Below are 71892 nucleotides of genomic sequence, written 5' to 3'. Positions count from 1 at the left end.
CACCTCGAGTGCTCGCTTATGATGAGCTTGAGCAAGAGCAGTTGCGCCAAGATGACGCGACGCTCCTTGAGGAAGATCGTCTTCGGGCGGTTGTGAGAGCAGCGCGCTACCAGCAAGCCTTGCGCTGCTACCATAGCCGCAAGGTTCATGCCTGAAGCTTTGAGGAAGGCGACCTTGTTCTTCGGCGCGTTTAGTCGGCCAAGAATTCCAACAAGTTGACGCCAAAGTGCGAAGGCCCTTGAGTCACCAGGCCTGGCACAGTCCGCCTGGAGACTGAGGATGCCGTCCCAGTGAGCAAATCCTGTAACATCGAGCATCTTCGCAAGTTTTACCCGTAAGGCGTGGCTTGCCGGGCCTCCCGGCAAGCCACCTTTTGCACATGCCGGCAAGCACAAGGATCCAACCGCGGCAAGATGAGATCGCCGGGGGCTGCAGATCCAGATAAGTCTTTTATCCTCTGTCATGCATTTCAGAACCAGACTGGGGCATGTGAAACCTCGTTTTTATCTCTAGGCTGTCGTGCTCCCCTTTTTCCTATACCTAAGGATTATTTCCTGGGTCCGGATTTGGTTGTAGCCACGGCGGCAAGGAGGTAGAACGAGGAGCCTAAAAGCCCACCTCATCCCTGCCTCCGCCGAGAGCACGAGAACGGTCGAATGGAGTGGGGGGACGGCAAGGCCTGTTGCCGGCGAAAAACGTTTATCTTAAACAATAACAAGGATTCACTCCTTGTCACGGGATTTACCCACGAACGAAAAACCCGGCAAGCATCCCTTTTTCATTAAAAACATCCCATACAGGTACAGTTCATGCGAGATGAAAAACATGAGCAAGGGGATTACAAGTTCTAAATTTAACGAAGGCTCGTAGGCTTACAAACTAGAAAAGAGATAAGATGCCCGTAATCCCTTTCTTGTCCCTCTCCTCAGGAGGCAGATCAAGGAGGCGAAAGGGCAAAAGGGGCGCCTAGGCGAGCTACGAGTAGCAGAAAGCACCAAGAGAACACCTCGGTGGCTGCCCACGGGTGGGCCGGTGATGAAGGTGCCGGGAAAGGAGCTGGAAGACGAGGCGGCAGGACCGGCAATACGCGATTAAGGCGTCGGTGCCCGCGTACTCCCAGTTGACGGCCTTGCCGCCCGCCCTCTTCCTCTTCCGCAGCCTCCCGACGCCAGCCGCCCAAGGAGACGGCCCCGAGAAGTTCAAGGAGCTGGCCGCGCCCCCGGCAAACCTCTGCCGGAGGAGCGGCCAGGTGCAGATGTTGCTGCTGGCGCACCCGCCCAGGCGCGGGGCATCCGACGCCTAGTCGGACTCGTCCCCGCCATCTGCCCCGCTGTCCTCCTCGTCACTTTCGCTTGAGGAAGAGCTTCCATCGTCAGAATCTCCATCAGAGGAGCTCTCCACGCAGCACTTCAGGCGAGTTCCGAACTCCCCGAAGACCTTGATGGAGAGCACGCCGTCCTCCATTAATTTGAAGTAGAGGACAAGCCCCGCCGTCAGGCTGTGGATGCGAGTGAACGTCTTCCACCCACGACGGAGGTACATGACCCGAGGAGCCGGGAAGTCGACGTCGACCCGCGTGCCCCCATTCCCACAACCCCTCATGTGCAATATGAGGGATTGGGGCCGGTCACGCTCCATCTCCCGAGCGAACGGGGCAGGAAGACGGAGACGACGACGCGGAGGCCGGCGCAGCCTGATGAAGAACTCGCGGGGCTGGTCTCCGACATGGCCTTCCATCGGGAAATGCACCATTGGCGGGGGCGAAGTGGGCGCGCCGCCCCGTCCTCCTCTTCCCCGAGCACTACGACCTCTCCCCGGCCTCGCCCCCTCCCCCTTCCCCTCGCGGCCGGTTCCACCACCACGGGCTCAGGAGGAGGAGGGGCGCGCTGTCGAGCTGCGACCCTCGCCGCCACCGTCGAAGGACCCGGGTTCCCTTTCTCCATGGCGAGTGAAAGGAAGAAGAAAAAGAAGAGATAGATGACAAGAGAATGCGGGACGCCATCCCCCCTCCCCCCTCTTTATAAAGGGGCGGGGTTGGGGCTCGGCCGCCCCGCTCGGCCAATCCAGCCACCGGAGGCGCAGGGAACCAGGACCGACCCGCTGCCCCAACCCGCGACGGCCCGGTTTCCCGCCTCCACCGCTTGCTACCCCAGACGCATGAAGGACGTGTGACGGACGTGCAGAACTGAGGGGACGGGTGAAGCGACATCTCCCCACCCCGTGATCGTGGGGAGTGGACGCCTTGAAGACCGCGGCCCGGCCTCATTCGGTAAATGAGCCGCGCCTCCACGCCTCCCTCTTTTTACAGGGAAGGCGCGAGCCGCCTCTTTACTGCGATGTGACGCATGCGTGTCGAAACCGCCCCACGCATGCCGCCCACGTCACGCACACCCCTCCACGCCGCGCCATGCGTGCGGGTCCTGGGAAGCGCAGCGCGCGAAAAGTCTTACCGCGGTAAAAACCGCCCCGCCTGCCCGCGCACCGTTTTGGGCCTGACCCAACAACATGTCGCGCTTATGTGTGGCCCAGGCCCGGGGGCTCCTGTCGGTGTACAAAAAGAGGGGTGCGTTTTTGTACCCCTATACCTGTGCACGGGCAGTCGGAGCCGCGCCTACGATCACGCTAAGCAGAACAGGGGAGGTGAGCCAAGGTAAGACCGAAGCCCAAGATGATCAGAGCAACGCCAAGACCAAGGCCACAAAGAGCAGAGGGACGAAGCAGGTTCCCCCGGCAAGACCCTTGCCGGGGGCAGCCTTGGCAGCCCCGGCAAGATCCTTGCCGGGGCAGCTCGCCCCACACCAACGGAGCGAGCCACCCTTGAGCCCACGGTCCCCAACGTCATCCTCCATGTGGGGCCAGGGCTCGGGAAGGCGCCTCTGTGGTGGCATGCAGATCTTTGTGAAGACATATTCAAGATCAGATGAGGATTACAAGATGACGATCCTCGGCAAGATCCTTGCCGAGGAAGGCCACCAGACCCCCGGCAAGGCCCTTGCCGGGGACGACAGCGCGCCACAGCAAGACCCTTGCCGGGCCACCCGGCAAGGCCCTCGCCAAGAACGCCAGCAGGGCCACCGCCAAGCCCACGTCAACCAAGCTGTCACCGCCGTTCACATGCAGCTGCCAGCCCAACCAGCTGGGCGGGCACCTGCGTGGCAACATGCAGCTCCCAGGCCAACTCATCGAGCACCTGCGTGGCGGCATGCAGATCTTTGTGAAGGCTCCACCACCGCGCCACCTCAGCTGCCTGCCTGCCTACATGGCACCGCACGCATCCCTGGCCGAGGTGCGTGTCGAAGCGAGGAGGAGCGGCAACGGACGGGACGGGCCTCGCCCCCGTCCCCGATAAAGCAAGGGGACACCTAAGCTACGCATTAAATGCGTCTTGTCCTGTAATACTAGCGATAAGCTCAGGGCACTGTACGCCTTTCCACCTCCTGTGTGTCACTGTGGCAGCCCCTTTCAACTATAAAAGGAGGCCCATGGCATACTGGAGGAGGATTCGGCTCTTTCGAACCACGCACTAACCACAGCTAGTTCGAGAGCTCAAGAACTCTCAGAAATACACCCACCAAAGAAGGACTAGGGTTTTACGCATCCTCGCGGCCCGAACCTGGGTAAACGATCCATGTGTTGTCTACTAGCCCTGCTCTCCTCGCAACCCTGCGCCCCGGCAACCGTAGTAGGGATTCTTGTGATCCCATAGGTGTCGTTCCACACCGACAATCATCTTATAAAGCTACTGCCGTACTAAGCCAAATAAGATGCATAAAAGATAAACATCACATGCAATCAAAATATGTGACATGATATGGCCATCATTATCTTGTGCCTTTGATCTCCATCTCCAAAGTACTGTCATGATCTCCATCGTCACCGGCATGACACTATGATCTCCATCATCTTGATCTCTATCAACGTGTCGTCACATGGTTGTCTCGCCAACTATTGCTATCGCATAGCGATAAAGTAAAGCAATTATATGGCGCTTGCATCTTATGCAATAAAGAGACAACCATAAGGCTCCTGCCAGTTGTGATAACTTTAACAAAACATGATCATCTCATACAACAATTTATATATCATCACGTCTTGACCATATCACATCACAACATGCCCTACAAAAACAAGTTAGACGTCCTCTACTTTGTTGTTGCAAGTTTTACGTGGCTGCTACGGGCTTAGCAAGAACCGTTCTTACCTACGCCTCAAAACCAGAACGATTTTTCGTCAAGTGTGCTGTTTTAACCTTCAACAAGGACCGGGCGTAGTCACACTTGATTCAACTAAAGTTGGAGAAATAGACACCCACTAGCCACCTGTGTGCGAAGCACGTCGGTAGAACCATTCTCGCGTAAGCATACGCGTAATGTCGGTCTGAGCCGCTTCATCCAACAATACCGTTGAATCAAAGTATGACATGCTGGTAAGCAGTATAACTATTATCGCCCACAACTCTTTGTGTTCTACTCGTGCAAATAACATCTACGCATAAACCTGGCTCGGATGCCACTGTTGGGGAACACAGTAATTTCAAAAAAAAAATCTACGATCATGCAAGATCTATCTAGGTGATGCATAGCAACCAGCGGGAGAGTGTTTCCACGTACCCTCATAGACCAAAAGCGGAAGCGTTATATCAACGCGGTTGATGTAGTCGTACGTCTTCACGATCCGACCGATCCTAGCACCGAACGTACGGCACCTCCGTGTTTAGCACATGTTCAGCTCGATGACGTCCCTCGTACTCTCGATCCAGTTGAGGCCGAGGGAGAGTTCCGTCGGCACAACAGCGTGGCGACGGTGATGATGAAGTTATCGGCGCAGGGCTTCGCCTAAGCACTACGACGATATGACCGAGGTGTGTTACTGTGGAGGGGGGCACCGCACACGGCTAAGACAAATCTTGAGTGCCTTTGAGGTGCCCCCTGGCCACATATATAAAGGAGGGGAGGGAAGAGGTGGCCAGCCCAAGGGGGGTGCGCCAGGTGTGGGGAATCCTACTAGGACTCCCCAGTCCAAGTAGGATTCCCCTCCTCTTTCCTATTCGGAGTAGGAGAGAAGGAAAGAGAGGGAGAGGGAGAAGGAAAGGGGGGCCGCGCCCCCACCCCTTGTCCAATTCGGTTTGGGCAGGGGGGAGGCGCGCGCCACCTCTTGGCCCTTCTCCCCTCTCTCCACTAAAGCCCAATAAGGCCCATTACTTCTCCCAGCGAATTCCCGTAACTCTCCGGTACTCCAAAAAATACCTGAATCACTCGGAACCTTTCCGATGTCCGAATATAGCCTTCCAATATATTGATCTTTACGTCTCGACCATTTCGAGACTCCTCGTCATGTCCGTGATCTCATCCGGGACTCCAAAAAACCTTCAGTATATCAAATCACATAACTCATAATACAAATCGTCATCGAACGTTAAGCGTGTGGACCATACAGGTTCGAGAACTAGGTAGACATGACCGAGACACATCTCCGGTCAATAACCAATAGTGGAACCTGGATGCTCATATTGGCTCCTACATATTCTACGAAGATCTTTATCGGTCAAACCGCATAACAACATATGTTGTTCCCTTTGTCATCGGTATGTTACTTGCCCGATATTCAATCGTCGGTATCATTATACCTAGTTCAATCTCGTTACAGGTAAGTCTCTTTACTCGTTCCGTAATGCATCATCCTGCAACTAACTCATTAGTCACATTGCTTGCAAGGCTTATAGTGATGTGCATTACCGAGAGGGCCCAAAGATACCTCTCCGATACACAGAGTAACAAATCCTAATCTCGACCTATGCCAACCCAACAAACACCTTCGGAGACACCTGTAGAGCATCTTTATAATCACCCAGTTACGTTGTGATGTTTGATAGCTGATACGAATCCAACGTATCTATAATTTTTTATTGTTCCATGCTATATTATATTCTGTTTTGGATGATTAATTGGCTTGATTATACAGTTTTATATTATTTTTGGGACTAACCTATTAACCGGAAGTCCAGCCCAAATTGCTGTTTTTTTTGCCTATTTCAGTGTTTCGTAGAAAAAGAATATCAAATGGAGTCCAAACGGAATGAAACCTTCGGGATTGTGATTTTCGGAACAAACGTGATCCAGAGGAGTTGGAGTGGACGAAAAGCAACAGACGAGGAAGCCACGAGGTAGGGGGCGCGCCCACCTCCCCAGGCGCGCCCTCCACCCTCATGGGCCCCTCGTTGCTCCACCGACGTACTTCTTCCTCCTATATATACCCATATACCCTGGAAACATCATATACGGAGCAAAAACCCTATTTCCACAACCGCAACCTTTTGTACACGTGAGATCCCATCTTGGGGCCTTTTCCGGCGCTCCGCCGGAGGGGGCATTGATCACGGAGGGCTTCTACATCAACACCATAGCCTCTCCGATGATGTGTGAGTAGTTTACCTCAGACCTTCGGGGTCCATAGTTATTAGCTAGATGGCTTCTTCTCTCTCTTTGGATCTCAATACAAAGTTCTCCTTGATCTTCTTGGAGATCTATTTGATGTAACTCTTCTTTTGCGGTGTGTTTGTCGAGATCCGATGAATTGTGGGTTTATGATCAACTTTATCTATGAACAATATTTGAATCTCCTCTGAATTCTTTTATGTATGATTGGTTATCTTTGCAAGTCTCTTCGAATTATCAGTTTGGTTTGGCCTACTAGATTGATCTTTCTTGCAATGGGAGAAGTGCTTAGCTTTGGGTTCAATCTTGCGGTGTCCTTTCCCAGTGACAGCAGGGGCAGCAAGGCACGTATTGTATTGTTGCCATCGAGGATAAAAAGATGGGGTTTATATCATATTGCACGAGTTTATCCCTCTACATCATGTCATCTTGCTTAAAGCATTACTCTGTTCTTCTGAACTTAATACTCTAGATGCATGCTGGATAGCGGTCGATGTGTGGAGTAACAGTAGTAGATGCAGAATCGTTTCGGTCTACTTGTCACGGACGTGATGCCTATATACATGATCATACCTAGATATTCTCATAACTATGCTCAATTCTATCAATTGCTCGACAGTAATTCGTTTACCCACCGTAATACTTATGCTATCTTGAGAGAAGCCACTAGTGAAACCTATGGCCCCCGGGTCTATTTTCCATCATGTTAATCTTCCAACACTTAGCTATTTCTATTGCCGTTTATTTTACTTGGCATATTTATTTCTCTTTATCATAAAAATACCAAAAATATTATCTTATCATATCTATCAGATCTCACTCTCGTAGGCGACCGTGAAGGGATTGACAACCCCGTTATCGCGTTGTTTGCGAGGTTCTTGTTTGTTTGTGTAGGTGTGTGGGACTCGAGCGTGGTCTCCTACTGGATTGATACCTTGGTTCTCAAAAACTGAGGGAAATACTTACGCTACTTTACTGCATCACCCTTTCCTCTTCAAGGGAAAACCAACGCAGTGCTCAAGAGGTAGGAAGAAGGATTTCTGGCGCCGTTGCCGGGGAGTCTACGCACAAGTCAAGACATACCAAGTACCCATCACAAACTCTTATCCCTCGCATTACATTATTTGCCATTTGCCTCCCGTTTTCCTCTCCCCCACTTCACCCTTGCCGTTTTATTCTCCCTATTTTCCATTCGCCTCTTTTTCTCTTGTTTCTTGTTTGCTTGTGTGTTGGATTGCTTGCTTGTCATGATGGCTCAAGACAATACTAAATTATGTGACTTTGCCAATACCAACAACAATGATTTTCTTAGCACTCCGATTTCTCCTCTTACCGAAGCTGAATCTTGTGAAATTAATGCTGCTTTGTTGGATCTTGTCATGAAAGATCAATTCGCCAGCCTTCCTAGTGAAGATGCCGCTACCCATCTAAATAGCTTCGTTGATTTATGTGATATGCAAAAGAAGAAAGATGTGGACAATGATATTGTTAAATTGAAGCTATTTCCTTTTTCGCTTAGAGATCGTGCTAAAGCTTGGTTTTCGTCTTTGCCTAAAAATAGTATTGATTCATGGAATAAGTGCAAAGATGCTTTTATCTCTAAGTATTTTTCCTCCCGCTAAAATCATCTCTCTTAGAAATGATATCATGAATTTTAAGCAACTTGATCATGAACATGTTGCACAAGCTTGGGAGATGATGAAATTAATGATACGTAATTGCCCTACACATGGTTTGAATCTTTGGATGATTATACAAAAAATTTATGCCGGATTGAATTTTGCTTCTAGAAATTTTTTAGATTCGGCCGCGGGAGGCACTTTTATGGAAATCACTTTAGGAGAAGCTACTAAACTCCTAGATAATATTACGGTTAATTATTCTCAATGGCACAACGAAAGATCTACTAATAAAAAAGTGCATGCGATAGAAGAAATTAATGTTTTGAGTCGAAAGATGGATGAACTTATGAAATTATTTGCTACTAAAAGTGTTTCTTCTGATCCCAATGATATGCCTTTGTCTACCTTGATTGAGAATAATAATGAATCTATGGATGTGAATTTTGTTAGTAGGAATAATTTTGGTAACAACGCGTATAGAGGAAACTTTAATCCTAGGCCGTTCCCTAGTAATTCCTCTAATAATTATGGTAATTCCTACAACAATTCTTATGGAAATTTTAATAATATGCCCTCTAAATTTGAGACTAGTGTTAAGGAGTTTATGAATTCGCAAAAGAATTTCAACGCTTTGCTTGAAGAAAAATTGCTTAAGGTTGATGAATTGGCTAGGAACGTTGATAGAATTTCTCTTGATGTTGATTCTTTGAAACTTAGATCTATTCCACCTAAGCATGATATCAATGAGTCTCTCAAAGCCATGAGAATTTCCATTGATGAGTGCAAAGAAAGAACCGCTAGGATGCGTGCTAAGAAAGATTGCTTTGTGAAAGCATGTTCTTCTAGTTTCTATGAGAATAAAGATGAAGATCTAAAAGTTATTGATGTGTCTCCTATTAAATCTTTGTTTTGCAATATGAATCTTGATAATGATTGGAATGGAGATGAGTCAACTTTAATTAGAAGGCGTCCCAAAAATTCGGAGTTTTTGGATCTTGATGCAAAAATTGGTCAAAGTGGGATTGAAGAGGTCAAAACTTTAGATATCAATGAACCCACTATTTTGGATTTCAATGAATTTAATTATGATAACTGATCTTTTATAGATTGTATTTCCTTGTTGCAATCCGTGCTAAATTCTCCTCATGCTTATAGTCAAAATAAAGCTTTTACTAAACATATCGTTGATGCTTTGATGCAATCTGATGAAGAAAAACTTGAGTTGGAAGTTTCTATCCCTAGAAAACTTTATGATGATTGGGAACCTACTATTAAAATTAGAATTAAAGATCATGAATGCTATGCTTAGTGTGATTTGGGTGCTAGTGTTTCCACGATCCCAAAAACTTTGTGTGATTTGCTAGGATTCCGTGAATTTGATGATTGTTCTTTAAACTTTCACCTTGCGGATACCACTATTAAGAAACCTATGTGAAGGATTAATGATGTTCTTATTGTTGCAAATAGGAACTATGTGCCCGTAGATTTCATTGTTCTTGACATAGATTGCAATCCTTCATGTCCGATTATTCTTGGTAGACCTTTCCTTAGAACGATTGGTGCAATTATTGATATGAAGGAAGGGAATATTAGATTCCAATTTCCGTTAAGGAAAGGCATGGAACACTTTCCTAGAAAGAAAATAAAATTACCTTATGAATCTATTATGAGAGCCACTTATGGATTTCCCACCAAAGATGGCAATACCTAGATCTATTCTCGCTTTTATGCCTAGCTAAGGGCGTTAAACGATAGCGCTTGTTGGGAGGCAACCCAATTTTATTTTTATTTTTTTTTATTTTTGCTTCTGTTTAGGAATAAATATTTGATCTAGCCTCTGGTTAGATTTGTTTTTATGTTTTAATTAGTGTTTGCGCCAAATTAAACCTATAGGATCTTCTTGGATGATAGTTATTTGATCTTGCTGAAAATTCCAGAAACTTTCTGTTCACGAAAACAATTTTTAAAAATCACCAGAACGTGATAAAATACTAATTCCAATGGCAGAAGATCAATAAACAAATTATTTAGGTCTTCCTATTTTGGTAGAATTGTTTGAGTTCCAGAAGTTGGCGTTAGTTACAGATTACTACAGACTGTTCTGTTTTTGACAGATTCTGTTTTTCGTGTGTTGTTTGCTTATTTTGATGAATCTATGACTAGTAAAATAGTTTATAAACCATACAGAAGTTGGAATACAGTAAGTTTAACACCAATACAAATAAATAATGAGTTCATTACAGTACCTTGAAGTGGTGTTTTGTTTTCTTTCGCTAACGGAGCTCACGAGATTTTCTGTTGAGTTTTGTGTTGTGAAGTTTTCAAGTTTTGGGTAAAGATTTGATGGATTATGGAACAAGGAGTGGCAGGAGCCTAAGCTTGGGGATGCCCATGGCACCCCAAGGTAATCTAAGGACACCAAAAAGCCAAAGCTTGGGGATGCCCCGGAAGGCATCCCCTCTTTCGTCTTCGTCCATCGGTAACTTTACTTGGAGCTATATTTTTATTCACCACATAATATGTGTTTTGCTTGGAGCGTCTTGTATGATTTGAGTCTTTGATTTTTAGTTTACCACAATCATCCTTGCTGTACACACCTTTTGAGAGACACACACATTCAGAATTTATTAGAATACTCTATGTGCTTCACTTATATCTTTTGAGCTATATAGTTTTTGTTGTAGTGCTTCACTTATATCTTTTAGAGCACGGTGGTGGATTTGTTTTATAGAAATTATTGTTCTCTCATGCTTCACTTATATTATTTTGAGAGTCCTACAAAACCGCATGGTAATTTGCTTTAATTGTGAAATTAGTCCTAATATGCTAGGTATTCAAGATTAGTAAAAACTTTCTTATGAGTGTGTTGAATACTAAGAGAAGTTTGATGCTTGATGATTGTTTTGAGATATGGAGGTAGTGATATTAAAGTTGTGCTAGTTGAGTAGTTGTGAATTTGAGAAATACTTGTGTTGAAGTTTGCAAATCCCGTAGCATGCACATATGGTAAACGTTGTGTAACAAATTTGAAACATGAGGTGTTCTTTGATTGTCCTCCTTATGAGTGGCGGTCGGGGACGAGCGATGGTCTTTTCCTACCAATCTATCCCCCTAGGAGCATGCGCGTAGTGCTTGGTTTTTGATGACTTGCAGATTTTTGCAATAAGTATGTGAGTTCTTTATGACTAATGTTGAGCATGGATTATACGCACTCTTACCCTTCCATCATTGCTAGCCTCTTCGGTACCTTGCATTGCCCTTTCTCACCTTGAGAGTTGGTGCAAACTTCGCCAGTGCATCCAAACCCCGTGATACGATACGCTCTATCACACATAAGCCTCCTTATATCTTCCTCAAAACAGCCACCATACCTACCTATTATGGCATTTCCATAGCCATTCCGAGATATATTGCCATGCAACTTTCCACCGTTTCGTTTATTATGACATGTTCATCATTGTCATATTGCCTTGCATGATCATGTAGTTGACATCGTATTTGTGGCAAAGCCACCATGCATATTATTTCATACATGTCACTCTTGATTCATTGCCCTTCCCGGTACACCGACGGAGGCATTCATATAGAGTCATACTTTGTTCTAGTATCAAGTTGTAATCATTGAGTTGTAAATAAATAGAAGTGTGATGATCATCATTCATAGAGCATTGTCCCAAAAAAAGGCCAAAAGAAAAAAAAGAAAGGCCCAAAAAAAGAAAAAAAAGGGGCAATGCTACTATCTTTTTCCATAGTTGTGCTTCAAAGTAGCACCATGATCCTTATGATAGATAGTCTCTTGTTTTGTCACTTTCATATACTAGTGGGAATTTTTCTTTATAGGACTTGGCTTGTATATTCCAACAATGGGCTCCCTCAAATGACATAGGTCTTCGTGAGCAAGCAAGTTGGATGCACACCCACTTAGTTTCTTTTGTTGAGCTTTCATACATTTATAGATCTAGTGCATCTGTTGCATGGCAATCCCTACTCCTCACATTAACATCAATTGATGGGCATCTCCATAGCCCATTGATTAGCCGCGTTGATGTGAGACTTTCTCCTTTTTTTTCTTCTCCACATAAGCCCCATCATTATATTCTATTCCACCCATAGTGCTATATCCATGGCTCACGCTCATGTATTGCGTGAAAGTTGAAAAAAGTTTGAGATTACTAAAGTATGAAACAATTGCTTGGCTTGTCATCGGGGTTGTGCATGATGAGAGCATTCTTGTGTGACGAAAATGGAGCATGACCAAACTATATGATTTTGTAGGGATGAACTTTGTTTGGCCATGTTATTTTGAGAAGACATAATTGCTTAGTTAGTATGCTTGAAGTATTATTACTTTTATGTCAATATTAAACTTTTATCTTGAATCTTTCGGATCTGAATATTCATACCACAATTAAGAGGGTTACATTGAAAATTATGCTAAGTAGCATTCCACATCAAAAATTCTATTTTTATCATTTACCTACTCGAGGACGAGCAGGAATTAAGCTTGGGGATGCTTGATACGTCTCCAACATATATAAATTTTTTTATTGTTCCATGCTATATTATATTCTGTTTTGGATGATTAATGGGCTTTATTATACACTTTTATATTATTTTTTTGGACTAACCTATTAACCGGAGGTCCAGCCCAAATTGTTGTTTTTTTTGCCTATTTCGGTGTTTCGCAGAAAAAGAATATCAAACGGAGTCCAAACGGAATGAAACCTTCAGGAACTCATAATACAAATCGTCATCGAACGTTAAGCGTGTGGACCATACGGGTTCGAGAACTAGGTAGACATGACCGAGACACATCTCCGGTCAATAACAAATAGTGGAACCTAGATGCTCATATTGGCTTCTACATATTCTACGAAGATCTTTATCGGTCAAACCGCATAACAACATACGTTGTTCCCTTTGTCATCGGTATGTTACTTGCCCGAGATTCGATCGTCGGTATCATTATACCTAGTTCAATCTCGTTACAGGTAAGTCTCTTTACTCGTTCCGTAATGCATCATCCCGCAACTAACTCATTAGTCACATTGCTTGCAAGGCTTATAGTGATGTGCATTACCGAGAGGGCCCAAAGATACCTCTGCGATACACGGAGTGACAAATCCTAATCTCGATCTATGCCAACCCAACAAACACCTCTGGAGACACCTGTAGAGCATCTTTATAATCACCCAGTTACGTTGTGACGTTTGATAGCTGATACGTCTCCAACGTATCTATAATTTTTTATTGTTCCATGCTATATTATATTCTGTTTTGGATGATTAATGGGCTTTATTATACACTTTTATATTATTTTTGGGACTAACCTATTAACCGGAGGTCCAGCCCAAATTGCTGTTTTTTGCCTTTTTCAGTGTTTCGCAGAAAAAGAATGTCAAACGGAGTCCAAACGGAATGAAACCTTCGGGAACGTGATTTTCGGAACAAACGTGATCCAGACGACTTGGAGTGGACGACAAGCAACAGACGAGGAAGCCACGAGGTAGGGGGGCACGCCCACCTCCCCCAGGCGCGCCCTCCACCCTCGTGGGCCCCTCGTTGCTCCACCGACGTACTTCTTCCTCCTATATATCCCCATATACCCTGGAAACATCATATACGGAGCAAAAACCCTATTTCCACCGCCGCAACCTTCTGTACCCGTGAGATCCCATCTTGGGGCCTTTTCTGGTGCTCCGCCGAAGGGGGCATTGATCACGGAGGGCTTCTACATCAACACCATAGCCTCTCCGATGATGTGTGAGTAGTTTACCTTAGACCTTCGGGTCCATAGTTATTAGCTAGATGGCTTCTTCTCTCTCTTTGGATCTCAATACAAAGTTCTCCTCGATCTTCTTGGAGATCTATTTGATGTAACTCTTCTTTTGCGGTGTGTTTGTCGAGATCCGATGAATTGTGGGTTTATGATCAAGTTTATCTATGAACAATATTTGAATCTCCTATGAATTCTTTTATCTATGATTGGTTATCTTTGCAAGTCTCTTCGAATTATCAGTTTGGTTTGGCCTACTAGATTGATCTTTCTTGCAATGGGAGAAGTGCTTAGCTTTGGGTTCAATCTTGTGGTGTCCTTTCCTAGTGACAGCAGGGGCAGCAAGGCACGTATTGTATTGTTGCCATCGAGGATAAAAAGATGGGGTTTATATCATATTGCATGAGTTTATCCCTCTACATCATGTCATCTTGCTTAAAGCATTACTCTGTTCTTATGAACTTAATACTCTAGATGCATGCTGCATAGCGGTCGATGTGTGGAGTAATAGTAGTAGATGCAGAATCGTTTCGGTCTACTTGTCACGGACGTGATGCCTATATACATGATCATACCTAGATATTCTCATAACTATGCTCAATTCTATCAATTGCTCGACAGTAATTCGTTTACCCACCGTAATACTTATGCTATCTTGAGAGAAGCCGCTAGTGAAACCTATGGCCCCCAGGTCTATTTTCCATCATATTAATCTTCCAACACTTAGCTATTTCTATTGTCGTTTATTTTACTTTGCATCTTTATTTCTCTTTATCATAAAAATACCAAAAACATTATCTTATCATATCTATCAGATCTCACTCTCGTAAGTGACCGTGAAGGGATTGACAACCCCTTTATCGCGTTGGTTGCGAGGTTCTTATTTGTTTGTGTAGGTGCGTGGGACTCGAGCGTCGTCTCCTACTGGATTGATACCTTGGTTCTCAAAAACTGAGGGAAATACTTATGCTACTCTACTGCATCACCCTTTCCTCTTCAAGGGAAAACCAACGCAGTGCTCAAGAGGTAGCAATAGCACACAAGGTGTTCCTCCGGTATTCGGGAGTTGCATAATCTCATAGTAAGAGGAACATGTACAAGTCATGAAGAAAGCAATAGGAATGAAACTGAAACGATCATAATGCTAAGCTAATGAATGGGTCTTGTTCATCACATCATTCTCTAATGATGTGATCCCGTTCATCAAATGACAACACATGTCTATGGCTAGGAAACTTAACCATCTTTGATTAACGAGCTAGTCAAGTAGAGGCATACTAGGGACACTCTGTTTGTCTATGTATTCACACATGTACTAAGTTTCCGGTTAATACAATTCTAGCATGAGTAATAAACATTTATCATGAAATAAGGAAATAAATAATAACTTTATTATTGCCTCTAGGGCATATTTCCTTCAATACCTGTCGCGGGCCTCAACACTCATGGGACCGCATACATCAGTATGTATTATTTCCAATAAGTCAGTTGCTCGCTCCATTGTTCCGGAGAATGGAGTCTTAGCCATCTTGCCCATGAGGCATGGTTCGCAAGCATCAAGTGATTCATAATCAAGTGATTCCAAAAGCCCATCAGCATGGAGTTTCTTCATGCGTTTTACACCAATATGACCTAAACGGCAGTGCCACAAATAAGTTGCACTATCATTATTAACTTTGCATCTTTTGGCTTCAATATTATGAATATGTGTATCACTATGATCGAGATTCAATAAACCATTCACCTTGGGTGTATGACCACAGAAGGTTTTATTCATGTAAACAAAATAACAATTATTCTTTGATTTAAATGAATAACTGTATCGCAATAAACATGATTGAATCATATTATGCTCAACGCAAACACCAAATAACATTTATTTTGGGTTCAACACTAATCCCGAAGGTAAAGGGAGTGTGCGATGGTGATCTTATCAACCTTGGAATCACTTTCAACACAGATCGTCACCTTGCCCTCAACTAGTCTTTGTTCATTTTGTAACTGCTGTTTCAAGTTACTAATCATAGCAACTGAACCAGTATCAAATACCCAGGGGCTACTATGAACGCTAGTAAGTACACATCAATAAGATGTATATCATATATACTTTTGTACACTTTGCCTTCCTTCTTATCCGCCAAGTATTTGGGGCAGTTCTGCTTCCAGTGACCATTTCCTTTGCAGTACAAGTACTCAGTTTCAGGCTTGGGTCTAACTTTGGGCTTCTTCATGGGAGTGGCAACTTGCTTGCCATTCTTCTTGAAGATCCCTTTCTTTCCCTTGCCTTTTTACTTGAAACTAGTGGTCTTGTCAACCATCAACACTTGATGCTTTTCTTGATTTCTACCTTCGCCGATTTTAGCATCGCGAAAAGCTCGGGAAATCCTTTTCGTCATCCCTTGCATATTATAGTTCATCACGAAGTTCCAGTAACTTGGTGATAGTGACTAGAGAACTCTGTCAATCACTATCTTATCAGGAAGATTAACTCACACTTGATTCAAGCGATTGTAGTACTCAGACATTCTGAGCACATGCTCACTGATTGAGCTATTCTCCTCCATCTTGTAGGCAAAATACTTGTCAGATGTCTCATACCTCTTGATTCGGGCATGAGTCTGAAATACCAATTTCAGCTCTTGGAACATCTCATATGCTCCATGGCGTTAAAAACATTTTTGAAGTCCCGGTTCTAAGCCGTAAAGCATGGTGCACTAAACTATCAATTAGTCATCATACCGAGCTTTGTCAAACGTTCGTAACGTATGCATCTGCTCCTGCAATAGGTCCATCACCTAGCGGTGCATCAAGGACATAATTCTTCTGTGCAGCAATGAGGATAATCCTCAGATCACGGACCAAGTCCGCATCATTGCTACTATCATCTTTCAACATAGTTTTTCTCTAGGAACATATCAAAAAATAAACGGGGAGCTATATCGCGAGCTATTGATCTACAACATAGATATGCAAATACTATCAGGACTAAGTTCATGATAAATTTAAGTTCAATTAATCATATTACTTAAGAACTCCCACTTAGATAGACATCCCTCTAGTCATCTAAATGATCACGTGATCCATATCAACTAAACCATGTCCGATCATCACGTGAGATGGAGTAGTTTTCAATGGTGAAGATCACTATGTTGATCATATCTACTATATGATTCATGCTCGACCTTTCGGTCTCAGTGTTCCGAGGCCATATCTGCATATGCTAGGCTCGTCAAGTTTAACCCGAGTATTCTGCGTGTGCAAAACTGGCTTGCACCCGTTGTATGTGAACGTAGAGCTTATCACACCCGATCATCAAGTGGTGTCTCGGCACGACGAACTGTCGCAACGGTGCATACTCAGGGAGAACACTTGTACCTTGAAATTTGGTGAGAGATCATCTTATAATGCTACCGCCATACTAAGCAAAATAAGATGCATAAAGGATAAACATCACATGCAATCAATACAAGTGATATGATATGGTCATCATCATCTTGTGCCTTTGATCTCCATCTCCAAAGCACTGTCATGATCACCATCGTCACCGGCTTGGCACCTTGACCTCCATCGAAGCATCATTGTCGTCTCACCAACTACTGCTTCTACGACTATCGCTACCGCTTAGTGATAAAGTAAAGCAATTACATGGCGATTGCATTTCATACAATAAAGCGACAACCATATGGCTCCTGCCAGTTGCCGATAACTATTACAAAACATGATCATATCATACAACAATTTATATATCATCACGTCTTGACCATATCACATCACAGCAAGCCCTGCAAAAACAAGTTAGGAGTCCTCTACTTTGTTGTTGCAAGTTTTACGTGGCTGCTGCGGGCTTAGCAAGAACCGTTCTTACCTACGCATCAAAACCACAACGATTTTTTGTCAAGTGTGTTGTTTTAACCTTCAACAAGGACTGGGCGTAGTCACACTCGATTCAACTAAAGTTGGAGAAACAGACACCCACTAGCCACCTGTGTGTGAAGCACGGCGGTAGAACCAGTCTCATGAACGCGGTCATGTAATGTCGGTCTAGGCCGCTTCATCCAACAATACCGCCGAATCAAAGTATGACATGCTGGTAAGCAGTATGACTATTATCGCCCACAACTCTTTGTGTTCTACTCGTGCATATAACATCTACGCATAAACCTGGCTCGGATGCCACTATTGGGGAACGCAGAATTTCAAAAAAAATCTTACGGTCACGCAAGATCTATCTATGAGATGCAAAGCAACGAGCGGGGAGAGTGTGTCCACGTACCCTCGTAGACCGAAAGAGGAAGCGTTAAGTAACGCAGTTGATGTAGTCGAATGTCTTTGCGAAACAACCGATCAAGTACCGAACGCACGGCACCTCCGCGATCTGCACACGTTCAGCTCGGTGACGTCCCTCGAACTCTAGATCCAGCTGAGGCCGAGGGAAAGTTTCGTCAGCATGACGGTGATACGTCTCCAACGTATCTATAATTTATGAAGTATTCATGCTATTATATTATCCTTCTAGGATGTCTTATATGCATTTATATGCTATTTTATATGATTTTTGGGACTAACCTATTAACCTAGAGCCCAGTGCCAGTTTCTGTTTTTTCCTTGTTTTTAAGTTTTGCAGAAAAGGAAAACCAAACGGAGTCCAATTGACGTGCCAATTTTTGATGATTTTTTCTGGATCAAAAGAAGCCCCCGGAGTAAAAGAGTTGGGCCAGGAGAGTCCCGGGCTGCCCACGAGGGTGGGGGGCACGCCCACCCCCCCCCCCCTGGGCGTGGGCCCCAGCCTCGTGGACAACCTAGAGACCCCCTGACGTGAGACCTACGCCAAAAAATCCTATAAATACTGAAACCTCCAGAGAACAGAATAGATCGGGAGTTCCGCCGCCGCAAGCCTCTGTAGCCACCAAAAACCAATCGGGACCCTGTTCCGGCACCCTGCCGGAGGGGGGATCCCTCACCGGTGGCCATCTTCATCATCCCGGCGCTCTCCATGACGAGGAGGGAGTAGTTCACCCTCGGGGCTGAGGGTATGTACCAGTAGCTATGTGTTTGATCTCTCTCTCTCTCTCTCTCTCTCTCTCTCTCTCGTGTTCTTGAGGTGATACGATCTTGATGTATCGCGAGATATGCTATTATAGTTGGATCTTATGATGTTTCTCCCCCTCTACTCTCTTGTAATGGATTGAGTTTTCCCTTTGAAGTTATCTTATCGGATTGAGTCTTTAAGGATTTGAGAACACTTGATGTATGTCTTGTCGTGCTTATCTGTGGTGACAATGGGATATCACGTGATCCACTTGATGTATGTTTTGGTGATCAACTTGCGGGTTCCGCCCATGAACCTATGCATAGGGGTTGGCACAAGTTTTCGTCTTGACTCTCCGGTAGAAACTTTGGGGCACTCTTTGAAGTACTTTCTGTTGGATTGAATAGATGAATCTGAGATTGTGTGATGCATATCGTATAATCATACCCACGGATACTTGAGGTGACATTGGAGTATCTAGGTGACATTAGGGTTTTGGTTGATTTGTGTCTTAAGGTGTTATTCTAGTACAAACTCTATGATAGATTGACCCGAAAGAATAACGTTGAGGTGGTTTCGTACCCTACAATAATCTCTTCGTTTGTTCTCCGCTATTAGGGACTTTAGAGTGACTCTTTGTTGCATGTTGAGGTATATTTATATGATCCAATTATGTTATTATTGTTGAGAGAACTTGCACTAGTGAAAGTATGAACCCTAGGCCTTGTTTCAACGCATTGCAATATCGTTTGTGTTCACTTTTATCATTAGTTACCTTGCTGTTTTTATATTTTCAGATTACAAAAACCTATATCTACCATCCATATTGCACTTGTATCACCATCTCTTCGCCGAACTAGTGCACCTATACAATTTACCATTGTATTGGGTGTGTTGGGGACACAAGTGACTCTTTGTTATTTGGTTGCAGGGTTGTTTGAGAGAGATCATCTTCATCCTACGCCTCCCACGGATTGATAAACCTTAGGTCATCCACTTGAGGGAAAATTGCTACTGTCCTACAAACCTCTGCACTTGGAGGCCCAACAACGTCTACAAGAAGAAGGTTGCGTAGTAGACATCAAGCTCTTTTCTGGCGCCGTTGCCGGGGAGGTGAGTGCTTGAAGGTATATCTTTAGATCCTGCAATCGAATCTTTTAGTTTCTTGTTTTATCACTAGTTTAGGTTATAAAAGAAAACTACAAAAAATGGAATTAAGGTTGCCTCATATGCTTCATCTTTTTAATGTCTTTCGTGAAAATGATGGGAAGGAAAATTGTGCTCAAGTACTAGAAGAAGAATTACATAGAATGCTTGGCATAAAATATGTGAATGATGAGCATGATTGCAATGTTGTTAGTATGAATTCTTTGAATATCCATGATGCTAATGATATGCAAAGCCACAAGCTTGGGGGTGCTATGTTTAATGAAGATGATATTTTTTGTCCCACAAGTTTTGATGAGCAAATTTATTATGATGAGAGCACGCCTCCTATTTATGATGATTATTGTGATGACACGTATGCTATAAAGAATAAAGATAACCATGAAACTTGTCATCATTATTTTAATTTTCAATTGGATTATGCTTCACATGATAGTTATTTTGTTGAGTTTGCTCCCACTACTATTGATGAGAATAAATTTTCTTATGTGGAGAGTAGTAAAATTTCCATGCAAGTAGATCATGAAAAGAATGCTTTATGTGATGGTTATATTGTTGAATTCATTCATGATGCTACTGAAATTTATTATGAGGGAGGAACATATGCTTGTACGAATTGCAATAATATCAAGTTTCCTCTCTATGTGCTTAAAGTTTTAAAGTTATGCTTGTTTTGCCTTCCTATGCTAGTTGATTATTATTCACATAAGTTGTTTGCTCATAAAATCCCTATGCATAGGAAGTGGGTTAGACTTAAATGTGCTAGTCATATTCTTCATGATGCTCTCTTTATGTTTCAATTCTTATCTTTTATGTGAGCATCATTGAAATCATGCCTAGCTAGGGGCGTTAAACGTTAGCGCTTGTTGGGAGGCAACCCAATTTTATTTTTGTTCCTTGGTTTTTGTTCCTGTTTAGTAATAAATAAATCATCTAGCCTCTGGTTAGATGTGGTTTTTGTTGGGGAACGTAGTAATTTAAAAAAAAATCCTACGCACACGCAAGATCATGGTGATGCATAGCAATGAGAGGGGAGAGTGTTGTCCACGTACCCTCGTAGACCGAAAGCGGAAGCGTTTAACACAACGCGATTGATGTAGTCGTACGTCTTCACGATCTGACCGATCAAGTACCGAACGCACGGCACCTCCGAGTTCAGCACACGTTCAGCTCGATGACGTCCCTCGAATTCCGATCCAGCCGAGTGTTGAGGGAGAGTTTCGTCAGCACGACGGCGTGGTGACAATGATGATGTTCTACTGACGCAGGGCTTCGCCTAAGCACCGCTACGATATTATCGAGGTGTAATATGGTGGAGGGGGGCACCACACACGGCTAAAATATCGTATATCCATTGTGTGTTCAGAGGTGCCCCCCTGCCCCCGTATATAAAGGAGCAAGGGGGGAGGCCGGCCGGCCCTTGGGGCGCGCCAAGGAGGGGGGGAGTCCTCCTCCTAGTAGGAGTAGGACTCCCCTTTCCTAGTCCAACTAGGAAGAGAGAAGGGGGAAGGAAAGAGAGGGAGAGGGAGAGGGAAAGAGGGGCCGCGCCCCCCTCCCCTAGTCCAATTCGGACTCCCCATGGGAGGGGGCGCGCCACCTCCTGGGCTGCTGCCCTCTCTCTCCCCTTAGGCCCACTAAGGCCCAATACTTCTCCGGGGGGTTCCGGTAACCCCTCCGGCACTCCGGTTTTATCCGAAACTTCTCCGGAACACTTCCGGTGTCCGAATATAGTCGTCCAATATATCAATCTTTATGTCTCGACCATTTCGAGACTCCTCGTCATGTCCGTGATCATATCCGGAACTCCGAACAACCTTCGGTACATCAAAACATATAAACTCATAATAAAACTGTCATCGTAACTTTAAGTGTGCGGACCCTACGGGTTCGAGAACTATGTAGACATGACCGAGACACCTCTCCGGTCAATAACCAATAGCGGAACCTGGATGCTCATATTGGTTCCCACATATTCTACGAAGATCTTTATCAGTCAGACCGCATAACAACATACGTTGTTCCCTTTGTCATCGGTATGTTACTTGCCCGAGATTCGATCGTCGGTATCTCGATACCTAGTTCAATCTCGTTACTGGCAAGTCTCTTTACTCGTTCCGTAATACATCATCCCGCAACTAACTCATTAGTTACAATGCTTGCAAGGCTTATAGTGATGTGCATTACTGAGTGGGCCCAGAGATACCTCTCCGACAATCGGAGTGACAAATCCTAATCTCGAAATACGCCAACCCAACAAGTACCTTTGGAGACACCTGTAGAGCACCTTTATAATCACCCAGTTACGTTGTGACGTTTGGTAGCACACAAAGTGTTCCTCCGGTAAACGGGAGCTGCATAATCTCATAGTCATAGGAACATGTATAAGTCATGAAGAAAGCAATAGCAACATACTAAATGATCGAGTGCTAAGCTAACGGAATGGGTCAAGTCAATCACGTCATTCTCCTAATGAGGTGATCCCGTTAATCAAATGACAACTCATGTCTATGGCTAGGAAACATAACCATCTTTGATTAACGAGCTAGTCAAGTAGAGGCATACTAGTGACACTCTGTTTGTCTATGTATTCACACATGTATTATGTTTCCGGTTAATACAATTCTAGCATGAATAATAAACATTCATCATGATATAAGGAAATAAATAATACTTTATTATTGCCTCTAGGGCATATTTCCTTCAGTCTCCCACTTGCACTACAGTCAATAATCTAGTTCACATCGCCATGTGATTTAACATCAATAGTTCACATCACCATGTGATTAACACCCATAGTTCACATCGTCATGTGATCAACACCCAAAGGGTTTACTAGAGTCAGTAATCTAGTTCACATCGCTATGTGATTAACACCCAAAGAGTACTAAGGTGTGATCATGTTTTGCTTGTGAGATAATTTTAGTCAACGGGTCTGTCACATTCAGATCCGTAAGTATTTTGCAAATTTCTATGTCTACAATGCTCTGCACAGAGCTACTCTAGCTAATTGCTCCCACTTTCAATATGTATCTAGACCGAGACTTAGAGTCATCTAGATTAGTGTCAAAACTTGCATCGACGTAACCCTTTACGATGAACCTTTTGTCACTTCCATAATCGAGAAACATATCCTTATTCCACTAAGGATAATTTTGACCGCTGTCCAGTGATCTACTCCTAGATCACTATTGTACTCCCTTGCCAAAATCAGTGTAGGGTATACAATAGATCTGGTACACAGCATGGCATACTTTATATAACCTATGGCTGATAGGGAATGACTTTCATTCTCTTTCTATCTTCTGCCGTGGTCGGCTTTTGAGTCTTACTCAATTTCACACCTTGTAACACAGGCAAGAAACTCTTTCTTTGACTGTTCCATTTTGCACCACTTCAAAATCTTGTTAAGGTATGTACTCATTGAAAAAACTTATCAAGCGTCTTGATCTATCTCTATAGATCTTGATGCTTAATATGTAAGCAGCTTCACCGAGGTCTTTCTTTGAAAAACTCCTTTCAAACACTCCTTTATGCTTTGTAGAATAATTCTACATTATTTCCGATCAACAATATGTCATTCACATATACTTATCAGAAATGTTGTAGTGCTCCCACTCACTTTCTTGTAAATATAGGCTTCACCCCAAGTCTGTATAAAACTATATGCTTTGATCAACTTATCAAAGCGTACATTCCAACTCCGAGATGCTTGCACCAGTCCATAGATGGATCGCTGGAGTTTGTATATTTTGTTAGCACCTTTAGGATTGACAAAACCTTCTGGTTGCATCATATACAACTCTTCTTTAATGAATCCATTAAGGAATGCAGTTTTGTTTATCCATTTGCCAGATTTCATAAAATGCGGCAATTGCTAACATGACGGACAGACTTAAGCATAGATACGAGTGAGAAACTCTCATCGTAGTCAACACCTTAAACTTGTCGAAAACCTTTTTGCGACAATTCTAGCTTTGTAGATAGTAACACTACTATCAGCGTCCGTCTTCCTCTTGAAGATCCATTTAATCTCAATGGCTCGCCGATCATTGGGCAAGTCAATCAAAGTCCATACTTTGTTCTCATACATGGATCTCATCTCAGATTTCATGGCCTCAAGCCATTTTGCGGAATCTGGGCTCATCATCGCTTCCTCATAGTTCGTAGGTTCGTCATGGTCAAATAACATGACCTCCAGAACAGGATTACCGTACCACTCTGGTGTAGATCTCACTCTGGTTTACCTACGAGGTTTGGTAGTAACTTGATCTGAAGTTACATGATCATCATCATTAACTTCCTCACTAATTGGTGTAGGAGTCACAGGAACAGATTTCTGTGATGAACTACTTTCCAATAAGGGAGCAGGTACAGTTACCTCATCAAGTTCTACTTTCCTCCCACTCACTTCTTTCGAGAGAAACTCCTTCTCTAGAAAGGATCCATTCTTAGCAACGAATGTCTTGCCTTCGGATCTGTGGTAGAAGGTGTACCCAACTGTCTCCTTTGGGTATCCTATGAAGACACATTTCTCCGATTTGGGTTTGATCTTATCAGGATGAAACTTTTTCACATAAGCATCGCAACCCCAAACTTTAAGAAATGACAACTTTGGTTTCTTGCCAAACCACAGTTCATAAGATGTCATCTCAACGGATTTAGATGGTACCCTATTTAACGTGAATGCAGCTGTCTCTAATGCATAACCCCAAAACGATAGTGGTAGATCGGTAAGAGACATCATATATCGCACCATATCTAATAAAGTACGGTTACGATGTTCGGACACACCATTACACTGTGGTGTTCCAGGTGGTGTGAGTAGTGAAACTATTTCACATTGTTTTAACTGAAGGCCAAACTCGTAACTCAAATACTCTTCTCTACGATCAGATTGTGGAAACTTTATTTTTCTTGTTACGATGATTTTCCACTTCACTCTGAAATTATATGAACTTTTCATATGTTTCAGACTTATGTTTCATTAAGTAGATATACCCATATCTGCTCAAATCATCTGTGAAGGTGAGAAAATAACGATATCCGCCATGAGCCTCAATATTCATTGGACCACATACATCTGTATGTATGACTTCCAACAAATATGTTGCTCTCTCCATAGTTCCGGAGAAAGGCGTTTTAGTCATCTTTCCCATGAGGCATGGTTCGTAAGCATCAAGTGATTCATAATCAAGTGATTCCAAAATCCCATCAGCATGGAGTTTCTTCATGCGCTTTACACCAATATGACCTAAACGGCAGTGCCACAAATAAGTTGCACTATCATTATTAACTTTGCATCTTTTGGCTTCGATATTATGAATATGTGTATCACTACGATCGAGATCCAACAAACCATTTTCATTGGGTGTATGACCATAGAAGGTTTTATTCATGTAAATAGAACAACAATTATTCTCTAACTTAAATGAATAACCGTATTGCAATAAACATGATCAAATCATATTCATGCTCAACGCAAACACCAAATAACACTTATTTAGGTTCAACACTAATCCCGAAAGTGTAGGGAGCGTGCGATGATGATCATATCAATCTTGGAACCACTTCCAGCACACATCGTCACTTCACCCTTAACTAGTCTCTGTTCATTCTGCAACTCCTGTTTCGAGTTACTCTTAGTAACTGAACCAGTATCAAATACCGAGGGGTTGCTATAAACACTAGTAAAGTACACATCAATAACATGTATATCCAATATACCTTTGTTCACTTTGCCATCCTTCTTATCCACCAAATACTTGGGGTAGTTCCGCTTCCAGTGACCAGTCCCTTTGCAGTAGAAGCACTTAGTCTCAGGCTTAGGACCAGACTTAGGCTTCTTCACTTGAGCAGCAACTTGCTTGCCGTTCTTCTTGAAGTTCCCCTTCTTCCCTTTGCCCTTTTCTTGAAACTAGTGGTCTCGTCAACCATCAACACTTGATGTTTTTCTTGATTTCTACCTTCGTCGATTTCAGCATCACGAAGAGCTCGGGAATTACTTTCGGCATCCCTTGCATACTATAGTTCATCACGAAGTTCTACTAACTTGGTGATGGTGACTAGAGAATTCTGACAATCACTATTTTATCTGGAAGATTAACTCCCACTTGATTCAAGCGATTATAGTACCCAGACAATCTGAGCACATGCTCACTGCTTGAGCTATTCTCCTCCATCTTTTAGCTATAGAACTTGTTGGAGACTTCATATCTCTCAACTCGGGTATTTGCTTGAAATATTAACTTCAACTCCTGGAACATCTCATATGGCCCATGACGTTCAAAACGTCTTTGAAGTCCCGATTCTAAGCCATTAAGCATGGTGCACTAAACTATCAAGTAGTCATCATATTGAGCTAGCCAAACGTTCATAACGTCTGCATCTGCTCCTGCAATAGGTCTGTCACCTAGCGGTGCATCAAGGACATAATTTTTCTGTGCAGCAATGAGGATAATCCTCAGATCACGGATCCAATCCGCATCTTTGCTACTAACATCTTTCAACATAATTTTTCTCTAGGAACATATCAAAAATAAACATAGGGAAGCAACAACGCGAGCTATTGATCTACAACATAATTTGCAAAATACTATCAGGACTAAGTTCATGATAAATTTAAGTTCAATTAATCATATTACTTAAGAACTCCCACTTAGATAGACATCCATCTAATCATCTAAGTGATTACGTGATCCAAATCAACTAAACCATAACCGATCATCACGTGAAATGGAGTAGTTTTCAATGGTGAACATCACTATGTTGATCATATCTACTATATGATTCACGCTCGACCTTTCGGTCTCCGTGTTCCGAGGCCATATCTGCATATGCTAGGCTCGTCAAGTTTAACCTGAGTATTCTGCGTGTGCAAAACTGGCTTGCACCCGTTGTAGATGGACGTAGAGCTTATCACACCCGATCATCACGTGGTGTCTGGGCACGACGAACTTTGGCAACGGTGCATACTCAGGGAGAACACTTTTATCTTGAAATTTTAGTGAGAGATCATCTTATAATGCTACCGCCAATCAAAGCAAGATAAGATGCATAAAAGATAAACATCACATGCAATCAATATAGTGATATGATATGGCCATCATCATCTTGTGCTTGTGATCTCCATCTCCGAAGCACCGTCATGATCACCATCGTCACCGGCTCGACACCTTGATCTCCATCGTAGCATCGTTGTCGTCTCGCCAACTATTGCTTTTACGACTATCGCTACCGCTTAGTGATAAAGTAAAACAATTACATGGCGATTGCATTGCATACAATAAAGTGACAACCATATGGCTCCTGCCAGTTGCCGATAACTCGGTTACAAAACATGATCATCTCATACAATAAAATATAGCATCATGTCTTGACCATATCACATCACAACATGCCCTGCAAAAACAAGTTAGACGTCCTCTACTTTGTTGTTGCAAGTTTTACGTGGCTGCTACGGGCTTAGCAAGAACCGTTCTTACCTACGCAAAAACCACAACGATAGTTTGTCAAGTTGGTGTTGTTTTAACCTTCGCAAGGACCGGGCGTAGCCACACTCGGTTCAACTAAAGTGAGAGAGACAGACACCCGCCAGTCACCTTTAAGCAACGAGTGCTCACAACGGTGAAACCAGTCTCGCGTAAGCGTACGCGTAATGTCGGTCCGGGCCACTTCATCTCACAATACCGCTGAACCAAAGTATGACATGCTGATAAGCAGTATGACTTATATCGCCCACAACTCACTTGTGTTCTACTCGTGCATAGCATCAACGCATAAAACCAGGCTCTCATACCACTGTTGGGGAACGTAGTAATTTCAGAAAATTTCCTACGCACACGCAAGATCATGGTGATGCATAGCAACGAGAGGGGAGAGTGTTGTCCACGTACCCTCGTAGACCGAAAGCGGAAGCGTTTAACACAACGCGGTTGATGTAGTCGTACGTCTTCACGATCCGACCGATCAAGTACCGAACGCACGGCACCTCCGAGTTCAGCACACGTTCAGCTCGATGACGTCCCTCGAACTCCGATCCAGCCGAGTGTTGAGGGAGAGTTTCGTCAGCACGACGGCGTGGTGACGATGATGATGTTCTACTGACGCAGGGCTTCGCCTAAGCACCGCTACGATATTATCGAGGTGTAATATGGTGGAGGGGGGCACCGCACACGGCTAAAATATCGTATATCCATTGTGTGTTCAGAGGTGCCCCCCTGCCCCCGTATATAAAGGAGCAAGGGGGGAGGCCGGCCGGCCCTTGGGGCGCGCCAAGGAGGGGGGAGTCCTCCTCCTAGTAGGAGTAGGACTCCCCTTTCCTAGTCCAACTAGGAAGAGAGAAGGGGGAAGGAAAGAGAGGGAGAGGGAGAGGGAAAGAGGGGCCGCGCCCCCCTCCCCTAGTCCAATCCGGACTCCCCATGGGAGGGGGGCGCCACCTCCTGGGCTGCTGCCCTCTCTCTCCCCTTAGGCCCACTAAGGCCCAATACTTCCCCGGGGGGTTCCGGTAACCCCTCCGGCACTCCGGTTTTATCCGAAACTTCTCCGGAACACTTCCGGTGTCCGAATATAGTCGTCCAATATATCAATCTTTATGTCTCGACCATTTCGAGACTCCTCGTCATGTCCGTGATCATATCCGGAACTCCGAACAACCTTCGGTACATCAAAACATATAAACTCATAATAAAACTGTCATCGTAACTTTAAGCGTGCGGACCCTACGGGTTCGAGAACTATGTAGACATGACCGAGACACCTCTCCGGTCAATAACCAATAGCGGAACCTGGATGCTCATATTGGTTCCCACATATTCTACGAAGATCTTTATCAGTCAGATCGCATAACAACATACGTTGTTCCCTTTGTCATCGGTATGTTACTTGCCCGAGATTCGATCGTCGGTATCTCGATACCTAGTTCAATCTCGTTACTGGCAAGTCTCTTTACTCGTTCCGTAATACATCATCCCGCAACTAACTCATTAGTTACAATGCTTGCAAGGCTTATAGTGATGTGCATTACTGAGTGGGCCCAGAGATACCTCTCCGACAATCGGAGTGACAAATCCTAATCTCGAAATACGCCAACCCAACAAGTACCTTTGGAGACACCTGTAGAGCACCTTTATAATCACCCAGTTACGTTGTGACGTTTGCTAGCACACAAAGTGTTCCTCCGGTAAACGGGAGCTGCATAATCTCATAGTCATAGGAACATGTATAAGTCATGAAGAAAGCAATAGCAACATACTAAACGATCGAGTGCTAAGCTAACGGAATGGGTCAAGTCAATCACGTCATTCTCCTAATGAGGTGATCCCGTTAATCAAATGACAACTCATGTCTATGGCTAGGAAACATAACCATCTTTGATTAACGAGCTAGTCAAGTAGAGGCATACTAGTGAAACTCTGTTTGTCTATGTATTGACACATGTATTATGTTTCCGGTTAATACAATTCTAGCATGAATAATAAACATTCATCATGATATAAGGAAATAAATAATACTTTATTATTGCCTCTAGGGCATATTTCCTTCAGTTTTATATTTTAATTAGTGTTTGTGCCAAGTAAGACCTATAGGATCTTCTTGGATGATAGTTATTTGATCTTGCTGAAAATTCCAGAAACTTTCTGTTCACGAAAACAATTGTTTAAAATCACCAGAACGTGATAAAATACTGATTCCAATTGCAGCAGATCAATAATCAAATTATATAGGTCTTCCTATTTTGGTAGATTTTTCTGAGTTCCATAAGTTTGCGTTAGTTACAGATTACTACAGACTGTTCTGTTTTTGACAGATTCTGTTTTTCGTGTGTTGTTTGCTTATTTTGATGACTCTATGGCTAGTAAAATAGTTTATAAACCATAGAGAAGTTGTAATACAGTAGATTTAACACCAATACAAATAAATAATGAGTTCATTACAGTACCTTGAAGTGGTGTTTTGTTTTCTTTCGCTAACGGAGCTCACGAGATTTTCTATTAAGTTTTGTGTTGTGAAGTTTTCAAGTTTTGGGTAAAGATTCGATGGACTACGGAATAAGGAGTGGCAAGAGCCTAAGCTTGGGGATGCCCAAGGCACCCCAATGTAATATTCAAGGACAAACAAGAGCCTAAGCTTGGGGATGCCCCGGATGGCATCCCCTCTTTCGTCTTCGTTCATCGGTAACTTTACTTGGAGCTATATTTTTATTCACCACATGATATGTGTTTTGCTTGGAGTGTCATTTTCTTTTGTTAGTATTTGCTTGCTGTTATTTATAATAATGTTTTGCATCTTTATTTTCAATAAAAATGTCAAGGATAGCTTTTACCATGCTTATTTTGCAAGTATACATGTTGCTGTTTCAAAACAGAAAGTTTACCGTTGTTGCAAAAATTTCCTAGAAAATTCAGAATGTGATAAAATGTTGAAACCTTTTGCATAATAAGCTCTGATAAATTTAATACAGTGGGAATTTTATTTCATAATGTTTGGAGTTAGGGAAGTATGATGAATCTTGCATTCTTTATAGACTGTACTGTTTTGGCAGATTGCTGTTATGTTTGCATATGTTTGCTTGTTTAATGATTCTACTTGAGGATAGGAGTATTAAATATGCAGAGGCATTTAGTATGCAATGTTGAATAATAATTCGAGTGATTTGCTACAGTAGAAAATGGTAAGGTTTTTGCATTGGTTTATACTAACCTATCTCACGAGTTCTTGTTGAGTTTGGTGTGGATGAAGCTTTCGAGATTTAGGAAACCGTGATATGAGAGGAATTAAGGAGACACAAAAGCTCAAGCTTGGGGATGCCCAAGGCACCCCAAGATAATATTTCAAGAAGTCTCAAGCATCTAAGCTTGGGGATGCCCCGGTAGGCATCCCACCTTTCTTCTTCAACAATTATCGGTTAGTATCGGTTGAGCCTAAGTTTTTGCTTCTTCACATGATGAGTGCTATCCTTGAAATGTCATTTTATTTTGTTTTGCTTGCTGTATGAATAAAATACCAAGATCTGAAATTCTTAAATGAGAGAGAGTCTTCACATAGCTACATAATTTAACTACTCATTGATCTTCACTTATATCTTTTGGAGTAGTTTGTCATTTACTCGTGTGCTTCACTTATATCCTATGAGTAAATGGTTGAATAAATTGAATATCATAAATCTGAAATTATATATGTTTCATATGCTTATCCCATGGGGAGTAATGACTTCACATATAAGAAGTAGAGGTGGTAAATTTATTGAAGGTTAGCAAACATTGTATTGGTCACTTGAACAATTCATGAAAGAATATTGAAGGAAGAGAGATTTCACATATAAATATACTATCTTGGACATCTTCTATGATTGTGAGCCCCATTAATTATTTTCAAACCTGAGCAAATTAGTTGAAGTTGGACAAGGAAGACAACATAATGAGTTATGCTTGGGTATATTTGTATAGAAGTTATATTGTTATGGATCCTCTGACATGTGGTGCTTGCTATTTAGAATCCTTTGCTAGCCAAAATATCTGTACTAAGCGGGAATACTGCTTGTGCATCCAAATTCCTTGAACCAAGTTTCTTCCATGAGTGTCCACCATATCTACCTATATGCGGTATTTACCTGCCGTTCCAAGTAAATTTGCATGTGCCAAACTCTAAACCTTCAAATAATAATCTGTTTTGTATGCCCGAATCGCTCATGTAGCGACTAGGGGCTGTCAGTATCTTCCATGCTAGGTGGGTTATTCTCACGATGAGTGGACTCCGCTCATCATCACGAGAAAATGGCTGGTAACTGGGATGCCCAGTCCTATGATCAAAAGATCAAAAACAAAATCACAAATAATCTAAACAAAACTCCCCCAGGAATGTTGATAGTTGGACGGCACCCGTTGTTTCGGACAAGCCGTGGAGTGTGAATGTTGGTGGAGGGGGAGTAAAAGCTTTACCTTTCTGTGTGGGAACCGCCTATAATGTATGTAGTATGGAAGATATTGGGAACTCTTGGTCGTTATGTTGACAATGAAAGCATACCTCTCAAAATTATTTTCATCTCTGTTTTTGCTTTGAGCTCTGGCACCTCTGCAAATCCCTGCTTCCCTTTGCGAAGGGCCTATCTTTTACTTTTATGCAAGAGTCAATAGTATTCCTTCTCATTCCAACCTACTCTTTAGTTGGCAAGCATCATGTGATGGAAAGATCTAAGCATATATGGCCATTCAAATATATTTGATCATAAATTATTATTGTTGACATTACCCTTGAGGTAAAAGGTTGGGAGGCAAAACATTAAGCCCCTATCTTTCTGTGTGTTCGATGAATACTATTTGTTCTAAAAATATTTTTATCGAATACTATTTATTCTAAAAATATGCTTTGAGTGGTAGCAATCATGGAAGACTAAATGATAGTTGGGTATGTGAAGTTTGCTGAATCAAAGCTCTGACATAGACTCTTCCTGAAAATAAGATGAATTGTAATTGTTTGATGACTAATAACACGGTTTGTTAGTTTTCAAGAAAGTTTATGATCTATAATTTAACATGTGAATAGTTTGTTACTTGATCATGAAAAGTTCTATGAGTTGAGCTACTGTTATGACATATGATGATGCTAGAAAAGGTGATTGAAATTATCATTGATCAAACTTGTGCACCTGCTAGCATTCACACTTCATAAATTATTTATTTTATCATTTACCTACTCGAGGACGAGCAGGAATTAAGCTTGGGGATGCTGATACGTCTCTAACGTATCTATAATTTATGAAGTATTCATGCTATTATATTATCCTTCTAGGATGTCTTATATGCATTTATATGCTATTTTATATGATTTTTGGGACTAACCTATTAACCTAGAGCCCAGTGCCAGTTTCTGTTTTTTCCTTGTTTTTAAGTTTTGCAGAAAAGGAAAACCAAACGGAGTCCAATTGAGTGCCAATTTTTGATGATTTTTTCTGGACCAAAAGAAGCCCTCGGAGTAAAAGAGTTGGGCCAGGAGAGTCCCGGGCTGCCCACGAGGGTGGGGGTGCGCCCACCCCCCTGGGCGTGGGCCCCTGCCTCGTGGACAACCTGGAGACCCCCCTGACGTGAGACCTACGCCAAAAAATCCTATAAATACTGAAACCTCCAGAGAACAGAATAGATCGGGAGTTCCACCGCCGCAAGCCTCTGTAGCCACCAAAAACCAATCGGGACCCTGTTCCGGCACCCTGCCGGAGGGGGGATCCCTCACCGGTGGCCATCTTCATCATCCCGGCGCTCTCCATGACGAGGAGGGAGTAGTTCACCCTCGGGGCTGAGGGTATGTACCAGTAGCTATGTGTTTGATCTCTCTCTCTCTCTCTCTCGTGTTCTTGAGGTGATACAATCTTGATGTATCGCGAGCTTTGCTATTATAGTTGGATCTTATGATGTTTCCCCCCCTCTACTCTCTTGTAATGGATTGAGTTTTCCCTTTGAAGTTATCTTATCGGATTGAGTCTTTAAGGATTTGAGAACACTTGATGTATGTCTTGTCGTGCTTATCTGTGGTGACAATGGGATATCATGTGATCCACTTGATGTATGTTTTGGTGATCAACTTGCGGGTTCCACCCATGAACCTATGCATAGGGGTTGGCACACGTTTTCGTCTTGACTCTCCGGTAGAAACTTTGGGGCACTCTTTGAAGTACTTTCTATTGGATTGAATAGATGAATCTGAGATTGTGTGATGCATATCGTATAATCATACCCACGGATACTTGAGGTGACATTGGAGTATCTAGGTGACATTAGGGTTTTGGTTGATTTGTGTCTTAAGGTGTTATTCTAGTACGAACTCTATGATAGATTGATCCGAAAGAATAACTTTGAGGTGGTTTCGTACCCTACAATAATCTCTTCGTTTGTTCTCCGCTATTAGTGACTTTGGAGTGACTCTTTGTTGCATGTTGAGGGATATTTATATGATCCAATTATGTTATTATTGTTGAGAGAACTTGCACTAGTGAAAGTATGAACCCTAGGCCTTGTTTCAACGCATTGCAATATCGTTTGTGTTCACTTTTATCATTAGTTACCTTGTTGTTTTTATATTTTCAGATTACAAAAACCTATATCTACCATCCATATTGCACTTGTATCACCATCACTTCGCCGAACTAGTGCACCTATACAATTTACCATTGTATTGGGTGTGTTGGGGACACAAGAGACTCTTTGTTATTTGGTTGCAGGGTTGTTTGAGAGAGACCATCTTCATCCTACGCCTCCCACAGATTGATAAACCTTAGGTCATCCACTTGAGGGAAAATTGCTACTGTCCTACAAACCTCTGCACTTGGAGGTCCAACAACGTCTACAAGAAGAAGGTTGCGTAGTAGACATCAGACGGCGTGGTGACGGTGATGATGAAGTTACCGACGCAGGGCTTCGCCTAAGCACTACGACAATATGACCGAGGTGGAAATCTGTGGAGGGGGCACCGCACACGGCTAAAATCAACTTGTGTGTCTATGGGGTGTGTCGGTGTCAAAACCGGCGGATCTCGGGTAGGGGGTCCCGAACTGTGCGTCTAGGATCGATGGTAACAGGAGACGGGGGAAACAATGTTTACCCAGGTTTGGGCCCTCTCTTATGGAGGTAATACCCTACTTCCTGCTTGATTGATCTTGCTGAATATGAGTGTTACAAGAGTTGATCTACCACGAGATCGTAATGGCTAAACCTTGGAAGTCTAGCCTATGTGAATATGGTAATGAGTCTCCCCTATCCGGACTATGCTCTCCGGTTTATATAGGCACCGGAGAGATCTAGGGTTACATGGGGTCGGTTACATAGGAGGAAATCTTCATAATCGGTCTCCTAGCTTGCCTTCCACGCCAGGTAGAGTCCAATCCGGACACGGGTACAGTCTTCGGTCTTTATGTCTTCATAGCCCATCAGTCCGGCCCAGTAGATAACAGGTCGGACGCCCGAGGACCCCTTAGTCCAGGACTCCCTCAGTAGCCCCTGAACCTGGCTTCAATGACAAGGAGTCCGGCGCGCAGATTGTCTTCGGCATTGCAAGGCGGGTTCCCCTTCTTCCGAACTCCAAGATAGTCTTCGGACGCGATGATTGTATCCGGACCTGTTACACACCATGCACAACCGCAGAGAGAATATATATATTTTACACGAGTTCCATCTGCTGACAGCTTTCTGCAATGTGACATTATTTCCGTTCGGTCATAATTTCGAACCGTTTGTCCCACGTTTCAAGACGCGGTTGCTATTGGCACGTCTTGTCGAAGCAGAGATCGTGTCCCCTTATCGCAGGATTCTCATCAATGCGGGCATGGGTAACCCAACCGTGTCGTTTACACAGCCCTTGGGAATAGGCGAATCTCAAGGCGGGTGAGGAGGCGTTTAATATTTGCTGCCTTTATAAGGAGATAAGGATTCCCCCTTCCTCTTCTCACGCTTTCTCTCTGTCTCTGCCTTCCCAACCTCGAGCAGCGCCCAAGTTCCAATCTCCTTTCCACCCTAGCAACCATGTCCGGATCCGGTGGTCAGGGCAAGTGGATGGTCTCCTCCGTCACAGAGGAGGACATTACTGAGTTCCGGGCGGCCGGATATTTGGCGAAGGATATCGCCCACCGTCTGTCGGCCGAGGGACAGATCGTCCCCACGCCGGAGCCCACAGAGAGGGTGGTATTCATCTCCCATTTCTTTCGCGGGCTAGGGTTTCCACTTCACCCCTTCGTCCGCGGGCTAATGTATTATTACGGGGTAGATTTCCATGATCTGTCCCCAAATTCCTTCCTCAACATCTCGGCGTTTATCGTCGTATGCGAGGCCTTCCTCCGCATCCACCCCCACTTCGAACTGTGGCTCAAAGTTTTCAACGTGAAGCCGAAGGTGGTAGATGGCCAGCACGCGGAGTGCGGAGGGGCAATGGTGAGTAAATTGTCCAACGTCTCTTGGCCCAAAGGCACCTTTGTGGATACGGTAAAGGAGTGGCAGAAGCAGTGGTTCTACATCACAGAACCACGCGGCACCACCTGGGCCGCAGCTGCCGAATTCCGCTCCAGCGCTCCTATGCGACTCACCTCCTGGGTCGAGAAGAGTCCGGACTGGTGTTCTCCTGACGAGCTGATAGCGCTGCAGACGCGTGTTCAGAGCATGGTAACCAAGAGCGTCAAGCTCGTTGATGTGATCCAGGTGATGTTAGTTCGCCGGATCCTTCCATGCCAGCGCCGAAGCCGCCCGCTGTGGGAGTTCAATCCAAAGAAGCACCGGAACCTGGTGAGGCTCTTTGAGACTACGCACGAAGGCGCATGGAAATTGCTCTTCAAGGGCAATGAGAAACCACCGGCCACGGATTCGGACCGTGGTCACGATTGTACACACCCCGCCAGCAAGGTATGTTATTTCGAACGAGTCCTCAACCTAATTGTTTTGAGGATGATGTCTGAGCTTTTGTTATTGCTCTTTCAGGACTGGATGGAGAGGGCAAAGCAGATCCAGTGTCCGGCTCCGCTGCCTGAGGAACCAGTCATCCCGCGTCTAGCGAAGATGCTGGTACCGGCGCCATATAAGGCACTGGAGAAGAAGGCAAAGGGGGCCAAGAGTGGCCTCCGTCGTAAGGGTACTTCGGACGTGGCGTCCGAGGACGACGAAACTCATTCCTCTGTCCCTGAGGACAATGACGGGGAAGAGGAGGAGGAAGAAGAAAACAATCCTCCCCCTGAGGAGAGGAAGAAGAAGAGGGCGGCTCTGGCGCATCTGGAGGCGGAGGCGCCCAAAAAGGGGAAGGGCGTTCCAGCGGTCAACACCGCGTGGGACGTTGACAGCAGTCCGGAACGACGCCCCCGCACTAAGCCCCAGGCCTCGTCGTAAGTGACATGGCTTATTTATGCGCACATCCAGCCCTTTCTCTCCATTATATTGATGTAGTTAACTGTACCATTGCAGTCCGGCCCGCGACCTAATCCAGCGATCCTCGTCTGGAAGTTCGTTGGCTCCGTCGGAGATGGCGAGCCAGTCGCCACCGCCTGCTTATTCCCCCGGGGCCGGGGACGACACTGAAGTGCTGTCCCGGAGGGCCGATCCGAACCAGGGAGGAACCCAGGACGCTGTCCAGGAGGTGCCACGAGGCGAAGCCTCCACTGCCGGACATATGGAGGGGACAATCCCCATGGAGACTGGCGAAGAGGGCCGCATCCAGCTTGGCCCTCAGCCGAATACGATTCCGGAGACCCATATGGCTCCGGAGTCGGGTGGGCAGCCCCCTTTGAAGGAGGGGGGGTGCACCGCTTCCGCCGGTGGTCCCTGTCTATCCAGGGGCGCCGGATAACCTGATGGAGGCGCTACGAGGCGCCTCCATTATGGACGAGCATCGTGTCCTTATGGGCACGGTGATCGAGAAGGTTTAGTCTGCCAAGAGTGGACTGAACGAAGCCTGCAGCAACCTGTTGACAGGTTTCGAGGTAAGTGACATAGAAAGAGAAAAAACCCATGTAGTCAGTAGCCCCTGAGACACTGTCCGGTGTTCGGCGACGAGAACCGGACAGAGGATCAATCTTTTATTGTAGGAGACTAACGTGATATGTATGCATAAGCAGGCGTCGCTGTTGGCCGCAACCTCGCATGCTGCCGAAGTCTCTGAACTGAAGTAGAGGCTGGAGCGGACCGAGAACGAGCTCGGCGAGGTGATGATTCGGCTCCAAGAGAAGCAAGGTAAATGACGACGTGTTGTGTGTTCGAAAAGAACAAGCTTTGTATACTGACCATAGTGTCGTAATATGTGCAGGAGCCGCAACCGAGGTGGAGGCCCTAAAAAGGCTTTGGCCGAAGCCGAGGGGAAGGCCGTCGAGCAGCAAGCCGCCCAAAAAATGCTTGAGGCCCGAGTCAAGGAGGTCCAGCAGGAGCTCCAGGATGCGGTGAAAAAATCTGAGACCTTGGAGCATGATGCGTCGGCTCGAGGGGACGAACTTACCAAGGCTCGTCAGAGCACGGAGACCACACGGAATGAGGCCCAGGTCGCTCTCCGGGAGATCCAGGAGGTCAAGAAGATCACGTCGGTAAGGCTTTTAAGATGCAAAGCAAGTATGCGGAGAGGCAGTACCTTTTACTAACCCGGGTTCGGAGTTCCCCAGGGGCTTTTGCGGATCTACCATGCAGCGTATCAGACACTGCAGAGTTCTACCGAGCCGAAGGAGGAGGTCTACGGAGAAGCTATTCTGGTCGCAGTATGCGACGCCAGAGCATCCCGTGTCTTTCATCGATCAGCTGAAGCAGCTAGTGGAGCTGCACAAGGTGGCCGAACTAGCCATGAAGGATTTGACAATCCGGCTATGGCCAGCCGAAGCTATGCCCGGTAGCTACTTCGGACTCGTGAGGCGCCTAGTGGAAGCCTGTCCGCGGCTGGACGTCGTCAAGCGCTCTGCCTGTATTGAAGGTGCCCGTATGGCCTTCGCTCGCTGCAAGGTGTGGTGGGCGAAGATGAACGTTGTTGAAATTGCCAGCGGGCCGCCGGAGGGCAAGGAGCACCGCACACCCGAGAAATATTTTGCGGATGTCATAGAAGGGTCTCGACTTGTGGCAGCTCAATGTTCGCAGGACATTATTTACGAATGAATACATTCATGTTGTCCTTTGCCTTGTATTATAAAGACAAAGCTTGTTTTGTAATGTAATTTCGTTATGCTTTAAATTGTTTCCTCCTGTGCGGCCGTGTTATATGCAATCTGAGGGTTGTCCAGTCGTCGGCTTCTGCCCTCACGTAATTAGTACAGAGGTGTTCGGGATGGGATCTAAACAATCTTGATCCAATTATATGGTCCTTGAAGTAGTTGTTTAGCGCAACGAACAAGGCAATCAGACTATACGGCTTAGACGCCCTCACTTAGCCATAGGAGTTTTATAATTAAGCAAGTGTGCAGCCCCTGGTCCAAGCCAGGGTGCTGTCAGCATCTGATCGGGAAGTGCCGATCCTTCGCGTGACGCAGAAAAAATCTCCAACGATTTTGTAACCCTCGAACAGCTGACCGGCTCTCGCCATATCATGACAGTCAGTTTTCGGCTTTCTCTACTGAGGTGCTCATCCGGTCAAGGCCAGGGCACAATCGCAGTAGTTCTCCCTTTACTACCCTAGCCGATAGAGCGGAACGTAGGGTAGCAAGCACAGGAGCCGGGCAACCCAACTATTGACCAAAGACATGATTCGGAGCCAATGCATATAATGCTAAATTCGGGGTGCTGAACTTTTATACAAGAAGTGTTCGGACTTTGTTGTCGTGTTATGGGGCGATAAGCAGCCCCTGGCGAATATGAAACGTACAAAAGAGTACCGATGTAGCTGATAAGCAGATCGAAATAAAATGAAGTAAGAAGCGAAAACCACAGAAATTGGGCCGCAAATCATTTTTATTATAACTGAATGGATACGTCTAGGCATATCTTATACAAATAGTGCGATAAGCACTCGGACTATTTAACATGCCGGGATCAAGAAGGAGCAGCGTGCGGGTCTTGGGAAATAAGTAAAAATACCGTCAAGAAGAAGTATGGAGGTTACCCTACGCACATATGCTGCATGCCCCCTCTGTATGCCGATCCTTCGAAGGGGCTGGTGATCAGGCTCGCGGGAAAAGGAACCTGAAACAGAAAGGAAAAAGTGTGTCCGGGTCGGTCTAGCTGAAGTGTAGATCCCGGGTTAGCTTGTGCCTCCGTCGATGTCCATGGAATTTCGAGTGCGTAATTATGTACGCGTGGTACGAATGCCACTACTTCATCGGGACTGGGACGGAGGCCAAATTGCTAGTCGAGCTCTTGACGAGCCTTGTTGTCCTGCTGCAGTGTAGTTCAGAACCTCTTGATGGTGTCCAGGGGCTCGGCAGCCGCACTATGGTGCTGTTTGAGAAGGCCGCTCTGTACCTCTGCTGCTGGGCGGCGGTGTGCTCCTCTGTTCGGAGGGAGCGTTCCGTGTTGCCATTGACTGTTATGACGCCGCGTGGACCGGGCATCTTGAGCTTGAGATAAGCGTAGTGTGGCACTGCGTTGAATCTAGCAAACGATGTTCATCCGAGAAGTGCGTGGTAGCCGCTGCGGAACGGGACGATGTCGAAGATTAACTCCTCGCTTCGGAAATTATCCGGAGAACCGAAGACCACTTCCAGCGTGATTGAGCCCGTACAGCGGGCCTCGACGCCTGGTATGACTCCTTTGAAGGTAGTCTTTGTTGGTTTGATTCATGAGGGTTCGATGCCCATCTTCCGTACTGTGTCTTGATAGAGCAGGTTGAGGCTGCTACCACCGTCCATCAGGACTCGTGTTAGGTGGAACCCGTTAATAATTGGGTCCAGGACTAGTGCGGCTGAACCGCCGTGGCGGATGCTAGTTGGGTGGTCTCGTCGATCGAAAGTGATCGGGAATGACGACCACGGATTGAACTTTGGGGCGACTGGCTCTACCGCGTAGACGTCCCTGAGTGATCGCTTGCGCTCCCTTTTGGGGATGTGTGTAGCGTATGTCATGTTCACCATTTTGATTTGAGGGGGAAATTTCTTCTGCCCCCCAGTGTTCGGCTGCCGGGGCTCTTCATCCTCGTCCTCACTTTGTGATCCCTTTTCTTTGTTTTCGGCATTTAACTTGCCAGCCTGCTTGAAAACCCAACAATCCCTGTTGGTATGATTGGCTTGCTTATCCGGGGTGCCGTGTATTTGGCACGGACGGTCGAGTATGCGGTCCAGGCTGGAAGGTCCTTCATTGTTTCTTTTGTAGGGCTTCTTCCGTTGGCCGGACTTGGAGCCACTGAATCCGGCATTTACTGTGGTGTCATCGGTGTTGTTGTCATTGCTTCGGCGTTTGTGCCTATTGCGCCGGAGCTTGCCAGTGCTATTCTTGGCCTCAGAGGGGCCTGTCTCGCTAGCTGTGTTGTTACTACGGGCCAGCCAACTGTCCTCTCCCGCGCAAAAGCGGGTCATGAGTGCCGTGAGGGCTGCCATGGACTTCGGCTTTTCTTGGCCGAGGTTGCGTGCTAGCCATTCATCACGGATGTTGTGTTTGAAGGCTGCTAAGGCCTCGGCATCTGGACAGTCAACGATCTGGTTCTTTTTGGTTAGGAACCTAGTCCAGAATTTTCTGGCTGATTCTCCAGGTTGTTGAACTATGTGGCTTAAGTCATCGGCGTCCGGTGGCCGGACATAAGTTCCTTGGAAGTTGTCCAGGAAAGCTTCTTCCAAGTCCTCCCAGCTGCCGATAGAATTTTCAGGCAGGCTGTTAAGCCAGTGCCGAGATGGCCCTTTGAGTTTTAGTGGGAGGTATTTAATGGCGTGGAGGTCATCTCCTCGAGCCATATGGATATGGAGAATGAAATCCTCGATCCATACTGCGGGATCGGTTGTGCCGTCGTATGATTCGATATTGACGGGCTTGAATCCCTCGGGGAATTCGTGATCCAGTACCTCATCTGTGAAGCAGAGAGGGTGTGCGGCACCTCTGTACCGGGCCGCATCGCGGCGTAGCTCTGATGGAGTCCGTATGCGGCATTCGGCCCGGGCGTGGTTAGATTTATCACGTCTGAATAGGTAGCCGTCTTCGTGCCTCGAGGCACGTCCTCGCGATCCGTAGATCGATCTTGTGTGTCCTGCTCTACTGTCCAGGGTCTGTCAAAGGTCGTACGTGTGACCCCGAACTCTTTCGTCTTTATTTTTGCGGGGTGGTGGAGCAGGCTGCTGTTCGGCCTGAGTTGCCGCTTTATCCCGACCGCAGGGTGGCCGGTCGGCCGCCCTGTCTCGACCACGCGGTGGTCGTTCCGCATTACGCGAGGGAGATATGTGTTCCGGTGCCTCCTCATCGAATTGAGGTAGCAGTCTGCGTTTGGGTAGCTCTTGGCTGGGCGCTTGAGGCCGTATTCTTCGGCTGTCAGGACGTCGGTCCATCTGTCGACGAGCAGGTCTTGTTCGGCTTGAAGTTGCTGCTGTTTCTTTTTCAAGCTCCTTGCAGTGGCTATGAGCTGAAGCTCAAAGCGCTCCTGCTCCAGAGGGTCCTCCGGCTTCTCCTCTTTGGAGGGTGGATGGTAACTATCGTCCTCCGAGTTATCTTCTATGGCCTGTTCATCAGGGTTGTCTTGCGTGTTGTCACGTTCCTCCTGTTCGGATGCAGCGCCGACAGGGTCTTCATTGTTTTCGGCGTCGCCCGGAGTACTATTTTCTCCGGTGTCAGTGTTGCCATCCTTTGAGCGACGAGGCTTAGAACGGCGTTTGGGGCGCCGGCGCTTGGACTGCGTCTCAGAGGGTTTGTTCTTATCCGGCTCTTCTTTGTCGTCGCCAGATCCTTTGGGTGTATCAACCATGTACACGTCGTACGAAGAGGTGGCCGTCCAACGTCCAGTGAATGGCGGGTCTTGGCCTTGCTCATTGTCGGCATCGTCGTCCATACCGGTGGGTCTTCGGAGCCATAGTCAAGCACGTCGGTTAAGTCGTCGACGGTGGCTATGAAGTGGGTGGAGGGTGGGAAGCAAAATTCCTCGTCGTCCGCCTCTAGCTCGAACCGAACATAGTTTGGCTGTGAGTCATCCTCCAAGGACAAGTTCTTCAAAGAATTTAGTACGTCACCCAAAGGCGGATGCTGGAAGATGTCTGCGGCGCTAAATTCGAAAATCGATAACTGGTCCAGCTCGGTGTCCGCAGGCGCACTTGATCCGGAATGTGTAGCCGGAGACGAGTCCGGAGTTCCATTGACGCAAGCATTGCAGGATGTCGAGTCCATGTGCGGCTCCAACACCGCGGACTTTATGGCCTCGGAGGGGATGATCTGCTTCGGTACTGAGGCCGTTGCAGCAACAGGATCCATCTCCTGGGTGTGCTCCGATGACAGATTTAAGTCATGTTCATCGGAGAGAAGGGGAGCGATCGCCGCGGTCTCAAATCCATCGAAGATCAAGTCTCCACGGATATCCGCGACGTAGTTCAAGCTTCCAAATCTGACCTGATGGCCAGGGGCGTAGCTATCGACCTGCTCCAGATGGCCAAGTGAGTTGGCCCGCAGTACGAAGCCGCCGAACACAAAGATTTGTCCAGGGAGAAAGGTTTCTCCCTGAACGACGCCATTACCGACGATTGAAGGGGCCATCGAGCCTTATGTCGACGGCACAGTGGAACTCTCAATGAAAGCACCAATGTAGGTGTCAAAACCGGCGGATCTCGGGTAGGGGCCCCCGAACTGTGCGTCTAGGATCGATGGTAACAGGAGACGGGGGGCACAATGTTTATCCAGGTTCGAGCCCTCTCTTATGGAGGTAATACCCTACTTCCTGCTTGATTGATCTTGATGAATATGAGTGTTACAAGAGTTGATCTACCACGAGATCGTAATGGCTAAACCCTGGAAGTCTAGCCTATGTGGATATGGTAATGAGTCTCCCCTATCCGGACTATGCTCTCCGGTTTATATAGGCACCGGAGAGATCTAGGGTTACATGGGGTCGGTTACATAGGAGGAAATCTTCATAATTGGTCGCCTAGCTTGCCTTCCACGCCAAGTAGAGTCCAATCCGGACACGGGTACAGTCTTCGGTCTTTATATCTTCATAGCCCATCAGTCCGGCCCAGTAGATAACAGGTCGGACGCCCGAGGACCCCTTAGTCCAAGACTCCCTCAGGGTGCCCCTCCCCCGTATATAAATAAGTGGAGGAAGTGGAGGGCCGGCCTCCTAAGGCGCGCCCCAAGGGGGGATTCCTACTCCTACTAGGAGCAGGTTTCCCCCTTTTCCTAGTCCAACTAGGAGGGGGGAGGAAGGGAAGAGGGAGAGAAGGAAAGGGGGCTGGGCCCCCTCCCCAATTCGTATTGGGCTTGGGGGGCGCGCCCCACCACTTGGCCGCCTCCTCCTCTCTTCCACCATGGCCCATGAAGGCCCATTAACTCCCCGGGGAATTCCAGTAACCCCCTGGTACTCCGAAAAATGCCCGAACTCACCCGAAACCTTTCCGGTGTCCAAACATAACCTTCCAATATATCAATCTTCATGTCTCGACCATTTCGAGACTCCTCGTCATGTCCGTGATCACATCCGGGACTCCGAACAACCTTCGGTACATCAAATCACAGAACTCATAATACATATCGTCATCGAACGTTAAGCATGCGGGCCCTACGGGTTCGAGAACTATGTAGACATGACCGAGACTCATCTCCTGTCAATAACCAATAGCGGAATCTGGATGCTCATATTGGTTCCTACATATTCTACGAAGATCTTTATCGGTCAAACCGCATAACAACATACGTTATTCCCTTTGTCATCGGTATGTTACTTGCCCGAGATTCGATCGTCGGTATCATCATACCTAGTTCAATCTCGTTACCGTCAAGTCTCTTTACTCGTTCCGTATTGCATCATCCCGTAACTAACTCATTAGTCACATTGCTTGCAAGGCTTATAGTGATGTGCATTACCGAGAGGGCCTAGAGATACCTCTGCGACAATCGGAGTGACAAATCCTAATCTCGATCTATGCCAACTCAACAAACACCATCGGAGACACCTATGGAGCATCTTTATAATCACCCAGTTACGTTGTGACGTTTGATAGCACACTAAGTGTTCCTCCGGTATTCGGGAGTTGCATAATCTCATAGTCATAGAACATGTATAAGTCATGAAGAAAGCAATAACAACAAACTAAACGATCATCGTGCTAAGCTAACGGATGGGTCTTGTCCATCACATCATTCTTTAATGATGTGATCCCGTTCATCAAATGACAACACATGTCTATGGTCAGGAAACTTAACCATCTTTGATTAACGAGCTAGTCTAGTAGAGGCATACTAGGGACATTTTGTTTTGTCTATGTATTCACACATGTATCAAGTTTCTGATTAATACAATTCTAGCATGAATAATAAACATTTATCATGATATAAGGAAATATAAATAACTTTATTATTGCCTCTAGGGCATATTTCCTTCACGGCCTTGCTGCACGGTTCCATTAAAAAGGACGAACACGCGACCCTTCCACACACTGCCAGGCGGCCCCTCGGTAGGTGGCCAAGTTAATTACGACCGCATGCGGTAGTTGGCCGGTCGACAAGTAGGGCCGCGGCGTACATCGAGGGGACCCGCAACGCGTTCGCTTCATGTCCGCGTCGACACATTTTAGGCCCAAATTTGGGCATGAAATGCATCGGCTCGAACATAAAGCGAACACATTTTGGGTCTAGGTTGCTGCGTTGGTCCTTCGTTTATGTCCGCTGCGACCAAACGGACATGGAAGAATGAAATGAGTCGTCCGGTTAGAGTTGCTCTTAGAGCCGCGATGAGAGGAAAACACATGACACAATTGAAGACACTTGGGCCAAGGCGTGGGAGACGAGGTCAACATCGTGTAACCAACGGGAAAATGAGCAAAACACACTCCGGATTGCTGCAGGCTCTCGAGTTTTTTGCCCTGAATCTACTCATATCGCTCCACAATGCAAGTATGCAACCATTTATCAACGGCCCACCCATCAAATTACTTCATACTCATTCCGTCCGATGAAAAGTGTACATTTAGAAATTTTAAGATAAATTATGAAGTGGAGTAAAAATGTATGGGGAAGCTGCAAGCCATCATCTCGCCTCTTTAATTACCCAATCCCCAATAAGCTAAATGCATGTAGAAATTAAGAAAACTATGTACAGAATGTTATTGGTCTTGATTACCGTATGATGAGAGAAAATATTTTAAAGTATATTCAAAAGATAGAAGTATACTCTTTTGTGAACAAATTTAAACTCAAACATACACTCTTCACTAGACGGAGGGAGTAAAGCACAGCCCATTGACCAAGTCAAACCGTGAACCAAATCTCAAATTGAAGACCCGAGAGCTATAAAACGTAGCTATGGAGGAACATCCTCTCGGTTGAGTGGAGTTGTGGCTTATGGGCTCAGCCCATGTTCAAATTACACTTGTTTCAACAAAAGCCTTGCGAATAACAAAATAATAAATAAGAGAAGGTCTTTCAAAAAAAAAAAGAGAAGGTAATCTGCAATTTTGGCATGAGAGAAATGCGCCTTGCGGATAACAAATAATGAATAAGAAAAATGAGGCAACATTAATCACTGACACGATACTTACCACTCCCAGTCACTCTCATACACAATATCTAGACTGCACGCACGTGTGAATTTCTCTTAATAGTGTGTCACAGAGTACTACTCCTAATAAGTATCTAAATTCCTAGCAGATTACTATGAACTACTCCCTCAGTCCCATAACGTAAGATGTTTTTTTGACACTCATGTCAACACAAACTTAGTAGCACCAGCGTCCAACCATCTAATTGTACAATTTGCTGAATCCAGCTGCAAGTTCCCTTGAGACGTGCATGACCTCCTTCCTGGAGCCCCATTTGCCAAACTTCACCAGCTGCAGGAGCTGCAGGACATCACATTCACATCAGAGCTTTGTACCATCCCAAAACCTCTCTACTTATCTTCTGGAGCATCCAACTCAATTTGTCCTTGGCCTTATGCTTGTAGTCATTAAATTGCACCAACAACCTCGCTAATTCTGAAAAAAAAATGATTTTCTAGGTCAGAGCAGATTAGCATGCACTAGGCAAACTGGTGACATCAGGTGGATGTAGGGTGGGGCAGTGGTGTTGTAAATTACCAATGAGTATCCTCAGATGGAGATAGCTAATGCTTGTTTTGATTTGCAACGTTATACGGTTGATTGCACCTATATTAGAGAAATTAGAATATCGGACTAACTAGGATATCCCCGCAAAAAAAAAAGACAACTAGGATGTTGGCAAGAGCCAAGGGCTCAACCAGTTTTCTCTAAAAAAAAGGGCTCAACCAGTTTTGATAAGCATACAAAGTTGATTGAGACATACCGGACTCCAATCTGGACTGTTCCTCATGGCCGTATATGGCACACTTTGCATAAGCAAGAAGTCGAACATGACGTGGCGCCCCTAGATTCCCTAAAATGGACCTCAATAGTCCACTGAATTGAGATCACAAATAGCATTATGAACACAATAATGAGTGAGAAAATAGTAACAAGGTTATGCTCTCTACAAAGATTTGCCTTACTCGGTTCGAAGTATGACAAGAAAATCAGGCGGCAAGGATTCCATAAATGAAGATATATCATCCATTCCAAGAGAGTTCAAGTCCTGCTTTATACGTGTCTTCTCTTCACCAGATATTTGTGTTCCAAGAGCTGATTTGCTGGTGAGTACATGAGAGGCAGTTTAATAAAGAGTAACTTATTGCACGTCAGTGCCTAGCCCATAAAGTAAAAACTGTAACGACTGAGCTCAGTACAATATGTTTTAAGCAATGGGCCGGGATTCTAGAACTTAAATCGACTCCCTGGAAAAGGTTAGACTTTACTATTTAGCCCACTAGTTATTCCATTGGTAATCACTGAACTTTAGAACTGCTGCAAACCAGAACATGGATATGTAATAACTTTTACGGTATAGAACAAACACCTAGCTGGTTTTGTTCCTCAGGATCAAATCCAAAGCAATGCACTGGATTATCAAAGGTGGAAAGCAGTTGCTACTGTTTTTTTCTGGTTTTCTCTCACCCACTTGGAATTGTACATTAACTTCTTCTAGCTCTATAGAATACAATGAGGCGCCATGTTTTTTGCATTTTCTTGAGAAATGAGAAATACCAAGCTGGCTTTACTCAATGCATGGCTGATGTACTAAGCGTATGTAATGAATGCATGGCTGAAGTCTAGCAATACGAGCTAATGCATTGCAGAAGTACTAAGCAAATATGAAGCCAATGCATGGCTGATGTAAATAAATACAAAGCCAACAGTTTTGCCTATTCTTGATTGCCATAACAAAAAAAGACTTAATGTCTTTGTATGAACCACCTGATCAGAAATAATTTCCAAAGTTTCAAGTGTGGAATTGTATGCATCCAGTTGCTTAAGAAAATTGGTGTATTATAAGCATTATCCCTATTAACGTCGAACATGAGTTCTGTCATGGTTTTTACCCCATAATGAGAGAAGTCCGCAGAACATTACAATATTTGAGCATTATAGTGGAAGTGAAAAAAGGTTTACCTGTCTATAGTCCTTCCAGTGAATATTAAAGGAAAGTACTTCGCATATTTCCCGACACCAAACTGTTCACCTAACTCCAGAATTTTTTGCACATCCAGCGATATCAATGCTTTCCACAGCTTACAGTAGTCCAGTCTAAACTTTGGGTCCAATTCTTTATAAATACCATGATCCAACAAAACTGTAAAAGTATGCACCATTTTACCAATTAAAAACAATTCAAGCTCATTCTGTCAAATAGGAAGAGCTGAATAGGGATCTAGTAATAATTGAAACATTAAAGCATAAGGTTCTTAACAGAATGTTTCCGAGGCATACAATATACTAAACCCGGCCATTATGATATATTAATGAATATAGACAAGCAGAAAATATCATGTTACAAAACAAAAGGGAGCACCTAATGAAAATCTCCCTTGGCCTCGAGGAGAAACCAATATGTTTCCAGGATGAGGATCACCATGAACAAAACCATGTATAAATATCATTTCACCAAACAGTTCGATTAATGCTTTAGCTACCTGGAAGAAGGTACATATAGAGGTAAGAGAACACCCGCATACAAAATAGCAGGTCAGTGAGAAAAAATTATATCATGTGCAACATCAAATAAATGAGCATGAAGGGGTAAGCAGAATAGATGATGTTAGTAGAAGAAGCATTATTTTGCATCCTTTAGGAAATTTAATCTTGTTTTTATAATTCCTTTTTAGCTAATTTTGTAACTAATAAGAAGTGTCAACTATACAGAGGTACAAGAATACAAGTGAGCACCCCCATTTTCCGTTGCAAGGCATGGAACAAAGAACAGACATACAAAGCATAGTGAACGAAAATGATGATACATGAGAACTATCGAAATCGGGGAACACTTGTTTGTTGGTGGCTTGTTTGTGTGTCTGAAGTTTGCTTCTAGTTATTGTCAAAGCATGTGCGCAAGAACATTACTTGGACAATAAATACATTCATTTTAGCTATGGGTCTTAAGACAACCTTTGTAGGGCTGATATCGGCTTTCCTTAGGAAGTCCAAGTCATCAACCTGTCACAACAGTAACACAAGAGGTTATGCAAATGTACTTCATTATTAGTCACTTCAGATATTCTATTAACTAGAGGTAATGCTCTCCTCTCTCTTATGTTTGGATGCCCCCCCCCCCCTTCCTTTCCAGTATATTCAATGCAGTTCAAGGATTATTTGTCAATAATAGACGGTATCCAACGATTTGTAAATTAAGCCCCAAAACAGCCCGTAAGATTTAGCCAAGGAGTAAGCATCTACCTTGTGGCCAGTACAAAATTCCATTGTCAAGACCTCCTTGGTTGTCAGTTCCTGCAACAGCTTCAACTAGTCACAAACTGCTATACACAAACCTAAACAGTTAAAACTCAAATAAAAGAAGTCACAAGTGAGGCATCTAAACTATCAGCATGAGGTTGAATGACTGCCAACTGTCAAATACTCCCTGCGTAATAAAAATATAAGAGCGTTTAGATCACTACTCTATTGATCTAAACACTCATATATTTTTTTACGGAGGGAGTACAACCTTAGTTCAGTCAGTATATGTTTTGACCATGCAACGTGGAGAATTGAACAAATTAATGATGTGCAACACTTCTTAGAGAGGCTCTACCAGCTTAATTAAACACTGGCTGGGCTTTGTGTCAACAACAGACTACAGTCTACTTGCGTAAGGTTTGTTTTTTTGTTCCTTGACTTATAGTTGATTGAATAAAATAGTAAGGATCACAGTTGGACGCTTGATACCCAAAAAACATGAGGTACTTTGACAACATCATTTTTCCTGAAGCAGCTTGTAGTTCTCTCGGAATTCTTAGCCTCTTGGGTAAAATCTGCAAAGCATCAATGCACGTGCTATAATGTCTGTAAGCTCCAAAGTCCCAGATGACCAAAAATCATCTTAACATGCTGCATTTAAAGAATTGAAAGGAGAAACTTGTGGGGACTAGGTGAGGGACGAGGATGCATCTTAACATTCCAACTTTTAATCTATCATGCTGCAGTTAAAGAATTGAAAGGAGAAACTTGTAATGCAGTTAACCGAGGTCACTCATGTTATATACCATGAATGTTTCCTTTTTTAACTCGTGTTATATACCATGAAATTTTCCTTTTTATGTAAGTAGGCCCACTTATGGAGAAACTAGACTATTGTTCTTTGATTCAATGAGAGGAATCGAGAACTAATGGATAGACAACGGTAGCTATTTTTAATGAATGCAATATTTGATGGTTCTACAACAATGGCCCCACAGAACTGTGAGCGAGGAAATGTTCAAGCACTTACCCAGTTCCATTGACATGGTTCTCTCAAATTCAAGTAATATTTTCTCAAACCTATAATCAGGAAAGATCTGCCAAAAAAAAAAGCTCAAATTTAGACTTCAACAACGAGACACTAATAAAGTATTTCAAGGAAGTTCAAACACATTGTTCTAAATACGTGAACAAAACAGACAAGCATGATAATTAAATCTGATCATAATGGAGAGCACAATGATGGTGCCAACAATAATCATTCAACCATTTCCTTATTAAGTTGTCCAGTTATGGCAAACCACCAACGGTTCAATGATGCCTAATGCATAATAACGGCATGATAACAAGGTAAAAGCAATGACTTGATTTGAATAGAAGAATATATTTGTCTTTTATTTCATCAATGATGCCACAAAAGAAACTGATGCATACATCCCTCCTTATAACATGCAGCAGAACATGTCAGGCCTAAAACATGCAGCGGCACATGTCTTTCTTCATCAATGAGCTTTTAAGTTATCCAATTGTGGCAACTACCCTCTGAAACAGTTAATGAAATACTAGCATAAAGCTAGTCGGCGAAAATCAAGGACTTCACTGGAGTGCAAACTATGTTAAGTCTCGCTTCCATTACAAGAACTTTGCTACACGGAGCAGCACTTTAAGTAAGGTTGCTTTTTAACAACAATCTTGATCGTTAACAAACCCAGCTGTTGAATTACAATTCTGGATGAAATGTATCCAGAGGCAGAGCCCAGGCCTTCTTTAACACTAGGTACAAACAGAAGTGAATAAACTAAGCCAGTCAAATACAGGGCCCCAAGTAGGAAATATTCTCTTTGCCATAATAAACTGAAAGCCCAAAGTTGATATCTGTAACATACCAAAGAGACATATTTTGACAAGAGGGACATAGTCATTATGTCTAGCTTCATTCGCCGCTCCAACCCAGGATACTGAACCTAGATGTCAAAATTAGGATGAAATTCCTCAAACATACTAATACACATGTAATCAACCAAGATAACTTTTTAGATCGATGCAGGCTTTACAGCTTCTACAGGGCAAGTTCGAAATCAACTAAAAATGGCATATAGTAATAGCAGGATATGTCTAAAAAAGAGGACAAATATTTGATGCAGCATATTTCGTCATTCCATTATAAAACTATGTTAGGTTGTTGTTCTTACTGACTTGTTAAAACAAAAACAAAAAACTATTTTTGTTTTGCAAGAAATCAGCATACCACACTTATCTTTTGACTAAAAAAGAACTGTGACAACTAACAAATATTCATGTTTATACCATTGGATGTCCTTAGCTGCTTACATGGAAAACCAGCTCATAAAAGTTTCATAGAGGTAAAGGTTAGAAATTATGACCTAATGTAACAATTATAGTTTTGACTTGACACATCTGATCATCATTATTATACTTTTAAATGTGAGAAAGTTGAAAGCATGAATTTAAGCTTAGATAAACGTTGGATAAATGACTACAATATGAATGCTGCAGATTCAAAAAAATACAATATGTAAGCTGCCACTTCCTGATGAAAGTGAGAAGTTGTTAATTAGTTGGCTGTCGTTGCAGCGATTTCATGTTCAGAATTTCGTACACATCAACACACCTAAATATGGTAGGTGCCTCAGCAAGAAAGAAATCTTGCTGGCGGGCATAAACTTGGCAGGTTCATACACAAGCTAGAACTCTGGATGGTGGGCATGTTGCACAAATGCTATGTCTCTACTTAGTTACTGTTGGAACCATGAGAATTACAGTGTGATGATGTCTTTCTGGACATAGCTCACCTGTTTACATAACTGGTATTTCATGTGGACGACAGGGCATTACACTGAACTTCATTTGGAAGGAAAATACACCAATTGTAAGACCTAAAATAAACTACACAGTTCAAACAAAACAAAAGCAAAACAGGAAAGAAGTGCAGTGTCAACAGTAATCTAACCTTTACAGCTACTTCCTGATTATTATTCAACCGACCTCGATGAACCTGAGCAATTGATGCAGCAGCGATCGGATGTTCATCAAATTCCAGGAATCTGGTACTCACATATTAACTTTTAAGCATTTTTTGTAAAAATTAAGTGCTAAATAAACAGAATATGTCAGTCAAACATGAGCTAGAGCTGGTGTCATTGGAAGCCCAGGGGAAATCTAGATTGTACAATTACACAAGCTTATCCTAAAAGATTAATCTAGTCCGTATGGACGGTTCACTAAACTCAACATCACTAATTTAAACACGGCCAAATTGGCCGACTGCACTGTATAAATTCAGTGCATTTTGCAGTCATCAAATGATGCAAATGGCACGAAGCTGATACTGACACTAAATTAATGTAAACACTAGGCATACTTATCGCTGTCTGAGAATCTGAATTATGATTGTACACAAGCTAGAAACAATCAATCAACAACACAGGCTGGCCAAAAGGCAGTAAGTGAACAGTAGAACTCCCAGCATGGCTAGATTCGAACAGGCAAATCACACAGTGGCAAGCACATGCACATTCTATCCTGATTACAGAGACCCACAACAGAGTAGCCAGCTAGTCATCACAGGTTACATTGAAAGGATGTGAAACCCTTTCTGCTCAAGTGTGTTTTCAGCTATGCATAATGCATACAAGAATTCTTGAGCCTGCATAATCATTCTAAATAGACAACTGAATAACAATGTGAGCAAATACAACCTTTTTTCTTCTGAAGTAAAACAGATCACAACGCAATTTCCAATGATCACAGCACTGACGACTAAAAAAGCATGAAATTTATGTACTTACATGCCATGTAGATCCCTGCCCAAATTTTGTTCAATCACTATTTTGATATCTTGATATTTGCATGGAGTTGCCTGAGTTATTAAAAATAATGTAAATATAAAAGTGAATATATATGACCGTGCACCAACAATAAGGTGGGTAGAAGTTATAGTAAACCTGATCCTGCAGGCAGGATAGAGTTGATATGTACTCCTTTGGTACTTGTCTTAGTGATGAAACAAACTGACCAGCTTTTACATAAAAGCCTCTATTCGCTTCACATAGTCTAAGCAGCTTTTTTGCTGACCTCAAGTGAACCTACAACAGGCAAGGAAAATACAGTACATCACGTAACTTTAATCTGACAAAACTCGAGTACTACAATACATGGTCTACTCATATGGGCGTCGGTGCACCATATTATGCAATTTGGTTTCCAAAATTGAGTGAGATAAGGAAGAGGTCTACAGATATAGCAAAATACTAGATGCAATTACACATTTGCGTAAGAAAAAACTAAACTTGTGTCATGATAGCTCATCCAAAACCAAGGGAAAATAAGCGATGACATTTGAAATGACCCATGGCTACCTCATGATGTCGCCTGGCACAAGTGATATTTTTGAATTCGTGGCCCAAATAGGCAAGTGGTGCACAAACAGCTCATATGATGTGGGTATCTGGCGCAATTAAGCGGCAACACATATTTTGCCCACAAAACCATCTTAAGTCGCCTTCCTTTACCAACCAAGTGGGCTCAAGGGCCCGCTGAACAGCAGCAGCGGTAACATTCATATGGTGAATTGCTAGTCCAAAGTATTATGTCGTATCAGAATGAAATGGGGTCCTGTTCTCAACAATATAACCAGAATGATTTGGCTGGGAGATTGAAGAAATGTAATCACTGTAGCAGCCTACCATGTAACGCAAACGTACCAATCCTAAATCAGTTTCTTTTCCTAAGAAAATCATAGCATGAGAACAAACGAAATTGCACATGCCCCTTCGCCTGGAACAAGCTTGCAGGCAGGCGGCACACCACCATCCCGTGCAGAATACATACCTCGGAGAGCTTACCCCGGTAATCTGCCGATCCAGGAACCAGCCCCCGCAGCGAGTATTTGTAGTCCACGACCACGAAGCCAATCTGAAGCAACCAATCAATCGGCAAAACTGAGCATGAGCAGCTATTGGCTGCTCCAGAGCAAGCGTAGCATTTCGCAAACCGTGTAAATGGCGCGGGAGGAGCGGGCGACGCCGTGGAACGTGGAAGCGACGCCGAGACCGTCGGCGGAAGGGGAGGTGGCGGACGTGGTCGCCAGGGCCGCGCCCGCCGCGGCCGCGAGGAGGAGAGGGGCACGGCGGCGGCGGAGCATTGGGGCGGGCAGTAGGGTTCGAGTGTGGTTTTTCCCCTTTTGGGCGGTAGCTTGGATTCGAGAACTTTTGTTTTTGCCTTTTTATTGACCGGGAGAAAGGAAGTTTTATTTCATAATAATAATAAATAATACTCCAGGTTTTACAGTAAAACAAGGTAACTAATAAAACTAGTAAATACGCACGTGCACACGTGTAATCTTAAGATTTGTTTTTGTTTATTCTACTTCATTCATTCATTCATTATAATCAAACCAAACCAATCCCTTCATATTGTAGGTTTCAAAACATAAGCTGTGAGGTGATAATATTCTGTTTCTCACATGGAAAAATACACTTTCATATGCAGCAGGACACTGCCACTTCAGAGTGCGACTGCATGCCCTACCAACTTACTATGACATGACCGATTAGGGGATTGCCGCGTGCCGAAGTGACATGTATAAAATTAGAATGTGGTTTATTAAAATTTTGACAAATAAATCACACGAAACGCTAAGCGTTAATATATAACACACATGTAGGGATGCAGGACGACGCCCTTAACCTTGAACGTCAGGAGCGGCCGTCGGCCATCCTCGCTGCAATCCGCTTTGGCGGCCTCCATCTCTCCTAATCTGTGGCCACCCAGTGCTTGTCCTTCGGCCTGATCTTCTTCGCGACCTTGTTGCCGTCGTTCCCGACGGCCGACACGTCCAGGCCCCAGGCGGTTTAGTCCGCGGCGGCCGGCACGGCCGGTCAGGCGGTGTCCCTGACGTCCAGCCAGGTAGGCGATTTAGGGGGCGTCCTCGGCGGTCGGGCAGGCGGTTTAGGAGGCGCCCCGACGGCCGAGGGCCATGGCCAGGCGACGCAGTGGTTGGGGACAGCATGGCGATGTGAGGAGCGACGTCCTTGAAGGCGCGGCGGTCGACGCTTAGGGGGCGCGGCGTCGCTGAAGGCCTTGAGGTGTGGCGGGTCGTGGCGCCGGGTGCGGCGTGGCGAAGGTGCAGCGGCTCGGCGTGATGGAACTTTGCAGCTGTTTTCATGTGTCGGTTTCCTTTCTACGAAAGGATATGGAAGGAAGGGGATCAGGGTGGAGAGATGATTGTTTAGCGCTAAACACGTTTAGTCGCTCACCTTCAGGACAACAAGGACGGTTGGATAACACGAACGGATGACCGAGATTTGTTGGATCTGCCCCACTGGGTCTTTTTACATTATAAAACGCCCGTGCGTTGCCACGGGCTTTCGAAAAAAAAAGATAAAGTACTACTCACTGAGCTAATATTACTGAGAACAATGTCGCCTAAGCTAACTCACACCCTTTTTTTCGACGGTCGGCTAACACACATCATATTATCAAACACAATAATCTTAGAGCACATACAGTCGGTCCCCTCAAATCTGCGGACACGCCCGATCGTTGACCGAACAGGAGAGAGAAGGAAAATGGTAACCCAACCCGACCCCTTATATCATTCCCGGTTCAGGCTATCCGCAAACTCTCATATTGACACCAAGTATGGGGAGTATACGAGGCTCATAGACGCGCATGGTCGATCCGCCACGTAGGATGTGGCCCACCATGGACTACCTTTTCTTTCTTTTCTTTCTCTCTCTTCATCTCCACCAAGCACATGCACGTCACCGGATATATAAGGGACAAAATGAGGAGTATGGTTGCATGAACGGACAAATAGAGGCTCAAAAGGACACTGACTGGGCGCTTCTGTGGACTTTTAGGGTGCGCGGATTTGCTAAATCCGGCTATAGATGCTCCTATTGACAACTCAAACAGTCATGTTTTTTTAGTTGGAATGGGTTTTGTTTTATTCAATCATTTCAGCACGATCCGAGACCAAAAACATCACGAATACGATCTGATATGTACCTGGCCCAAGTTTCACATAACTTATTCGCACAATCCTCTTTAGTTAGCCGAAGAGAAGCTCCATTAGTCAAGCATCTCACCCATGCCACCCTGAAACTCCTCTCTTGATCGCATGCACTCCTTTACCTCCTCAGCAATAGGCCATAGATTGATCTATCAATTTCCGAGCTTCTTAATTTTAGCCGCCATTGTTTTTGAGTCTGCTCCAAGATAAGCTTTGCCACGTCCAATTCACGTGCAAGCTGAGTTGCCCATCGAATACACCGGACGACATTTCATAATGGAAATCTGGTAGAGAAGTGAACATCTACAAGGCTATATAAATCAAAACGAATAAATCAACTATTCATAGATACCAAATTTAAGAAGCTCGCAAAATGTTACTGCTACAAAACTGTATAGTGCTACCCATCTTCATGTTGTTCCCTCCGTTCGTTCAAATTGAAAATAAGTAGGAGAAAATGAAAATGAAGAAAAAGAAAAAGAAAAAGATTACAAAATACTCCCTCCGTTCCTAAATATAAGTCTTTTTGGAGATTTCGCTATAGACTACATACAGAGCAAAATGAGCGAACATATACTCTAAAAGGCGTCTATATACATCCGAATCTAGTCTCTATAGTGGAATCTCTAAAAGGACTTATATTTAGGAACAGAGGGAGTACATGTCTCGTGCAGTCAGGAACTTCGGATTTTGAATAAGCTTATGCTTGTACTCATCTTCCAGTACTATATCATGAGCTAAAGTAACTAAACATCCTCCATCACCTCTTGCAAATCTCAGAACCTCCAATCCTTGATGCACTAAACTGACTTTCACCACAACCAGTTCTTTCCCTCATCGCCCCGCTCGAATGAAAAGGAGACTGAAAAGAAAGTGATATAAGTACATCAAGGAATCAGATGAGGGCTATTGACAATCCATAAATCCCATGAGTCCTATGGTGGTATACATGAATAACCAAATGCCATTTACAATTCTCCTGAAGGTGGGTAAATAGAATGTTTAACCAAAGCACATCTTACAACCACATTTTAGAGGTTCGATATATTTCAGGCCAATTGCAAAAAATGATGAACACTCTGACTACACTAAGAGAATGGATGCGACGTGATGTGAAACATATACTGACATTGCATCATGTAAAGGGTTAGTGGTGGTACTGGTTATTTGTTGTTATTAGCAAATCCTTTTAGAGACCATGGATGACTAACACGATGTTGCAATCAATTTGTAATTAAAGAGACCAATGAATGGCTACTTCATAAATAGAAGACTGCGATTAACATGGACCAATGAATGGCTACTTCATAAATAGAAGACTGCGGTTAACATGCTCACAAACATAACCCTCTGTGGAGATCAAAAGAGTAATATGGTGAGTGAGTGTACAATTCTGAAGATATTTGAAAAAGGCGAAAAGAGATCACATCTATTTTGCTAGCCTACATCCATTGTTGTCCATCAAGTACAATTGTTCTTTTTTCAATGGAAGTGCGGTAGTTTTTGGAATAGAGGTTGCTAGATGATACATTGGTTGAAAACATAAGCAAGAAAAACACGTACTAAATATTGCACGTCTCATATTACTGATACGAAACCTCTCCCGATTGGGAAATATTTCTTGTCAAATCCCTCATTAGGATCGCAAAGCACAACCTGCAAATGTATATATGAGATTAATTTAGGAGGACTTGACATCATTACTAATCTCAGGTGAATGCATCAAATACTTGATAGGCATGCAGCCACAAGTCATGATACATAGATGGTTGTAGTCGTCGCTAGGTGGTCTACGGATCCAGATGTAATTTTATTTCTGGTGTTCGTTGCACTGCCATGATTGAAGATGAATAGATTAGAAGTTTTCTAAAAAAAGTCATGATACATAGATGTACACATTATAAATAAAACAGACATCGCTCCAGCTATCCCATAGAACTTACCTTTTTTTTAAAATGGGGAGAACATATATAGAAAGTACTTCCATCAACCTTATCTTGAGCTGAGGCTTATGTACAAACAATTACATGTAGTCGTCATGGCTGGATGTGTAACTTTGGCTGCCTGTAAACAACATGAAGAGAAATACGCACAATTCCACAAAAGTGTATTTATCCAAATAGCAGATCAAAATGAGCCATAGTACTGGCTCATGTATCATCATAAAAACTATTACTATTGACTGTGTAGGTTGGGGGAAGATGAACATGTGTTCTGCAGTTTCGAATTGCTGCAAAAACAAAAACTAATCTGAAATTGTAGTCAATTAGGTGTGGACGAAAAACGACTGGCCGCTTCCTCCTGGTGAATCCAAACAACTTCGATGCAAACAATTGAATCTGGCACATGACAATCTAACACGGGTCCCTTTTTGTTGACATTCACATGATAAAGAAAAAAGGGAATTGCATAAATTTGTGGTCTTGAGGATCAGTGTAGCACCATCCTGCGAAGCAGAGGACTCTAACAGGAATCTTTATGTCAAAACCGGGAGAGGCATGAGAATCAGAGAACAGGTCGTCAGAGATTACAACCTTACGAGGGTCCACAGTGAAGGGAAGCTGGCGGTAGAGGGCTTGTGGGAAGGGTCGGCTCCCGAGGAGTCGCAAGAGGAGTCCGTGGTCGGCCGCCGGTGGGGAGTCACGAGTCCCGCATGGAGCCATCAGCCGAGAATCATGCCGAGAACAACAAAGGTGTCGCATGGTGAGCAAGGGGAGAAGCCTCCACCTGTTGCGGTGCTAGGAGGAAATAGTCTGCGGCCTCGATGCGCTGGAACACGGCCAGGGGTGAGGAGACGGATACAGAAAATGATGGCGGGGTATACCTGTGCTCCTCCTCGCTCCAGGGCATGCCCTTGCGGAGCTCGTCGCTCCTCGCGCCACGGCCACAGTCACAGCCTGCCGTAGAGATTCACGATGGTGGCGGCATCGTCATCGTCCCACGAGTTAGACCTGGACGTGGGCGAGGCAGGCCGTCGGAGGAGGAGCAAGCAGCCCACGGCGGCGAGCTCCATGACACGGCCATGAAGGCACCTGCAGAGAGGAACGACACGTAGTTCAGAGGGGAGAGAGGGGGAGAGAGAGAGAGGAGAGAGGAAAGAGGAGAAAGGAGAGAGGGAGGTGTAGGAGATATGCCCTAGAGGCAATAATAAATGATATTATTTATCTCCAAGTTCATAATTATGTTTTATGTTCCATGCTATAACTGCTATGGTTCTCGAGTCTGCAATAACACGAGGCTCGGAGGAAGACTCATATGCACGTGTGGAATAATAAACGGTAAGAAGTATTCTTAGTCTAGCCTCTAAGACTAGCTCAAGTGTTGCATGATGGTTCTGTTTTCCTATAAATAGAGGAGGCGAGGGCTGCCATCTCTTCATCCCTTGCTCTCATACACATGCCATGCATTATCTGGCTTCTTCTCTCTCTCCCACGAAAAGAGTTTCGTAGAGCCGTAAGGCTGTCTGGGTTCCGGCAGGAACTAGTTCTGGACGGCGAAGCCCTGCCGGATAGATGACACCGTATGTGTGCAACTCTGTAGAGAGATCGTAGTTTCGGTCTTAGTTCGTGAGTGCCTCCCGAAGGGCTGTCCGTGTGACCGTCCGAGTTTCGAAGGTCCTCCCGAAGGGCTGTCCGAGTGACCGTTCGAGTTTCGAAGGTCCTCCCGAAGGGCTGTCCGCGACACCGTCCGGGGGGCTGTTCGACCGCCTCCCGGAGGGCTGTCTGAGGAGCAGATGAGGGTATACATCCTCGCGGTTGGGAGGTTGTAAATCCTAGATGCGGGGATCTGCACCGCCGATCGTCATCGACTCTACTTCCCGCTGCGCTACGAGTCGGTAACGAAAAAGATCAAACCATGTATGCAGTCTCCATAGTGGTCCTGGGCTGGTGCGTAGGTCGGAAAATTTGTGTTTTCTGTCGCGTTACCCTACAGGAGGCACGACGGTGGAGTCCCGCTGTCTGCTCCCGGCGAGGTCAGGAAGTGCTCGGCGGCGGCGGCGGCGGAGTAGGAGGGGCGGGGGAGGAGGAGGGGCTAGGACCCCCTAGCGTGGGTGAGGGAATCGTGGGTCGCTCGAGGGCACTCTGGAGGCCTCGCTCGCTAGTGCGTGCGTGCGGTTCGTGGTTTTTTTTCCGGTGGTTATTTTTTCGTAGATTTTTTTTTTCGTTCGATTTTCTGGCGTGGGAGGGGACTACCTAGATGCAGTACGTGGTTTTTGTTGGTTCGCAGGTCCAGGCGGGAATCGCTGGGACATGGGAGGTGGGAGGGAGGACGAAAAAAACCGGTATTGATGGGACGAAATTAGAAGTAGATATATTGGTATATATACGGAGGAGGATTCAACCAACACACAATGCTATGTTTCGTCCGCGGATAATTAGCAAGACAATGAAAAATTATATTCTGCGATCGAGCTATCTTCTTTGGAATAAACTCCCGCTCTTCCATCAAAGCTTTAATCTCCTTCATCAAGTTACCATAGGCAGACCTAGCTAGTGAATCATCACGTACTAAATGAAATAACTTCATAAAATTGATGTCATTTCATCACGAAAAATTGCATGCAATGAAGTACTAACCAATACTCCCTATCAAAATATACGATGTTTTTTGACATTGTGATAGCGTCAAAAAATGTCTTATATTTGAAGACGGATAGAGTATTTGTTAAATAAAGTACAAAATATAATATAGTTGATTATTTTTTTATGATGCACAAATGGTCACAATTTTCTTCTTCTGAAATTCGGGTGGTATACAAAATCCGCACTTATCTCGTTTCATCCACTGCCGCACACGCCAAAAACGAGGTAAAATAACCGATTCTTTAACAGCATTCCAGCAATGGAAAGGGGGAAAACAAGAAGCCAGAAATGGAGTTTCAAAATCAGAATAGAAAAATAAATATAAGCAAAAGAAAAATCGTTTTGGACTGGGAAAAAACCCGACCCCTCCCTCCCACAGTAGCAGGAGCTGCCCCCACCACCTACGGCCAACGACACCAAGCCCTCACCGAACCCCTTGGCTTTGTGTTCCCATCTCGCCTCGGTCCTCTGCCAAATCCCCAAATCGCAGCCCCCGATCCGCCGCCGTCCCCGATTCGCCGCCGCCGTTGACCCGCGCAAATGACCTCCGGCCCGCCGTCGCCTTCCGGCAAGGCTTACTCCCGCAAATCTCACGGCCCCGGCCCCAAATCCTCCAAGGCCCGCTCCTTCGACGCTCACAATGGCCCGCTGATCCCCACCGTCACCTTCTCGCTCCCCTCGACGCCGGCCACGCGACGAGAGCTACGGCGCCGCCTCTCCGCGGAGCTCGCACAGGTGCGCGCCGCCTACAAGCGCATAAGCTCCCTCCCCGCTCCCGCCCCCTCCTCCGCGCTCTCCGCCACTGACCCCTCCACCCCGCTCCCGCCGCACCCGTCCGTCTCCAAGCACAAGTCCAAGAAGGGCCCCCCGAACCCGTCCGGCTCGGCGGAGGCGCGGCGCAAGCTCTACGCTCCCGTCTTCAGGAGCTGCGCCGTGGTGCTTGCGAGGCTGATGAAGCACAAGCACGGCTGGGTGTTCAACGTGCCGGTCGACGCCAGTGCGCTTGGCCTGCACGATTACCACACCATCATCACCAAGCCCATGGACCTCGGCACCGTCAAGTCACGGCTGGCCGCCGGGCACTACAAGTCGCCGCGGGAGTTCGCAACCGAAGTCCGTCTGACTTTTCAGAACGCCATGAAGTACAACCCCAAGGGGCAGGATGTGTATTTCATGGCCGAGCAGCTTCTAAATATGTTCGAGGAGAAGTGGCCAGAGATTGAAGCTGAGATGGCACAGCTGTCACCGCAGCCACCTACACCATCATCTGCCCCACCCAAGAAGCAGAAGCAGAGGGAGAGGGAGATGGATAATGCTAGAGTACTAGAGAGGTCTGACTCCACAGCGCATGCTGCACCATTGGAGGCTCCCCCGAAGCCGCACGCTGGTACCGCCAGACCCCCAGTTTTAAAGAAGCCAAAGGCAAGGGATCCTAATAAGAGGGAGATGACGTTCTGGGAGAAGCAGCGGCTTAGTAACGACCTCCAGGACTTGCCAGCCGAGAAGCTCGATAATGTTGTACAGATCATAAAGAAGAGGAACTCATCACTCAATCAGCATGACGATGAGATTGAGGTTGATATAGATAGCTTTGATGTTGAGACATTATGGGAGCTTGATAGATTTGTGACAAACTACAAGAAAAGTATAACCAAGAATAAGCGGAAGGCCGAGCTTTCCGTAGCAAGGCAGGATGAGTCCGACCATGAGCCGGATTTGGAGAAGATTGAGCATGCAAGGCATGATGAGGGAGAGCAGGATCAGATGCGCACAGTACACAATACGGTATGTTTTCTATAGATAGTATAATAGGTGTTTGTGAATTGCTAAGCAATATGGGTACTTACTAGTGTCCTGCAATTACAGATCCCAGAACCAGAAGCAGTTGATGTAGTTGATGTGGTTGATGTTGAACCACCTATGGTTGAAGCTGAACCACATAAGGAAATTGCAGCAGGCAAGACTAAACACACACCCTTAGAGCATTTTTGTAACTATTATTGTTGCCTTCCAGATCAGAACAAATTTGTCGGCTATTACCATAAATGTTATGGTTACTTGTTTGTAGCATATTTTTGTGCAGTGTAAGTGTAACACATAAGTTTTCTCACCTATCAGATGACAATGGGAGATATATGGGTTCATCATCACCTGCTCATTTGGAAGATCAGAAAGGAGACAATGTCGGTAGATCAAGTAGTTCTGGAAGCTCTAGCAGTGAATCAGGGTCTTCCTCCAGTGGTAAACACTCTCGTTTGGCTGAATTTATAACAAGAATAATAAACTGTGCAAGATTCTATACAAGGTATTCTTCAGAAGTATATGCAAAACACATGGTATTTACCTTGAGAAGCATGTGCAGATACGGATTCTGATAGTTCATCAGCAGATGGATCTGATGCCGCACAGTCACCCAAATCGTAACATCTATAGGCCAGGTATATTTTATATTTCCTCACGTTTGTTTTCCAATAATTTTGTTTTTGTATTTTGTCTTGAAATGCATGCAAAACATACCCAGGACACAAAGCATTAACAAGCATAATGAGAAAATCCATGTTTTGGCAAGTTGCTTAGCTTTTGAACCTTTAGTTTTGTAGGAAACACTATATTGACTTAGATTTGTTACTACCTCCGTCCTGGTTTATTGGTCCCCATTGTATTCTGTACCAAAATTTGACCATAAATTTAACTAACAAAATGTTCATGCATGTCACCAAGAATTATATCATTGAAAACTATGTTCAAATATGAATCCAACGATATAATTTTTGCTGACATGCATTAACATTTTGTTAGTTAAATCTTTGGTCAAAATTTGGCACAAATTACAAAGGGGACCAATATACCAGGACGGAGGTAGTACCTGATATGCAGAGGATGCTAACTTACTGATAAATAAGCAGCTAAGTAGATCAAGCCAGTATAACCGATTGTGTTGTACTAGGCTTAACTACCAATAATACAATATTGAGGAAACTACACCACAAGTCCTAAAACTATTTGAGGTGTGTCAAGTTAGTCCCAATACTATGAAAATGCATATCTGGGTCCTAAAAGTTTGCTAAGTGTCACTCGCAGTCCTATCCATGCTACATCAGCTTTGACTTGCACGGGTGGCAGGTTGACTAATGCCATGTGGTGACATTTCTCACAAACCACCCCAAAAGGCCATCTCTTCTACTTTAGTGGCCCTCCTCTTTGCACAAAACCTACCCGGATGCCACTAGCCATCAATCTGACCAAACCATCCATCCCATTCCCCTGATTCTCTCGCACGATCCAGTCGCCACCATCCCACATCTACGCCGCCACTGGTCTTGCTCTCCCACGCGATGGCCCGGACCCCCTCCCCACGCGGCGGCGGCTGCCTTCCCCGAAGGCCGCAGTGCCAGAAGTGCACGCGGGAGGGTGACGGTGGCAGCAAGCAGTAAGCAGCTAAAAAGCACAGACACGGGGACGGAAAGACGGGGTTACGCATACGGGGATACGGGATACGGCATTTTTCAAAAACAGCCATTCGGGGATACGGTGAGTATATATAAAATAAAATAAAAATATGCCATACAATATACAATTAAGACAGAAAATTAATGAGAAAGAGATCATAATAGAGAATAGTGCCCCATTTGGTGTCTCTTTTATCAAGTGATGATTGATTGTTCCTCATCCCCCCATGTCATGTTGTCATTGCAAGCTGCATCCATCTTGCAAAACACATCAAACACAAACAGTACAGAAGATTAGAAGACAAGACATAATTGGAAGACAATGCAAGCATGAGCAGCAGCACCACCAGCATAAGCGGTAGCACAATCAAGCAGCAAGCCAGCAAGCAACATCCAGCAGCACAAGCAAATCTGCAAAATAAAAGAGGAAGAGGTTGAGGAAAGAGGAGAGGGGAGAGGCTACTGGGTTACCTGCGTGGCTGGGAGTAGCACCAGCGGTCGCCGATCGAATCCAGCGGCGACGAGTCCAGGCGGCGGTGGCTTCGATCCAGGAGGCTGGCGGCGCGTTCCAGTGTGACCTGGGAGGCTGGGAGGGTTCACCTCGTCCTTGAGACGAGAGCGTGCGGGAGTTCCTGCAAAATAGGTTAGGTATACTGGGTTGGGCCGAGGCTGTTTTGGGCCAGGCTGTGTCCCAAACGTATTCCGCACGTGTCCCGGCGTATCCCTGTGTTTTTTTCTATTTTTAAAATCGAAATTCGGGGGATACTGCAAAGTTCGCGTATCCCGGCATATCCCGCCGTATCCCTGTATCCCGCCGTATCAGAACGGCAGTTCGGCACTTCCAACCGTGTCCGTGCTTTGTAGGTAAGCAGTAAGCAGGCTCCGGCCTCAGTCCTCCTTCCACCCCGACGCGGAAGTCTGGACGGTTCCGTTCCCACTTCCTCCCCAGCACAGGTGATCCTTCCTGAATGGCGAAGGTAGACGTGTCAAAGTGGTTGCAGCGCGTGCCGCAAGAGTTTATCACGTTCACGACGTTCGGGTCATGTGCACCTTTGAAAGAAGTAAGAAGAACCAGAATGTGATGGTTTGATGGCTGCAAAATTTACTATTTGAAACCACCTATGCCACAAACAGCAGGCATCATGCATACCAGTCTTGTATTATTGTTTTCAGCTTGTAGCTTAGAAATAAAATGGATATGCTAGAGCCTAGAGGATGACCTTGCTCTTGGTCATAGGTAAGACATGATGCAGTAACTTACCTTACATGCTCGTGGAGTAGGTAGGACCACAAGTATATTATTGGATTGCCATGCAATGATGCAGATTATTTAGCTGAGAAGGTTCATATATCTTAAATCATCTATGACACGTAATAATTTACGGTATATTAGTGAAAGAAATAATCATTCCTTTTCAATAAAAGAGGCATCTTGATAATTTCTAGAAAGTCAAAGAAGTTTGCGTATGGTCTTATGGCTTGTTTGGTTTGTGTGCTGGACTCCATGCAACTCCATGGCTGGTAAAAATAGGTGCCTAAAGGTAGCCCCAAAATCAAATGATTTTTGCTTAGTCCTGCGCTGTTGAAGCTGTGGTGTTCGATTAGAGTTCTTTCCTGAGAAAAACACGTAAAGAGCATAACTATGTGTTGTTGGTGAGGAAGCGTAACCATGCGAAGTGCACGTACAATAGATAGCGAAACCACATGACATGTTTCTTTCACGAAAGAAAGAAAGCTGTAGTTTAAATTGATATCTCCTGTGGTAGCGCTCCTCATCAGGTAGCTTCTTGACGCATCCGACGTATCGTTGGAGCATGGATACCTCTCCTCTGCCCGCCTCTGGACAAAGCCAGCATGAGCGGGTGAGTACAACAAGACCGGCCACTGATATCTGCTTCACCAAGGATCACAGTCGTTTTCTTGCAGAGTTGCGACTCATGGCTCGTCAGTTGCAAACACAGATGCCTGATTTCGACCTGCAGTGGCTCCATTGCATCTGCACCGGCAGTGGGCCAGCGATTCTGATAGGGGCTTCTTAACTCTGACGCCCCCTGAATTGCATTTGCGACGGCTCATTTTGGTGGGACTTTGGTGTTCGCATCTGCGACTAGTTCCGAAGGAGGAGAAAAGTTCATCTGTGTGATTAGCTGGAGGAAATGCCATCAGAAAAGAGGAAGGTGCATGCCCCCAGGTGTCTGTTATTGGTGGCCTGCGCCTGGTGGGGAGCAAACTAGGGTGGTAACCAAACATGCTCCAGGCTCGCTCCTGGCAACGTTCCGGCAAGGCTAGTGTGGCCTAAGGCACAATCCCCAAACACCCATTGAAAATGGGGATATTTGGTGTGAATCACTTGCCTTGAATAGTGGTGTCATGTGTCAAGTCCATCACATGATTTTAAGTATAGATTGTATTTAAGTTATAATTCATTTCCCATGTGTTTCTGCTGTAATATACTGCTATGGACTCTTGCTTTTCCAACTAGAAATGTTTGAAAATGATTTAATTTTTACAACAAAAAATATGGCACTCTTTTTTCTACAAGTTGGATTTTAGTACTTCTACAATGCTTATTTGGGATGAGTTTGTCCAAGTTATACATTACAGTGGTCACATATTACAATGCTTATACTCGAACATGTATCAGCCTTTAACTATTCTGTTAAACTTAGTTAGCAGTTATCTTCTGGGGCTCCAGTTCATTTGTTTGTTAAACTCTAAACTACTATAAAATGCCCTCATTGGAAATTGCAAGATACAGTTTAAATACTTAATATTGAGTTCATTTAACATTACCAGCTTTGCTGATTATGGATAACGGCTTTCGAAATAACATAGAGATTGCTACGTGTTTTTTTCCCTATTCTCACAAGCTTTCTATAAATGGTCATGTTGGTCCAGCCTATTGTTACTAGTATAGTTGTAGTGGCTGTCACTAGTATCATCCAAGTGGCAGTTAGTTTTGCACTGTGGACCGAGAATATAAATTTACTCGTAAACTTTGACTAAACTGTTATGAATCCAGCTGTAGTGTTTGTGGCGATGTTTGTCTCGAGTAGCAACCGAAAGAAACATGCTGTGATATTCACAGTGCAGATTCACTAATTAGTAATTACTGTCACAAGCGCATCAGTGCAATGGAAATTCGATCATTGAATACTGGTATTGGACTACTGCAATAAAACATTCCTAATTTGCGGGTGAACTTTTGAGAAGTTGCTCAAATTATTGAAAGTAGACAGGGATAATTTTCATACTATCTGAATCTTCTTGAGCTAGGGCTGCTACATTTTCTTTCGTTCGGCTTGTTTCTATATTGGACTAGATCGAGAGCCTATATGCATTAGAATAACTAATGTATCCAAATTTGCCTGCATATGATTTGTTAAAATCATTAGACCTGGCATCAAAACTAAGTGCAACAATTTTGGTGTGTGCCTACTTCATTTGATAAAAAAGCATGTGCCATGGAACACACTATTTTCAATCCATATGTAAATATACAATATGCTCCCTCCGTCCCATAATATAAGAGCATTTTTGATACTTACTATATTATGGGACGGAGGGAGTAGATGATTTGCATACTTTTTGAGATTTTCATTATCCTATATAAAATACTCCCTCCGTCCCATAATATAAGAGCGTTTTTGACACTACAACGCTCTTATATTATGGGACGGAGGGAGTACCTAAATATAAGACGTTTTGGCAGTTCAAACAGTCCGGTTGCAAAAGCGCAAACATACTGCATTACTGAAAATTTAAATTTTCACGGGCCACTATCTAAAAGTTACTCCCTCCATTCATTAAATATAAGATGTTTTGGATATTTCAGTATGGACTACATACGGACTGAAATGAGTGAACAAACACACTAAAACGTGTCTATATACATCCGATTCATAAAAATGTTACAGCATACTATTATATTTGTGAACTGAGGGAGTAAAATTTGGAACTGTGGCATTGACGTACTTGTGCTGTCCAAAACGACACCTAAATTTTGCCTTTTGAGATTTTTGTATGAAATTATCACGACATGGTTGTCACAGATTCATCTCACAACAAATATTCTTGGCAATTAGTGTTACTTCTGCATATCTATTTCATGTTTCAACCTTTTGTTGAGATTAATGTCCAAAAATACATTTGAGCAGAGCATTAATTTTTTTTGAATATATGTTGTGACGCAAGCACAACAAAGTGCATGCGGTTTGTTATCTAAAATGTATCTAGCCCTGTGTGCAGTCTTTAGAATGATAGAAATCTTATGGTCCAAAATGATGAACCTAACATCTCCTGTTTCCTTACGTTTGCAGATCTTAACGTCAGACAGAAGATGATGATAACCTGTAAGTTCACCAAAGATTCTGGCATGATATTTGCCGACACGATTCAATGTTGCCGTCTGTAAATTTTGGTCATGTAGGGAAGCCTAACAACAACTGCTGCTGTCCGTGTTGCTGTTAGGTCTTTTTAGCCTCATAGTGGATGCCGGAGATCACGCATGCATTTCATGCGTCTGTACCATTATTTGCAGTTATGTAACTATTGTAGAGCGCTGCGTTTACTTAGTCATTCGCTGGAAGTTATCTGACAATTGGATAGAAGACACCTGCAAATTGGGCAAGTAAAGACAGCCGGTGAAGACCAGGAACCTGGAGACCTCGCCCTGTTGTAAGATTGTAAAATTGTTATAGGTGGTTAATTCCTTTTGTTTTATTTTGGAACTAGCTAGTCTGTAATTTATGTTGTGTCGGAATAGCATGGATAATTCATTTCCCCATTGCTCTGGTTGCTCTAAGCTGAAACATTTTACCCCAATGTGGAGGCAGTAGAAAAGTAGCACAATCGTTTTGCTTTTCTGAAGATGGGGCAGGGGCGACCTGATCTCATGATTCTGAGTTTGTCTCCCCACATTTCCAATTGGTTTCACTTTATTATGCGGTGAATAAGTTGTGCTATGCAAATCCGTTTTACTAGTTTGTTTCCCTGCAAAATGGTCCGACTGACAGTGGACCTCGCCTTTGACCTGGCCTTTTTTGTGGCCATCTCATCGGCTGGACGCGTTGACGTGTGCATAGCAGCGTTGTTATCCTAGCCCGTAAACCTCCCACACCACACCTCCAAAGCTCGAAACTGCTCCACCGGCCAAATGGTCCCGCTTGGGCGCCTTCCGGCGCTGCCGCTAGCGCGTGGCTCCACGCGCCGCCGCCTCCTCGCCGCCGGGGCCTCCGCCGCCTCACCGCTCCCATGGCCGGGCCTTCACACCTGGCGCCGGGCCCCTCCCAGCGACCTCCGCTCGTGGGGCCCCAACGGGCCCTGCGCCCCGAACACTGACAAAGCGGGACCTCCAGAAGCCGCCGCCGGAGTTGGCCACGGCTCGTCCTTGGCCGAGATGGGCGCCCTCGTGCTGTCCACCGCCGACCCCCTCGCCAAGGCGCACCTCACCCACGCCGCCTTCTCCCGGTGGGCGGCAGGCGGGCTCCCCGTGGGCCTCGCCCGGGCCCCGGACCACCCCGCCAGGCCGGAAAAGCCCCTCGCGGTAAATGCTCCATCCACCTTGTTGCTCTCTTCGTCGAGGCATTTCATCGAGCAAGTTGGGCGTGTGGTGCTCTTGCTGCTGCAGGTGACTCAGAAGGAGGTCCCCACGCACAAGGCGATGGGGGTGCCGCTAAACGCGTACATGCTCCACAACCTGGCGCACGTCGAGCTCAATGCCATCGACCTTGCTTGGGATACTGTGGTGCGGTTCTCGCCGCTCCGGGACACCCTGGGAGATGGCTTCTTTGCGGACTTTGCGCGTGTGGCTGACGATGAGAGCCGGCATTTTCGGTGGTATTCACAGCGGCTTGCCGAGCTTGGGTTCAGGTGAGTGCCCGAAGAACGCGGCAGTGTGAATATTGAATTGATGTGAAATCTCTGTCCACTGATAGTTCTGCCTGTTGTCCTGTTGTCTACTTGTCATATGTCATAGTTTTCTGTATGAGCTATGTCAGATTGTTGTAAATCTGTAACAGTTTTTGTGGACAGATATGGTGATATGCCTGTCCACAATCTTTTGTGGAGGGAGTGTGCAAAATCCGCAAGTGATGTTTCTGCACGGATGGCAGTTATACCTCTAGTACAGGTGCCAGATCCTCTTCCTTCTCTGTTACACTGTCAAAAAGACATTGTCATAACCTGCTCAATTTGAACCATGAGTCTCCGAATCTTTTTAGATGACAGTATTTGGTGAAGAATTTCGATTTAGTATATACTTGACGAATATGTTGATGATTAGAACCTTAATAGGAAGCTAGAGGCCTTGATGCTGGACCAAGACTAGTCCAAAAGTTAATTGGCTTTGCGGACCATAGATCTGCAGACATTGTGGCAAAAGTAGCAGAGGAAGAGCTTGCACATGTTTCTGTAGGTTTATATTGGTTCCTGAAAGTATGCGAAATGATGGGCCGTGTCCCTGGTGCTGCTTTTAGAGGTTAGGTTGGTTCTTTATGATCCACTAAATACAATCTCATGAAATTATGTTGATTCATGGATTGTTCTCTTTAACATCCCAGATCTGATAAAGGAGCATGATGTTGTAATGAGGGGTCCATTTAACTATCAGTCTCGTGATGAAGCTGGTATACCTCGAGAATGGTAAGCTTTAACTAAACTGTGACTGAATCTTGAAGTATTGCATGTATATATGAATAAGTCGTATTGTTGATGTTTTTCAGGTATGACGAGGCGCTTAAACCTGAAGTTGCAAGCAATCTTTCAGAGGTGAGGGACCATTTATTGTTTATCCGGTGTGTTTTGATGTATCTAACTTGTGGTATGTACCTCACAGGTGCATGATAGGCTAGCATGTGTTGTTGAGATGGAGAAAGAGAATGCTAGTTTGAATGGCTAAAATCTCACCTGATGAATACTTGAGAGACTTGGTAGGTACTACACAGATATTCTAGCACACTGATACCTTTTTCTTGGTTTATTTTGATGCTAACCACCACCAAGCTGCTTACATCCCTGACTAACCTTGGTTAGGTTGGTCACCTTGTCCTTCGTCTATATTCTACTTATTGGACCTTTTCAATTTGACATGCATGATCACATCTATTATGTCGCATTATCATTATGGAAATTATGGAAAAGATAAGAAACTTTTTCTTTTGTTATGCTAGTATGCATCAGCTGATTGAGCTATATGTGCACTTTGAATGATTGTAGGAAAAAAAACTCACTAAGTGTTCAAGTTGTTGACAGTGGGTCCTGCCTGCCAGTTGGCTTCACAAGCCAGGGATTAGGGACGCACAAAGTTTCCTTAGCCTCAAAGTTTTTGATGGGCTACAAACCCATAATTAGGAATGCAAGTTGGGCAGGGGTATCCCCTGCCCCATCCTAGTTATTTTGCTTCACAACTAATACAAGGACTATGGACAACAATTAGCAGGAAGTAAACCACCAATTGAATGAAATGGA

At 44.7% G+C, this 71892-nt stretch overlaps 3 protein-coding genes across 9 annotated transcripts in view; 2 read left to right on the top strand and 1 right to left on the bottom strand.

The window, feature by feature from the left end:
* Positions 1–46036: 46036 nt before the first annotated feature.
* Positions 46037–54606, bottom strand: LOC109777056 (uncharacterized). Of its 4 annotated transcripts, none has more exons than XM_020335710.4 (16): positions 54372–54606; positions 54209–54292; positions 53323–53463; positions 53167–53237; positions 52329–52422; positions 51244–51321; positions 50388–50454; positions 49847–49932; positions 49358–49408; positions 49070–49117; positions 48477–48597; positions 48077–48257; positions 47080–47217; positions 46878–46990; positions 46652–46720; positions 46037–46549 (listed from the first exon to the last, which is right to left on the bottom strand). In XM_020335710.4, exons 1-16 carry the CDS (start codon positions 54519–54521, stop codon positions 46431–46433), a joined length of 1611 nt encoding a protein of 536 aa, XP_020191299.1. In that variant the 5' UTR covers positions 54522–54606; the 3' UTR covers positions 46037–46430. The 4 variants fall into 4 exon arrangements, with proteins under 4 accessions (XP_020191299.1, XP_020191300.1, XP_040259530.1 ...); XM_020335711.4 differs by having other exon boundaries at positions 51244–51315; positions 54372–54581; XM_040403596.3 differs by having other exon boundaries at positions 54223–54292; positions 54372–54578.
* A 6753-nt stretch (positions 54607–61359) lies between these two features.
* Positions 61360–69286, top strand: LOC109777053 (transcription factor GTE3, chloroplastic). The gene is made up of 5 exons (XM_020335706.4): positions 61360–62761; positions 62843–62933; positions 63095–63217; positions 63339–63414; positions 68745–69286. Exons 1-4 carry the CDS (start codon positions 61517–61519, stop codon positions 63398–63400), a joined length of 1521 nt encoding a protein of 506 aa, XP_020191295.1. The 5' UTR covers positions 61360–61516; the 3' UTR covers positions 63401–63414; positions 68745–69286.
* A 204-nt stretch (positions 69287–69490) lies between these two features.
* Positions 69491–71892, top strand: part of LOC109777054 (uncharacterized) — a 3381-nt gene continuing 979 nt past the window's right edge. The window contains exons 1-8 of one of the 4 annotated variants that reach the window (XM_073510101.1): positions 69493–69970; positions 70055–70296; positions 70459–70555; positions 70720–70903; positions 70986–71067; positions 71148–71193; positions 71261–71358; positions 71641–71892. The exon at positions 71641–71892 is cut by the window's right edge and continues 979 nt beyond it. In XM_073510101.1, the coding sequence (XP_073366202.1) occupies positions 69581–69970; positions 70055–70296; positions 70459–70555; positions 70720–70903; positions 70986–71067; positions 71148–71193; positions 71261–71323 (1104 nt within the window). In that variant the 5' untranslated portion in view covers positions 69493–69580 and the 3' untranslated portion in view covers positions 71324–71358; positions 71641–71892. Of the gene's footprint in view, positions 69971–70054; positions 70297–70458; positions 70556–70719; positions 70904–70985; positions 71068–71147; positions 71359–71640 lie in introns of all 4 variants that reach the window. The other 3 variants (XM_020335707.3, XM_020335708.3, XR_002236200.4) reach the window with 3 other exon arrangements.

This window comes from Aegilops tauschii, chromosome 3 (assembly GCF_002575655.3).
Source record: "Aegilops tauschii subsp. strangulata cultivar AL8/78 chromosome 3, Aet v6.0, whole genome shotgun sequence".
Classification (NCBI taxonomy): domain Eukaryota; kingdom Viridiplantae; phylum Streptophyta; class Magnoliopsida; order Poales; family Poaceae; genus Aegilops; species Aegilops tauschii.
This window is presented reverse-complemented; position numbering and strand designations above follow the sequence as displayed.

Excerpts from the sequence above, each read along its gene's own strand:
- LOC109777053 (XM_020335706.4), top strand. The coding sequence starts at position 61,517 with ATGACCTCCGGCCCGCCGTCGCCTTCCGGCAAGGCTTACTCCCGCAAA. Across the intron at positions 62,762-62,842 it reads TGCGCACAGTACACAATACG|ATCCCAGAACCAGAAGCAGT; the intron begins GTATGTTTTCTA and ends CTGCAATTACAG. Across the intron at positions 62,934-63,094 it reads ACATAAGGAAATTGCAGCAG|ATGACAATGGGAGATATATG; the intron begins GCAAGACTAAAC and ends CTCACCTATCAG.
- LOC109777056 (XM_020335710.4), bottom strand. The coding sequence starts at position 54,521 with ATGCTCCGCCGCCGCCGTGCCCCTCTCCTCCTCGCGGCCGCGGCGGGC. Across the intron at positions 52,423-53,166 it reads GGCAGGGATCTACATGGCAT|ATTCCTGGAATTTGATGAAC; the intron begins GTAAGTACATAA and ends TGTGAGTACCAG. Across the intron at positions 48,258-48,476 it reads CCAAGGGAGATTTTCATTAG|TTTTGTTGGATCATGGTATT; the intron begins GTGCTCCCTTTT and ends ATACTTTTACAG.